The 60,182-nt window shown below is 44.8% G+C and overlaps 1 protein-coding gene across 2 annotated transcripts; it reads left to right on the top strand.

The window, feature by feature from the left end:
* The first annotated feature begins 2,163 nt into the window (after positions 1-2,163).
* WTIP (WT1 interacting protein) lies at positions 2,164-36,300 on the top strand. 2 transcript variants are annotated; one of them, XM_053449644.1, is made up of 8 exons: positions 2,164-3,956; positions 16,427-16,528; positions 22,565-22,632; positions 30,821-30,883; positions 32,157-32,287; positions 32,628-32,679; positions 34,729-34,797; positions 35,995-36,300. In XM_053449644.1, the coding sequence occupies exons 1-8, from the start codon at positions 2,519-2,521 to the stop codon at positions 36,145-36,147; spliced, it is 2,076 nt and encodes a 691-aa protein (XP_053305619.1). In that variant the 5' UTR covers positions 2,164-2,518; the 3' UTR covers positions 36,148-36,300. The 2 variants fall into 2 exon arrangements, with proteins under 2 accessions (XP_053305619.1, XP_053305620.1); XM_053449645.1 differs by lacking the exon at positions 30,821-30,883.
* The last annotated feature ends 23,882 nt before the right edge of the window (positions 36,301-60,182 follow it).

Genomic DNA, 60,182 nt, shown 5'->3' on the forward strand with positions numbered 1-60,182 from the left:
GATTATGACTCTTGTTTTGAAATACGTGCTTTTCACACAAAGGAAACGGTTTCCTGGCCTTTTCGGCTTATTGTGGTGGTAGTGGCAGTGTTTCGAAACACGGCAAAGAGCGGAAATCTGACGTTCCTCCGAGGAATGCAAATCAGGGAGCTCTCTTTCTCAGGAGGAGGGCCGGAATCAGTCTACCTGTTGGGACAACCGTAAAGATTAGCTTTAACCTAAATGTTTAACACCTTCCTTGCTGGAAACTATTCCAGAAAGAGCCTTTACCCCCCCCTCCTTTTACCCAAATTAAATTAATTCTATGATGTCATCACAGTGTGGCTTGGTGGCTGTTGCAGGTTTGTGAGTGTTGTGCGAAGTGTGTAGAAGTAACACTAAAGCAACGAGTATTTGACCAATCAGAGCATGGCCAGGGGAGGGAGGTCAGGCAAGGGTTCCTGTGATTTAATGTTGGGTGCAATTTTTTTTTTGGGGGGGCGAGAGATGTCGCAATCATTGGTATGTTGGCTTTGTAAGGAATTGCCGGGATGTCCCTGTGATTGTGGCGCATGGGTTTAAAGGCCTCTCTCCAGACCCCGTGCCTCGCATGCCGTCTATGTAATATTTAACTTTCAGGTGAACTCGCGGAATGTTCCGGGTATTGTGACGTTTGACACCTCCAGTCCCCCTTAACCCTTTGACTTCCACAGGGTTTACAACCTATCATAAAGCCAATGGGATGTGATGAACACACCTAAGGAGATATATTGCGGACTCCTTAACTGCAGACGGTGAATATCAAATATTCCCAAAAAAATCTAAGATAGAGGTCACGTCTTACAAGATCAGGCGCTTCCAGAATATTCTAGAATATTGGTGAATAGACCACCTTTGTTAGCTGAGGTCCTAGAGACTCTGGGGCAGTAGACATGACGATTGCCCCAAGTTTTCAATTCACAAATGTCCCCAAAGTAATGTATTTATTAATATTATTTATTAAGTATTATTCCAAATGGCACTCTGCCCTACAACCGGGCAAAAAGCTTTACATGATACCCCCTGCAATAGTGGGACGGACGTTCTTGTCTGGTACCGCCAATATCAATGTCCCTCATCTTATTGACGTTGTCCTCTAGGCCTCCTCCTTTTGCGATGATGGGTTCCTACATCTTCTTGATGCACCTGGAAGTGATGTTACTTTGGTTCCTTGAAAAGGGAAACCTATTCTACTGTGTGAAGCACCAGAAGACCAGAACATGTTTCGCCGATTGTACCTATCTGATGCGGTTGAGGGCTCTGTATAACTAAACTGTAGGAACCCACATCAACAATGACATCATCCACTAAACTAACTGACCAAATGGGATCATTTCTGATGTCATCACCTTCTACTAGTGGAAAAAAAAGCTAGAAAAGAAAAACCCTATGAAGATTTATAGCTAATAATGTTACCTGTATTCTTTTAAAGGTTTTATTTACAGAAAGGGTGTTAATGTATCATACACACATGAGTCCCTATGGGATAAATGAAGAATAACTCAATAAAAAAAGGGGGCAGCCCCTGCCCTTCAGCAAGAAAAGAGTGCAAATAGAATGTTAGAGCCCAAATATATCAATTTGTAAGAGGAAACTAACAGCAGGTTCCCATGGCATTGTGTGAGTGTGTGAGTGTGTGAGTGAGTGTGCACACTTTGCACACTCAGTGACTTGGATACAATCATTGTTTGGCTGCAGCATTAAGCACATTCCTCAGAGCCTCATCACCTCGTCTCCTTCCGCACATTCCTTACCAGTGAAGAAAAAAAAAAAAAAAGCAAATCTAAAAAAAAAAAAAAAAAAGTCCCTCCCTCCTCTCCTCCCCTTCTCTCCTGCCTCCCCTCCTCTTCCTCCCTCCCCCTTCACATCTCATCTGCCCCTCACAGCAGACCCACCTACCCCCTCTCTCTCGCTCTCTCTGCCTGGCAGGTCCTCCTTTATGTCTCCTGCATGAGCTCTTGTGCATTTTTGATCCATACAACAAGAAAGAAAAGACAGAGTGGGGCTCCCAGCAAATTCCTCCGCGCAGCCCGCCATTGACTGGAGCCATCAACTTACTTAAGGCTCCAACTGACATAAGGGATTTTTTTTTCCTAATTTTTTTTTATTGTTATTTTTCCCGGGTCCCTTCCTCAGACTTCCCCCTCCTTTCTTCTTCGTCTCCTGGAAGCCCAAGGAAGGACAGGGTGTAAATGTGTGTGATGCCTGCAGCAAGGAGTTCCAAGTTGCCGAAGTCTCCCCAATCCCAGCCCTGGGGATCCCCTTGATCCGATTCCTGGACCGAGATCTTCATTTTGTTATTGTAAGAGGACTACGTTCTGGCTTTTGATTCTCCTTTTTTTTGTTTTGTTTTTGTTTGCGAACGTTGAATTTTGCAACATTGTTGCATTTTGGAATCTTGAGCTGCGAGCCCCGCCCCCTCCCCTTGTTAGAAAGAGAGCAGCTGGGGTTGCGGTTCTGTGTGTTTTTTGTGCGGTGGTTGGAGGGGAGCAGGTAGGTTATGGAGCAGTACCAGGAGGAGCTGGAGCTTCAAGCCAGTAAGTTTATTGAAGATATATCCCTCTATGACAGGCTGGTCTCACCAGATCCGGAGGTTAACAGGGTCCTGTCTGCCCAGATGATTTCAGATCAGAGGGGCAGGAAGCTCAATGGAAACCTTACTCAGTATTTGCCCCACTCCTCTTCAGACACTTACCCTGTGCCCAGTAAAGCTTACGCAGGGGGTGCCCAGCTGAGGTCTGTCAATGGCACCAGGGCAGAGGCTTATAACTCCTTACAGAGCTGCTCGGATGAGGGCATCTGCAAGTCGGAGGTGGCGCTGCCATGCTACACCGGATTCTCCGAGAAGAACAAGAGGTACTCGGCAGAGCTCTACAGACACAGCTGCGGGAGCAGTTATGAAGGTGTCGCCATCAATGCCAAGCAAGGAGGCATCAATGCCATGTATTCCATGGGCAAACTGAGCGCCACTAGCCCCAGGTCAAGTATGGCATCTTCAGGCTCATCCCAGGAGCAGGCCAAGTTCTCCAGCCCCAGGTCCAGCATCAGCAGCAATGCTCTGTGCTTGGAGAAATTCTCCAGTCCCAGGTCCAGCCTGGTGGTGCCAGGGCAGCAGGACAAATACACAAGCCCTCGGTCTAGTATTGGACAGTACGAAGGAGGAGTGCTGAGCCCCAGATCCAGTTATGCCAGTACCACCAGCGATACCAGCAAACATTCAAGCCCGAGGGTCAGTCTGAACAGCTACGACTGCGGGAGCAAGCCCAGCAGTAACCGTACCAGCGGTATCAGCATGGGCTACGACCAGAGGCACATAAGTCCTCGTTCCAGTACTGCCAGCCAGTACTCTTGCACCACGAGTCCAAGGTCCAGCTACTCGGATTCAAGGTACATGTCTGCAGGGAATGCAGATTTAGATGGGGTTGGAGGACATGGAGGGTTAGTGAGCCCCAGATCCAGCATGTGCCTCCAGGAGGTGAGGTCGGCCACTTTGGGCAGTTGCAACCCTTCCGTAGTTAGCCCAAGGTCCAGTATATCAAGCCATAGTTCCCGCAGTTCCAGAAGCTCTAGAGGGTCCATGGGGGCCTACACTGATCTGTCAGTGCCTTCCCCCAGGTCCTCAATACTGGGGGCAAGCCTACAGGAAGAGAGTGTTCTGCAGGATCTTGGAGAGGCTTGTCAGTACAAAGTGCTCACTCAGTCACCTCCAAGACAGGAACAGCAACAGCCTGTAAACTCCACTCCCGATTCAGGGCCCAATTTAGCATCCTACAACTTCAGCACGGCCAAGGGCTCGGCCACTGTCCACAGATTCAAGGTTCCTTACCAAGTGACCCCAACCAGGGAAAGCGGACCAAGCCAGGCTGAGAAGAGGCTGGAGGCTCTCACCCTGGAGCTGGAGAAAGAACTGGAGATGCACATGAAAAAAGAGTATTTTGGTAAGTTTTTTTTTTAAAATTAATTTCCAATCAAGGTTAGTTTATTCGCTTCTGTTTAGCATTTGCTTTGGCTGTTGGTTGGGGTAGATTTATTATTATGGGGGGGCTTTTAGGGGTAACATTGTGGGTAACACAGAGAATGACCCTTACGGTTTCCAACACCTCTACGTCAACCTCTCGGCTTGAGGAACCGGTAGATGCTTCAATGCCTGGGTTTTTATTGATATTTATCACATTTGGCCCTTGGAATACCCAGAATATATCTTCTTAGTGTTTGAAAGAAAAACCAGAAGAGCTACTTGATTAGAAAAGTGTTGCGAAAGTACGGTGAAGCTCCTCGGTAGCTGGTAACCTGTCGGAGACGACGTGCGCTTGATGGTGTCCTGTGTATTATGGATGATTCAGTGTGTTGATTAAACAAAATTAGTGTAATTAATCTCTCGCGACAGTAGGAGGCAAAAATATGGTGGAATCCTCCTTTTTTTCCCAGTGATTCATTTCCTGTGAAAGTTTGCTGTATAATCACTCGGAATGTTCTTCTCCGTCGGCACTGATAAGACTCTCTTGGATTTGACCAGCTGGCAAAAAAAAAAAAAAGTGGTTTGAATTCTGCTGGAATTTTCTCTTATTTTTGATATATTTAATAGGCAAGGTCTGGCTGCGAAGGGTTAACAGTTTGTTGCGCCTGGCGCTAACCAGCTTGTTGCCTGCCTACTGTCTCTCAAAGGGTTAAACGAGCGTTCAGGGTAAAACTGGTACGTAGCACGTTGGGTTGCTTAGCAGCGTTGCGCAGGTTTTTGGCGGCCGAAAGGTTAAAGATTTGTGTAATAACTAGACAATGGAAACTCTGTTCCTCCGCATAGACTGGCACAATGCAACCTTCCTCTTTTAACTGTTTGGGTGCCAGGTCGTAGGTTGTAAGCGGCTGATCCGTGGCACAGCGCAGGCTTCTCATTAAATAGATTTGGCGCAGAACCCGAATCAAATGATCTTTGAAGCGAGGGAACTTTTCATAGTCCGTTGGCATGACCTTCATTTTATTTTGTGGTGCTGGCAGCCCGGGCACCCCAGTTGACACATGGCATTCTGATTGTGACGCTGGAACTGTGTGCGGCCCTTAATGGTTTTGTTCGGATAAAATGATTTTATTATGGTTTTTATAAATAATACAAATATTGTATATTGATTTTGTTATTTGAAGGTTAGACAGAGCAGCCAAACTCCTGGCTTACAGCTAACAGATTCTTCTGAACCCAGGATACATTGTATCGCCATTGTTTTTTTGGGTCATTCATGGGAAACAAGCTTTTGCATCACCTGGGGTTCAAATGACTCGTTAGAATCCTTAATATGTACATCTGGCGCCATTACACACGGAAGCCTAATTTTTGGAGGGCAATGGTATCTTCTCCAGCGTGTATACGGCACTTTATTGCACATTAAAGCACTTTAGATTCATCCTTGGAGTGCGAAACCAGCGTATTTATCTTCTCCGGCCCACAAGAGTAACTGGAGTCTTCGGTGACAAGTTTTAAGCCCTGGTTGGGTTATGGCCCTTGGGGACCATGGCTGAAGCAAACCTAGCCAGATGCTTTATGGTGGCGTTCCATACCAGGAGCCTTCCGGTTACGGCCCGGCCGCATTAAATACATTTGTTCTGAATAGGTCTTCTGTTTGTGTCTTGGAGAAAGTATTTTATTAGGTGGCACCTTTAGCAGATGGTTGTATTACTGGACACTATTAGTTAGGGTGATAGTGGCTACCCGTGTCTGGTGCCACCCACACAAATTGTCACTGGTTACCAGTTAGGAACTGGTCTATAGAGCTGAATTTTTTTCCCTGTATCCTAAAGGCTCCATTCTGTGGAAATGCTGATGGGAAAAAATTTGTTTCCATGGCCGATTTCCACATGTGTTTAATCCCATGAGAGTTACCGAAAAGTGGGTGAGAAGTGAGGTTTCTGCAGGAACATTTATGGGAACATTTTTTCCATTTTTTTTTTTGCTCTCTCTAGTGGTATGCAGTACATTTTTTTTTATTTTTGTTTTAAATCATCTCAGTCCTTTCATTCATTCAACCGCTTGAGCTCAAAAGACGAGATGCTGTCCACAATGGGGAAATCCTACACGCACAACAACACAAAGGCCACGTTCACATGGGTCGGAGGCAAACACAATGATTGCCTGGTATTATTTTATGCGTCTTACACTTAAGTCGGTGGGTCCCCCCCCCCACCATTAGTGGTGACTTTATTAACCCATTACCTGCTGCGACTGTGTATGGAATGCTTCTTATATGTAAGAGTGAATGCTTGGTTCAACTGATTAAAACCATCAGTGCGGAAAAAGGAATATTCGACAAATCGTTTTATATACCTACACAATGTTGGCTTCCTTGTACACAAATTATGCTCTACCAACTATTCTGAAAGTCCACTCCATGCATCCATCACTACCTTATGCTCTACCGTGGCATCGTTGCACGATACTAATTTGCACCCAACGTAAGCCTTCTTGCACATGTTCTCTTGTAGTTGCTAAATGCCGTGTAGTGTCGAGTCACTGGGTCGTAACATAGTCACTAGACGAGCCCTATTTATAACGTGGGGAACCTGACACTGATGGCTCAGCAAACCTAGACTAAAAGCCTCACCGCTGGGTAGAACCATGCTTTGGATGCCTTCGTATGGGCAGACTGAGGCTTCTGGGGGTTGCAGTCCAGCGATGGCTGTAAGCACAGCGGTGCGTCTCATTGTTCCCGGTGGAATGCGGGACGCGGCTCCCCTTCGGCCCATTCATTGATGGTTTTTGTCTCGCAGGACACCTGTGACACACAGAGCAGAAAGAATTCCTAGAATTTGTGTTTCCTTATTCCGAATCTCTGGTGTCCTCCATCGGGAGATTAGGATGAAAGCCCAACCAGAGCCAATGGGCTTCCCTCCCCCCTTCTCCATTAATAACACCGCATACCTTCCGTCACCATACACAACCCACCACTCGTACTAATCCCTAGTACGAAAGGTCCCCCCCCCTGTGATATGTCCCAATATACACGCTCTCTTCATTGTCATTCCACCCATGCAAGATATTAATTAACACTGATTCCCCGGCAGTATTCACCTGACATGCGCAGAAGTGCCTCCTAGCGGTAATTCCTTATTTCTTGGCATTTAAAGCTACCCAGAGAGAACATTATTTACCAACCAGTTGAGATATATATTAATATCACAGTTTCTCGCACCGGTATTATGGTTTCTGACCTGCGGAGCTAGCACTCTGGGGGTTCTTGGTGTACCTTTTAGATCTCGGGGGACTCCTAGGAGGGCAGAAGGACTCGGTTACCAGTTCCTGAGTGCCGCTAGGCTTGGGCTTCTGTCATGTTGCCAGACTGAGGCTTTGCGTAGACTGCCGCTGTAATTACGGGACGGTGTGTCGCTTTAAGTAGTAGGTAGAGAATTCTAGAAGTGACCGCGGGGCTGAAACCTCATGGCCCCGTCTGCTGGAAAGCGTCACGGCTCCTCTGGTCTTCTCCACGTCTATAATTCACAAGCCACAATGCCTTATTTATACAGCAGAAAGCATTCATTATGTCTCACATCTGGAGTCACAGGACTGAAATTAGATTGATTTCCCTTAGAATAAACACAGCGAGACATAAGACGCCTTGTACCGGGCTGCTGCTACGCGTTAGAACCGCTGTCTGAGGTCGACGCTCTCGTCTCGCGTGTAACTTTTTGGGTATGGCGACTCTGTGCAGCGTCTGAGAGGGGGAATGATTAGCTCTTTACCCTCCTTTTATGTTGGAAAGGTGCCCGTGATTCGGTGCATTGAAGCGTGGAAGGGACATGTTACCCAAATTCAGTGCATTCTAGAGCCCTGCTTGGAGGGATTAGACTGTTGCTCGGACCTTACTGGCTTTGTGTTGTGTCTGCTGTGAGCTGCAGGGTTTAACCGGGCTTCATAAGATTTTGTAGCTGCAGAGTTCCTATTGAGAACAGCCTCCCAGCAGAAGTGGTAGAGGTTAATATAGCGAGGCGGATTTTAAACGCGCATGGGGTAGGCATACGGCTCCTGAATCAAAGACGAGACCAACGACTGATTAAGGTTCCAGTCTTGACAGCAGGGAAAACTGGCAGACTTGATGGGCCAAATGGGGCTGATCTGCCGGCAGGTTCTAGGTTTCCATTGGAGTTAACGGAACCTGGAACATAGAAAAAAAACCACGCCTGGTGCCTCCATTCTTGAGTGTTTAATGTTCTTATATTCTGTCTTCGGTTGACTTATCACTATATTCTGAGTCAGACATGGGCGGTGGTATACCATAGCTCCCATCACTATATTCTGAGCCAGGCATGGACAGTGGTACAGCATAACTCCATAACACCATTTTGGTTTGCGTTTCATTGCTTTTTCTGTCGGTCACACTCATACTTTCTCCTATGTTCTCTAGCTCTCACTCGCTCACTCATGCTCATGCTCCTGCTCTCACACTTATTCTTGCTCTCTCTCATGTTCACTCACTCTCATGTTGTTTCACCCTCATTCACACACTCTCTCACGCTTATTCCTGCTATCACAATGTCTCTGTGTCCCTGTCTCCTTTCCTGCAGCTCCGCTTCTTCTATTGGATTTTTTTTCTTCTTCATTTTGGTACCAGCTCTGCTGACCAAGGCCTCCCAGAGCACTTCGTCAAAAGGGCGGAAGAGGTAATGCACGGAGACTCTGCTCCTTTTAGGAAACACTCCAGAAGGCCCGGTCAGGGTTATTATTATTTATTGTTTTATATAGCACCATCATATTCTGTAGAGCTGTACAACGGGATTATCATGACGCGCATTTCATGTACCACTTCACTGAGCCGCGTGGAGACTCGAGGGGCGCCACTGACGTCACCGCTCTCCTCTCTAGCCCCCCCCCCCGACAAGCTTTACTGAGTCTCAGTGGCTCAGTGGCTCAGTGAAAGGAGGCAAGAGAAGTATAAGTCGGGACAGCTGGCAAGTATGTAAATCTGAATGAACCCTTAGGACTAAGTTCAGTGAGCTCCAGAACACTGCTTTAGTTCTTGTTTAATCCCTGATAAAATAATGTTGTGGCTTTTAGGTTCTCGCAGTCCCCTTTAGTGTTCAGTTGTAGCTCTTAGTGTTCAGCTTCTGGGTTCCTGAGCGATGGTGGAAGCTGCAGTAAAGTGGCTGATGCAGGAAGGAGGCTTCGGAGGAAGCTGCGGGGTTCAGAGAGTTGCCGAGCCGTAGGCTTCGAGCTGTAAGTCCGGAAACAGCGCAGCGGAACAGAAAGTAACTGTTTGTTTGCTTTGTGCGTCCTGTGTGTGCGTTAGTTCCTGCGCAGGGACAATGCCACATTCCAGCACACGGCCTGATTGTACGCAAACGCTATTGCAAAATCCTCATTCTCCACTTTCCTTCCCTGTCGGCTGTTAACCTCTTATCTACCAAGTCCGTGCACGTCAACATACTGTCTGTGATAGGCTTAAATGTAAGGCAGACTTCTGCTGGCTGGCGGTGCACGGTACGGACTGTATCCTCTCAAGCTCTTCTTGGCTGGCCCTGCACCCATCTTATTAGTTATTGATCGGACAACCTGAATACTTCTTTCACAGTGATCGATTCGTTCTGTTAATGAATGGACAGACTGCATGTTTTTTGTATCTTGGGTCACTTTGTATCGTTAACGCAGAGCCCGGGGTGCTCAGGTGCCGATTATTTCATGTCCCAGTTCTCCTCATTCCGCTCCCTGTATTTACTAATGATGTAAGCTACCCTAATAAATCATTCTTACATCTCTTCCCTTCTTTTACTTTATTATTATTATTGGAAAATAAAATGATTTCAACAAAGCCGTGTGATTATTTCCTGCTGGCATTATTTATAATATATATATCATATTATTTTTAACAAAGGTTATTATTATTATTATTTCATTTTTTACTATAAAAAATATTTTGGGAAAACACTACATGTAAAAAAAACATTTTTTGTAGAAGAGGCGGAATGAGAAATATTTCTCTTAATTATCTATTATTAGAAATACTCATAAGAAAATACTTTTTTAAATGTAAAAAAATTAATTTTCTTTACTTTTTCTTTTTTCACTTCTTTTATTTTTTTTAAATATATTTTTTAAAGAAAACCCCCTCTATTTGTTGCCCGTTACTGCCCGTCTGATTATTATTGTATAATTTTTCTAGCAGAAAGCGGTTCCACAAACCGTACCTTGTTTGTACGCATCCCTTTCGACCCCCATAGTGCGTTACAAACACGAAGGGTTAAAATACCAGGGTTAAAACTCATGTATTAACCTCTAGGTCTCATAAGTGCAAAGACTTCTGTAAGAGTCCCTGGAGCACTTCCTGTTATTTTAAGGAAATGGAACGAGGTCTGCTCCTCTCATAAACCGTTAACGGAACAGGATCCGGAATTTAGGCTTTATCCCTTTTTTTGTATGCTTATGGTAGAAGGCCGTGTAAACACTCAGACACAGCAAAGCCATAAGGTAAGACCTCGCGGAGCGGTAGATCCCTGTCACATGATGGGTTAACGGGCACAGAAAAGAAAAAAAAGATAGTTTCTGAACTCTAGAAGTTTTTCTTCTATGTAACAATTTGGAGTTTCAAATGTACTGTTTATAAACACACATTTATTATTAATTTATTATTATTATTATTATAATGAAAACATCTTGTAAGAGTAATTATGTGGCGGTGGAAGGAAGTCAGGATAGATGTGATTTAAAGGACCTGAAGAGAAAATGATGTCATAGGGGAAAGCAGTGATTTGGGGGCTACTTGGCAGTTTAAATAAAATCACAATAAGTTCCCATTTTTTTGCCAGTTTCTGGGTGTTTCATCCAGTTTATCTCTAATTATAAAGTGGCGGTTTAGTGTGATGGGTAAGAGCGAAGTACCCGGGGGGGGGGGCGCAGTGACACAAGAGTGCATCCTACCCTGACGGCAACAGCTGGCCTGTGACTCTTGCATCACGCGTTAGGATGACATCACAGTGCAGAATGGCAGAAATCCTAATTATTAGGGGGGCTGAAATGGTTAAATAGAGCGTCAACGTTTGGAATGTCTGACCAAACCGAAAAAATTGCATCAGGACGTCTTGCATTTTCCAGCCAACAAAAATCGTGCCGTACATTTTATTCTGCAGCAGCAGAGATCTTATCGCTTCTCCGTCTGCGTGCGCGTCTGGGATGGAGCGCTCCGTGCCGCGGTGGGAACCGCTCCAGTACGTTCATTATTTGGGCTTCAATGCCAATGTCTTTCCACATCCATCAATCTATCTGTCCGTCATTCTGCATCCATCCGTCTATCTGTCCGTCATTCTACATCCATCTATCTGTCCGTCATTCTACATTCATCCATCTATCTGTCCGTCATTCTGCATCCATCTATCTGTCCGTCATTCTACATTCATCCGTCTATCTGTCCGTCATTAATCGTATGAACAGAACACAAAAGCTATTTTGGTTGCTGTGGCAACAACCTATCGGTGCATGTTTTAGTGTCACATGACAGTTAAGGATTCCCGAAAAGAAAGAAAAAATGGAAGCAAAATATTACATGATGCGATAATTCATTCTTGGGAGGGTTTGGCTGTTCCGCAGCGCTGTGAACCTCCAGAAGTGTAAAATCCAGCATCTTCATTCTTACACACATGCGCAAGACTTATAATGTAAATGTAAAGAATAATACAGATTGAGTTTCTCGGTAATGATATATGGAGTGTTATTTTAAACTTCGCCCCAGGCGGCGTTAAGTCTTCGGCCGGCCCTGGGTATCCATCATTTTAGATCATCCGTGGGATTTGTCCTGGTCCAGCCCATGGAGAGAAACTCTGGAAACCCTTCTGTATCCCCCCCCCCGCGCGTTTCGCGTACATTAATACAGTAATCGTTTCTTGGCTCTTCCCAAGTTCCTTTCGCAACTTTCCCACATCGAAGCAGACGAGAGGAGATAAGTCAGCGTTTTACAAGTAATGATCCACGGAGGAGCAGATGGTCGCGCTTGTTTTCAGAGATTGCGAGCGCAAGATGGATATGATCTGTCCCAGAACCCTCCGAAAAATATCATCGCCGCCCGCTGCAAGATTGATTTCTCAGCGGAGTCGTCGTCGTGGGAACGCGCCAGCGCTGCGTTCTTGGTCGCTGACCCAAAGCCAAAAATCCTACATTGAGAAATTATTAGGTATATTTTTTAGGGTGTCTTAAGGGGACTTGATGAGCAATCTTTCCGTATGAATGATCTTGCAGAACAATCTCTTTGGTCGCCGTATGGCTGAAATATTACGGCCCACAGCCCGTGTACATCCTGGTGCCGGGGCAATCGCCTGCCCCACGCCGTAGGTGGTCTCTGTGCATTATGGCGGAAGGTTTTCCATGGGCGATACCGTGTAACTCTATCTAGCGCTGGCGTGTCTCCATCATGTGTCTCAACCATTCATGAAGCTCCAACAGAGCTTTAACGTCTATGCAGTGTGCTTCACACGGTTTATGTCTCGCGCGTAGAGGGACATTTAATGGATGGACCTCTTTGAGTTGGTGGAACAAACTTTGAAGCTTCTTTTGTCCTCACTGGTCCTCCACACCCTGGCCGACTCACGTTGAGTCCATAGCTGAGTCAACATGGTGTGCAGAACCAAAGTGATCTGTGTCTTGTACCCGACTTGCGTGCCCATTTTTTGTTGTCGCCCTCGTCCAGCTCCTACCGCGACTCGACAAGAGTTAAAGTTGGCTTAGAACAATATTTTCCCAAACTATTTCGCCCAATCACCACCCGCCTCCCCTGCCTCTCCCGCATTTTTCCATAATCACATTCCAAGACAAGCAAATACACATCGAAGCACTGCAGGCTTTCTTCACAAGGCTTCTTTCTTGTCTGTGGTTTTTCGTTTTTTTTTTTATTTTTAGAAGGGGATTTTTTTGTTGTGTTTCATAAAACGTAAAGCGCCATCATGTGAAACGTAGACGTGAAGCGTCCCACCAAATGGAGTTTGGTGAGGGTTCCACACTGTAGACCTTCTGAGGCATGCTGGGTGATGTAGGGCAGATCACGTGGGGTCAAAGAATGGGTGTTGAGCATACGCTGGGGCTTTTATTCCCCGGATACAGAGTTTTAACTCTTGGCTTAGGTAGGAAGCGTTTCAGAAAACTTGATAGACTCTCAAAACAAAAACACTTGGCCACCATACTGTTGACCAAGCGTCTTAGATCGTAGAACCCATGTTCTCTTGCGTTGAGTCACCATTGGCTTATCTAGAACTCAACTTGTGGCCGACGTTCCACGGCTCACCTTCTTTAGGAAAATCGTGCACAGTTTTTGTGGACTCTTAAGTTGGTTCCAGGCCCTTCTCCATCAGACCCGATGGACCTCTTCTTTTGAGTTTTGGCTTGTAGATTCTGCAGGACTTTTTCAACGTTCTAACCCAACGCTGGGCCGAGACTCATGTTCCAGAGGAAGCAATCTCGAATAAACGTTATCTGTTATTTTCCGCCGCCGCTGGCCAAGGGTGACAAACAATTCTCACCCGCATTTGCCGTGTAGTCAGAGACGGTTGAATGCACCTGAAGCGCGTGTTGGCCGGTAATGATACGCGGGGTTCCTGGGTCTGGGATCAGTGGAGCCGTGTGTGTGTGATATCTGAAGAATGTGTTTGCCGAGATAAGTACAAATAACCCCTTAAATGTCATGGAAACAAGAATGCAGATAAAAAGTCTTTTCACGTGAAAGGTTAAACCAGCAATAAACTGGAGCGCTGATATTATGCAAGCGGAAGAGGAGAGATAATTGTGGAGAAAGTCGGCAGTCCCTGTTATGTGTTTTATAACATCTTCTCGGCTCACGCTGCGCATGTTTCTTTGTTAATATTTAACGGTATTGGCGTTCATATACTCTTACATTCACACCTACAAATAATCCAGCACCGGTGGAACTGCCCCGACATATGCCTCCCCAGAAGCTTTATTTTTATGCCAGTGTGGGGGTGGAATAAATTCAGGGTGTGAAGTAGAATTTGAAGCCAAGGCTCACAAAGATCAGGAGTAGTGCTCACCGTGTCGGGACATTCGGTTGCCACAATGTTGCAAAATAATAAAAACGCCAAAACCATTACAAGGAGAGCACGCAAGGAAAAAAAGGTATATGTAAAGTAAATCTTTATTAAACAATGATATAACAATATATATATAATAAAAAAGCATCTCGGCACCAAGCCACAAATAGGAAGGTACATATGAGCAGAGGCACAGGACTACAGGAACGAGGATGGAAACACGGATGTATATAAAAGGCACAAATAGGAAACAAGGATGACCACAGCGATAAAGTGAAAGGGAACAAATGAAATAACACAGCAACGGTACATCGGTGCTCAAAAGTTACTGACCAACCTAGAAACAGCAACAACAAAAAAAAAAAAAAGCCTGCTGATGAATGGGGCCGAGTCCAACCGCGCCGAGTCCAACCTACGTTTCACTGAAAAGCGTTTCATCAGGGGGCGTGGCTAACAGCAAAACTGGTATACCTATTTATATATCTGAGCAGCCAATAAAAATGACACATGTCAGATGGACACATGCCTCCTCAAATCACACGCACCTCAGCCATAGTGTTGGATATATACACACCTGATGAATGATGGCGGTGAGAAGAAACCTATCACCTGATCACATGTTGTGGTCATATGACCGCTAGTATGAGATCATAGGCACCAAAGCAGGAAGTAACATAAACCCCCAACTGATCACCCCTAACGGTGATAACAAACATGTCACCTCATCTCATATAACGGTCATATCACCACTAGTGTGAGAGAATAGCTGCGCATGCAAAAACAAACCGTGCACGATTATAAGAGAACCCTAGTTATAAGTAGACCCCATTTAGTTCTCTCTCCCCTTTTGCTAAGTTGCTGATTGTTTTCTGTTGGTTCGGGAGTCTTTGTCAGTTCCCATTTCATTTTGGGAAATCAGTTTGGTGATCGGGGGGCGTTAAATGTCTTTAAACCATGTAACATGTAGTAGATTACCCCCTACTCCTGGGAGTCGGATTAAGTCATCGAGGCATGGGGGGTAACTCTGTCCTTATTATACGGTAGAAGAGGCCATGGTGGAGATGAGGCGTAGTGTTACGCCAGAAGCAGACCAGGCACGGGTCTAGAACGCCAGCATCGCCCATTCAAGGGGATCACATGCAACCTGTAGATTGCAAGCTTGCGAGCCGAGCCGTCTTTTCCTAATGTATCACGTCGTCTTAGTCTGTCGGACTGTAGGGACTGCCATTTAAGAAATGTTGACCCCCTGATTTTAATCCAGATTTAAGATGTTGGCCGTGCGGCGTCCTGACGCCCAGCGGCAGCCGGAGTCCGAACGCTGCTGGTGGGTGAGAGAATCGGTGCAGATGGCTTCTGTAATGGTGACGTGACGTTCTCTGGTGTAGGAAGGGTTAACCATTTGAAAGCCAGAACCTGGTAAAAGGCAGATGAAACCAATAGATTGTCAGCTCACCGGGTCAGGACCCTGGCCTCCTTCTGTTATTAGTATGTGTTAATGTGTGATAGTGTCATTGGCTTTGTCTATTGTAACAGTGCTACGGAATCTGCTGGCGCTATATAAATAGGTGATAGTACAGCGCAGGAGGCACGGAGCTGCTAACTCAGTACTTGGGAGCGTTTTCACCCAAAATCCCAAGCCGTGCCGTCTGTCACCGAGGAGCCCATCTGTGTCTGATACTCTTCATCCAAGAATAACGGGGTAATAATTCCTTCCCACGCAGAGCCGCTGAGCAGTGGGTGGTGGATAAGTGGAACAGCCTCCCAGCAGAAGTGGTAGAGGGTATTAAACATGCATGGGATAGACATACGGCTCCTGAATCGAAGACGAGACCAACGACTGGTTAACGTCTGAGTCTTTACAGCAGGGTAGACTAGACGGGGGCCGAATGGGGCCGACCTGCCAATGGAGTCTATGTTGCTTTTGGTGGCCGTGTAATAGTTTGCTTTGTCTCGATGACGTGCGACCGGTTAAAGAGTTCTCGCTGTGTGGAGGATTTACTGGGCAGCCCTTGCTTTTAAGGCGCGTGGGGTTTGGGGGTCCGCATTGTCACGGATGCCTGTTCTCGCGCACAAGCTTGGCGTTCGGGTAATAATCAGGAAACAGGAACTCCTGTCCGCTGAATCCCGTTTCTTCCCCGCCGGGATGTGAACTCGTACTGGGGGTGATGGGGTTAACGATTCAGAGATATTGATTAAAGGGGGGTCAGCCGGGGGGGGGAGGATATGCCGGGGGGGGGGCATGCCCGGTATCCAGGTATTTAAGAACCGTCGGTTTGCTGCTAATGTCTCCCCTGTGGTACCTGCCATAGCTCCTGTGGTTAGGGTGGCAGTCTCGCCTCCTGTCGGCATGTCAGTGTCTGTTTTCGCGTGCTCACCGCCTGCGTTTTGTTTCTTGTCTCCGCAGGCATTTGTATAAAATGTGGGAAAGGAGTTTACGGAGCCAGCCAGGCCTGCCAGGCCATGGGAAACCTCTTCCATACCAACTGCTTTACCTGCTGCTCGTGTGGTAAGTCCCGCTTTTATCCTGCATTGGTTTGTGAAATTATTTCCCACAGAGTAACCCGAACGCTCCGTCTACCAACCGCAGACAATGTCAATAACATCCTATACGCTGGCGCGTCCGTACCGGCCCCCGATAGATACGGTGACATTAGGTACAAGGTGGTGGCTTCAGCCACATCTAGCCATGGAGATAACAGGACTGGCTTTTAAAACCATCTTATTCCTCCCCTTGGTTTTATTCGTCGGAGTTTTTGGCCCCGGATCCGAGCGCCCGTCATATATCAGGCTGTATAAGTGATCCGCTCGGAGCTGCAGATCATATTATCGTTTATTCCCGGCCCCGCGTTTCTTATAATAAATGTAAGAACAAAATCTCTGTTGGAGTATTTTTTTTTTGCCTGAAAACCTTACTTTTGGTATCGCCATGGTAACCTCATGATTCCCAGCTTTAATGGATACGGTGAGACGATGTTCGTGACAGGCGAGGAGTGACCGCTGCCCAGTCACTGATATATATAGATACATATATAATATATATAAACATATATAATATACAGCGTATATAAACATATATAATATATAATGTATAAAACATTTATAATATATAATGTATATAAACATATAATATACAGGGTATAGATACATATATAATATACAGGGTATAGATACATATATAATATACAGGGTATAGATACATATATAATATACAGGGTATATAAACATATATAATATACAGGGTATAGATACATATATAATATACAGGGTATAGATACATATATAATATACAGGGTATATAAACATATATAATATACAGGGTATAGATACATATATAATGTATATAAACATATATAATATACAGCGTATATAAACATATATAATATATAATGTATAAAACATTTATAATATATAATGTATATAAACATATAATATACAGGGTATAGATACATATATAATATATATAAACATATATAATATACAGCGTATATAAACATATATAATATATAATGTATAAAACATTTATAATATATAATGTATATAAACATATAATATACAGGGTATAGATACATATATAATATACAGGGTATAGATACATATATAATATACAGGGTATAGATACATATATAATATACAGGGTATATAAACATATATAATATACAGGGTATAGATACATATATAATATACAGGGTATAGATACATATATAATATACAGGGTATATAAACATATATAATATACAGGGTATAGATACATATATAATGTATATAAACATATATAATATACAGCGTATATAAACATATATAATATATAATGTATAAAACATTTATAATATATAATGTATATAAACATATAATATACAGGGTATAGATACATATATAATATATATAAACATATATAATATACAGCGTATATAAACATATATAATATATAATGTATAAAACATTTATAATATATAATGTATATAAACATATAATATACAGGGTATAGATACATATATAATATACAGGGTATAGATACATATATAATATACAGGGTATAGATACATATATAATATACAGGGTATATAAACATATATAATATACAGGGTATAGATACATATATAATATACAGGGTATAGATATATATATAATATACAGGGTATATAAACATATATAATATACAGGGTATAGATACATATATAATGTATATAAACATATATAATATACAGGGTATAGATATATATATAATATACAGGGTATATAAACATATGTAATATACAGGGTATAGATACATATATAATGTATATAAACATATATAATACACAGGGTATATCGCCCTCCTGAGCCTTTGTTTCTGTTGTGGAATTGTTTTGTGTTTGTTATGTCCTCCTTACACATTGTACAGCGCTGCGGAATATGATGATACGGATATATATATGGAATATAGAATGTAATCGTTGTTGGTCTTTTATTGGCTCAGAGAGGTCTCCGGTGACTCAGTGGAACGAAATCCAGGGATTAGACCTCAGGCTTAACAGAACCAGTCCTTATGGATGGCGTGTGTCCTCTCACCCCCAGTCCTTGTAGACAACACGTGTCTTCCTGTCCCAGTCCTAGTGGACGGTGTGTTTTCTCCTGTCCCCAGCCCTTGTGGATGATGTGTGTCCTCCGGCCCAAAGTCCTTGTAGACAACATGTGTCCTCTTGCCCCAGTCCTTGTGGATGGTGTGTGTCCTCCTGCCTCAGTCCTTGTGGATGACATGTGTCCTCCTGCCCCAGTCCTTGTGGAAGGCGTGTGTCCTCCTGCCCCAGTCCTTATGGATGGCGTGTGTCCTCCTGCCCCAGTCCTTATGGATGGCGTGTGTCCTCCTGCCTCAGTCCTTGTGGATGACATGTGTCCTCCTGCCCCAGTCCTTGTGGAAGGCGTGTGTCCTCCTGCCCCAGTCCTTATGGATGGCGTGTGTCCTCTCGCCCCCAGTCCTTGTAGACAACGTGTGTCCTCCTGCCCCAGTCCTAGTGGACAATGTGTGTCCTTCTGCCCCTGGTCCTTGTGGATGATGTGTGTCTTCCGGCCCAAAGTCCTTGTAGACAACATGTGTCCTCCTGCCCCCAGTCCTTTTAGATGGTGTGTGTCCTCCTGCCCCAGTCCTTATGGATGGCGTGTGTCCTCCTGCCCCCAGTCCTTGCAGACCCCGTGTGTCCTCCTGCCCCCAGTCCTTGTAGACGTTGTGTGTCATTGCACATCGTGTAATTTATTTAAAGCTGAAGTAGAAGCTGCAGTATGAAGCCCCCGGCAGTCACGCGGGCTCCGGTGCTCTTTGCATGTTGCGCGGGCTCCGGTTTGCCGTCCGTCGTCTCTTTGAAGTTCCACGAATCCACTCCGGGGCTAATAATCCGTCTGCTTTGGGATTTTCTCCGGAGTAATCTTGGCCTCGTTCATCTGCATGAAACATTTAATATTCGGCGTTGGCGACCTAGCTGATTGCATAACTAAGTAGCGCAAAAACGAGGTCACTCCCTGCGCTGCGGCACATGTGTGGGGGTGGGGTATTGTACCGCGCTGCGGAATATGATGGCGCTACATAAAATAATAAATAATAATGATATTATAGCTGAAGAATGGGTATTACTAGCCCAAGGGCACGCCAGCTCTGACTCTGTAAGATGTAGAGTCATGTGGGCTTCGAAGGTCGCCGCTGAGTTCCAGCTACATGTGCGTTGAATGCTATGTTTAGTGAATAAAGCCCTAGGAATGGCTGCGCTTGTGTCGTTCGCTCTTGTGCCGTACTGTAATGCTGTGTAGCGGTTCTCTCCACACCCTTTTGTGTGACCTTTGGCTAATTGTGTAGCGCGAGGTGCTCTGCCTGTACCCGGACACAGAACGTTGTGTATTCACTAAGCAGCGCTATATAAAACAATAAATAATAATAATTAGATCCACGTCGTGAATGTTACATAATCAGATTTATGCCTCCGTTCCGCTAAAGGGGCTGATTTTCTGCTGCCGCTCGGGAATGTCTCTGAAGATTCCCTTTGATTTTACTTCCAACAAAACTTTCAGAGGAGGGTGAATGCGATGCACAATTATTTTAAAAAAAAAAAAACAGCGGACCCAAAATATCTTAGTTTGGAGCCACAGTCTTTACTGGGGGGGGGGTTGTAGATCAGTGGAACAGCCTCCCAGCAGAGGTGGTAGAGGCTAATACAGTGAAGGGGTTTATAGATGCGTGGGGCTGCCTCTCCCTGCTGTGACTCCTGCGGAGGTCATTCCCGGTCCTGTTTATAAATTCAAAACAATTGTATCGTTTCCGGATTATTCTACACATTGTTTCTTTGTTTAGTTTATTTAGTATATTACATGGCGGGTAGTGTGCTCGGCCGGACACCTCCCGAGGGGCAACTAGCGGGAGTGAAGGGAAAAGGGGCAAAGTCAAAAGGGGGGGTGTCTAGAGAATCCCCTCGCATTAAAGCGCCCATGCTGGCCCCTGGGCCACAGCTGTTAAAATGCAACCCCCATCATCCTCATCATCAGTAGTAGCCGGCGAGGGATCTGAGGAGCCCAGAATGCGTCTGTTTGTTTGTTTGGCTTTTTTGTTGGCGGCTGTGAAATTCCGCTTGTGAATAATCATCTTATTCATCCGGGCAGAAAGGAATCCCACATTTACTTTCCACACTAACCGTGGCCGCGCACGCTTAGGGGAGACTAAAGATGATTTAACTCTTTCCTAATTAAACCCACACTCCGCCAGAGTCTAACCGCTCTCTCTAACCCTCTGTGTTGGGCGTCTTAGATTCAGGAGCCGTACGCCTATCCCATGCATGTTCAAATACCCCCTCACTGTATTAACCCCTACCACCTCTCCTGTGCGGCTGTTCCACCCATCTACCACCCCACAGCACCTCTTTGTGCGGGGTAGTTTGAATTCCCGAATAAAATGGCAGTATTCTTGCAGGGGACGGAAGGGCCTCTCCCTCGCTGGGTTGTCAGATGCCTCGGCGGGCTCTGAATGAATAGGACGAGTCAGTGACCTCAAGTTTCAGGAATGCTGCGTATTTACACTGCGCTCCCTCTCACCGCTTTCCGCTGCGCTCTCCCTCGTCCCGGCTCGCTCCCCCCTGTCCCCTAATTTGCTTTTATGTGTGTGTACATGCTTTCCTTTGTCGCCAAATTGCGCATTATTTGCGATGGAACTTTGAACTTTTATTAGGAATCCGTCGGGTTTCCTCCCCGTTTCCTCCCCGTTTCCTCCGCGTTCTATGATGTAATACCCTATCGTTACCCCTTGAGTCCTGGTTTTAACCTTTTCGGTGCCAGCTGATTTATTCTCCACTCCTTTGGCACTCGATGATCACCCGGAAAACTGTGATGGGAAATTAACCGCTTCACCGCCTACTAAAAGGCATTGTTTCCTTGGAAAGGGGGACATTTGGCCCAAAGTTCACTTTTTTTGCTCAGTTCCTAGAAAAGGTTAAGGTTTTCCTGTTTTGTGAGATGCGGCCGGGGTGAAGGAGCTCGCCGGATGTAACCTCCGCTTTATCACGTCTGGCTCTGGTTAGTAATACCTTGGAATGCGTCGGTTTGTATAAATAGTTCCCACGGCCCGCGGGGGCCAAGATAAACGCGTTCTGTCTTCTGTCCGCTGCTGATAGCGAAAGCCCCCGGCAGAATATTTGGGGTTCGTCTTGTCTCGGCAGGCACCCTACCTGCACCCCGGCCGCTCGGTTAGCTTTTTATCGGGTGTGCGGGATTAACGTACCTATCCATATGAGCCGCGGCTCGACATGAGGTCAGAATGAATTGGGACCGGGGATCATGATGTCACACCTCGTCTGGAAACGCACCCCCCTGCTTAATATTCCCTTTTATAGCGTAACCGGCCGGTCGCCGTGTCCTCTGCGAGTTATTCATTAGCGCTGCCGGAACGTTCTATTCTTCATGTTGAAACATGAAATTCCGCTGCTGCAGTTAGTACCCTACGGGGCGTCCCGGACCGCAGCGGGGTCACGGAGCTCTGATTTTGGGGGGGTTCTTAGTGCCGTTAAACGTCACCCAAAGGGTTAAATCTGCGCTTTAATTAAACATGCATGGGATACGGCTCCTGAATCTAAGACGAGACCAACGAGTCTTTACAGCGGGCAGACTAGACGGGGGCCGAATGGGGCCGACTCTGTGTTTAATTCATCATATAACTCGGCTGGGCTCAGGCTGGGTTCAGGACAGGAACCTCGTTGCTGCATCTAGGGGGCTTATAGTATATCTAACATCGTCTGTTCTACCACTCTGGGTAGGAAGCTGTTCCAGGTAACAACTCCACTTTCTCTGAAAATACGGCATCTATCGGTTCTTAAGAGTGTTTGCCCTGGGAACACTTTGGAAAGACATTGCAGCCCCCCCCCCCCCGGGGTCGCTCAAATCACCAGTATCCTAGACCTCTAATTAAATAAAAAATGCATGTTTCCCCCCCAATCCCAGGTTCTTCCCGTGGAAACTGACAATCCATTAAAGATTCCGTTTAAATCTTATGTGTTTGGAAAATGTTAATTTTATGTCCTTCGTCCTCGCTCAGGGAGAAGACTTAGAGGCAAAGCCTTCTACAACGTCAACGGCAAGGTCTACTGCGAGGAAGATTTCCTGGTAAGTCGGGATCGCGTCGCACTTTGTGGGATAAATTATGCGGAATTTGGGTAATTACAGGATTTAAAGAATGGATTTATTTTTACCGATAAAGCACAAATGACCTGAAACTACGAGACAGAAGTGACACAAATGCCCCTTCTTTAGTCGTTCTGTCTTCTTTAGAACGAAAGATTTCTCTCCGTGTTTCTCTTCCATCGTATCGACTGCTGGTTTAACAACCGGTGCAGGAATCAGGAAAGTTTAATAAGATGTTTGCATCCAGCGTCCGGCTGGGGTCCTGTGGTTGTTAAACAGTTTTGTTGGACCCCCCAATTCCGTGATTATAAGAGACCCCCCCTTTTTTTTAAAGGTTTTTATTTTTGCTGCCACTCATTCGTCCAGAAATGCAGCTTCCGACTCTCTCCCTCTCCTGGTGTTATTAACATACACTCTGCCCGGCGCCTTAAAGGGTTAATATCCCTGCCCCGCTTGCGGGTTCTGCTGGCAGCCGGAATTCTGAGCAGAGTTTTGGAGATCAGATGTTTGAGCCTTCCATAGAGCGGAGCTTGGAAGCTGGCAGGGCTTGAGTTTCCCCCCACATCTGGGCACCGCCGGCACTGGGGAGGAAGAAGGGTTTGTCTGCACTGTATCATCCCTACGTACAATGGCCCTTTGTCTGCTTCCTGACTCCTATCACAACTGGCCATTGTGGCCGCACGGATCCGCTGTCTAAGCCCAGACTGAAAGAGCTGCCATCTGCATTGCTTTTATACAGACTGCGGAAGAGAAGGGGGGGTACAAAGAAAAAAAAGGATAGCCCCCCCCACTTGTGTTCTAAACCCGCCGGGTGAAGAGGTTAATGAAACGTTAGTTTGAAATGTCGAGTTAAAGGACTGATTTATTCCGGAAATCAACAAAAAAAATGATTGAAGGCAGGACATTGTGTGTTTTTCCGCCCCCCCCCCCCCAAAAGCGAAACGCATCTGCAAATGAAGAGGCAGCTTTGTCACTGAGTTATTTACGTGGCGGAAGCCGCAGCAGTCTTGGCTACCGGCAGGGCCATCTGCAGGGTTAGAGGTGGTAGTCAGCGGATAATAAGACTTTGCTTTTTATTAACCTGTTCATTTCCGTATTGCCGCCAGCCCGACCTTCTAGCTCTAAAATTCAGATATAGAAATAAAATGTGATGTGACCCGGACCCTTTCACTGCTGGGTCGAGGAGTTACTCCATAAAGGGTTAACAGAATCTGGAATTGACTACGTCACGTTATGGTGTTCGTTCGTTCTTTGGAAGAAGAGTTGTCTCGTTATAATTAAAGCGTCCTATTAGCCTTTATTATATGGAAGTGTCATGTGACGTTTTACCGCGGCCCCCGCTCTATTCATTTGTTAATCAATAACTGGCAGAAGGTCGGTGGCTTTGCTTATCAGATGACGGCCAGATGGTTGCATTCGTTTTGGGGAAGGTTCTGTATGAGCGGCGGCCGCCCCCCCCCCATTGTCAGCGGACGCGCCTGATGTCCACGGGCTCCCCACCTGTTTACAGACGCCCTTCAGGTCGCAGCCTTAGGAAACCGTGTGAGCAGATGGTCACGCAGATACTTAGCGTGTAAACAAAGGATCCCAGGAGACCGGGGGTCTCAATTCAGGAAGGAGCGACGATCTTCCAGAGCCAATGTCCTAGCTCTTTGGGGGCACCATAGATTCTTCTGCATTATCGTCGTTTGCCATGTCTCCCGAGACCTGACTTTGACGCCCTGGTAGAAAAAGTTGAGAGACCCTTAAACGGAGAATGTTTGATCATGGATGACAATTCTGTCTCGTTCATTAACGGACCATCGGGACTTCGATTCCCGTCAAGCGCCATTTGTTGGCCAATCCCCAGTCTCTTCCGAGTGGGTGATTTTTACATAGTTCTTGGCGAAAGTAACGTTTTTTTTTAATCAAAATATATAAATTTATATAAAGATAGGATACAGAACCTATATCGAATTATATCTGTTAGGTTTAGCAGGGGAAGCAATTTCTTGCTGCACATTTTTTTCTCTCCTAAGCCCAAAACAGTTTCTATGTCAGGAACTGCAGAGTGCAGCGAAAAAATGCTTCCCCTACATTGTTGGGGAAATAAAGTGTAATTCCTTCTATTTTTTGGTTAAAAAAAAAAAGAAATGGAAACATAATTGCATGTAACTGTAACTGTAAAATAGTTAAATAAGAGCGGTTGGTATTTCGGTTTAGTGCAGACTCCACGAGAACAAAGAGGATACTATGCGCCCCGGGGAAATGCTTTGTCTCGCTGGTTTTGTATGTTATTTTCTGCACAGTCTGGGGTAGATTTCGGTGACAGCCTCCCCATCTTCCAAGCTATCAGAGATAAGATTCTGTCCTGCCGTTTGTCTGCTTCTCGACATCTAAAACACCCCCCCCCTCCCCAAACTCCAATTAGCCCGGTATCTTAGACTGTTTTTCCAACCACAAATTTGCTTAACGGAAAATTTCACATATGGCAGCGTAAGATTTTCCGCTCCCGAACCTGGTGGGCCAGACGTTTATTAAAAAAAAACCTGCAAATGTAAGAAATAATAAGGTTTTTAAGGGTTTATGGGGGGGGGCTAACATTTACTAACTGTAAATGTTAGTTTCATGAGTTTCTGGATCTTAAGCAATATACCAAGAATTGTGAGAATTTTTGGTTTCTATTTCTACTAGAATAAAATTAAAATATAACGAATGACGATTGTAGACCTGAGGGAGCTTTGCATTGGCAGACATTTAAACCCTGAAGGAAGAGGCGAGGGAGACCTCATTACTGCCCCGGGCGAGGGTGACCCAAGGACTGGGGTAACTAGCAACCCTTATTGCCGGCAGTACCATCTAGGTAAGCAAGAGTGGGCTAAATATCTAACCCCATACTTGCACGGAGGAGCCCTCCTTGCCTCACTTCCCATAGAGAGTGATCGGGACTATGATGTCATCGATTCTGCTTTATTACAAAGTTTTAACTTCACCCCAGAAGCCTAGAGGGAAATGTCTCGTACCGTGCAAAAGGGTGCTAATGAAAGCTGCAGCGGGCATGTGGACAGGGCCGGCCCACCTTTACCCCCCTAATCAGCCTACCTGTGCCGTTTCTGCCCCTAAACACTAACTTACTGACTACTAACTTAATAACTTCATTCATTCAATCACCCAGCCACTAACTAACATTCATTCCCCCCATTCACTCTCCTGCACCCCCTTACCACTCTTGCAGACTTTATTTCGCTGGTCCTGGGGCCGACCTAGCATCACCGGGGGGCCGTGCAGACGTCTATGCGGCCTGACGCCCGCCTAACGTGGGCCCGCGGCTTACTGCTGTGGCAGCCGCGCCCTGTGTGAGGAAACTCTATTCCCGCCCAGGTTACTGCTCCCCCTGCGCGGAAAAAGAGTTTACAGTGTGCGGGCGCCACAACAGTAAGCTGCGGGCACCCCCCCTGATGAGTGGCTGGACCACCCCCTCGCCTCCCTTTAGGTACGCTACTGCTTGGGGTGGCAAAGTGCCGCCTCTTCAAAAGTGCCACCTGAGGTAATAGCCCCTACTCTGCAACATAGCAGGGCCGGCTACTCCAGCCACAAAGCTTTTTAGTACAGCTACATCTGGCCCCTGATCTAACAAACACCAGCTATTCGGCCACCATCTGTAAGGGACACGGGGAGACCCGTCGATGTTTCTCCTGCAACCAAATTGGGCATCTAAGTAGTATCTGCCCCAAGAAGAAGAAATCTCCACCGGCGTCTGGCGGACACCCAGCTGGGAATGGGGTGACAATGTGGCTGCGGGACATAGGGGTACAGGGGCAGCATGCACTCTGGTGAGACCTGAGGTGGTGAAGATCACATCCCTGGGAAAACCATGACCAGCAAAGGAATTGTCGGGGTGGGGGTAAACCTGATGGCCGTAGGTACCTTGTGAATGTGTGGAGGGAAACGGGTGGCTTGGGAGGGGGCATGTGGAAGGTGAGGGGGCATGTGGAAGGGAAGTCAAGTGTGCACCAGGGGCCCAGACCTAGTGAGCAAGTCCTTGGCGAGGGGGGTAGTTTAACCCTTGGAGTGTCAGACGTTTAGGAACAGGGAGTCTACGGTGTAAGGTGACCACGTCGGCCGTGTTTTCCAGGACACGTATAATTTTTACATATTGATGACCAGTCCAGATAAAAATCTGCCCTGCAGTATGGAGGATGTATATCTGATTAACCGGATCTATGGATCCCACATACTGCAGGGCAGCAATTTATCGGGGCTGCTCAGCAATATGTAGAAATTATAATTGTCCTGAAAAACATGGCTGATGCGGTCACCCTACTGCGATGGTTCTTCTGTGTAACTGTGGGGGACCGGATGGCCACGGGATTCAGGGATGTTGGGGGGGTTCCTCCCGAAGTCGTGAGCCCTGAGGGTATTATCCGTGCAAATGCTGTGGCACTCACAGGAGTTGGGGGCAGGTGCCCATGGCACGGGAGTTCCTTCATCTGGGTGCGGGCAAAGATTTGTGGGAGGTGGTGGTATCTGCTGATGGTTACTGTCAATGTTTTGGGGGGCACTGATTTGTACCGGATGATTGGTCAGTGTGCTCCGGGAAATGTAACCGGGTTGGTTAAAGGACAGCATTGTCCAACCTGAAGCTAGGGTGACCACATTCGCCGTGTTTTCCAGGACACGTATAATTTCTACATATTGCTCACCAGCCCAGATAAAGCGCTGCCCTGCAGTATGGAAGGGAACCAATTAGTCAGTTATACATCCTCCAAACTGCAGGGGCAGCGTTTTATTTGGGCTGGTCCGAAATAGGTAAACAATATACCTGTCCTGGAAAACATGGCCGACGTGGTCACCCTACCTGAGGAACTTTGTGAAAGTCTTGAGACCCCGAGGTGACTTGGATGGAGGACACAGCGTAACGGATAGCCTGTCTGCGCCTGAACCAGTAATGTCTCAACAAAGGGGCAACAAGGGTTATTTGCAACGCGATGTCCGTGTATGTCAAGAGCCAGAACCTAGTTTAAATGTTTTGGATGCAGGCTTGATTTAACCCTTGGAGTGCTGGAGAAGGAGCTGAAAGTGGGTGCAGGTTCTCCGCTGTGCCTAAACCCTCTAGAACTGCTGGAAGAGATGCTCACCTTGTTATCCCTTTTGTGTGTTCTGGGGTGTGTGTAGGGGAAAACTAACAAGCCAGCAAGCTGCTGGGGCAATTGCTACAGAGGATAATATAGGGAGGGTTGATGAAGGCAAATGCATCGACTCATCAGCAAGGAACTGCCAGCCACGGAGAGAGTGAGGTGAGGCCAGGAATCTATACCGACGGCCAGGAGCAATGGACACAACGTTCAGCGGGACAGAGGAAAGGGTTTGATGGGACCTTAAAACAAACAGTTCGTCTGAGTAGGAAGTTAATTGAAGGGTTGGAGGTGAGTGCCTGGCTATGGTGCAGGCAGAAGTGACAGCCATGCTTGTACGGTTGTGACTTCATGGCTATAACTTATCGCCTTTGTCACCTTCAATGGGGAGGTGTCAGCAGAGCCTGTGTTGGGCTAATTGGAAGGGTTAATGTAGTTAGGTGTGCTTTACAGCCCACACCCTTTACATACCGGAGCTCTGCCATACATTCATCGAGGCCATTTGTTGTGACTCCTCTACAATATGGAATGCAGACTGCTCCGTCTGGGACATCTTGAGGACACGATGGGATCTTTCAGTCTTAATACATGAATGTCAACGATATAGGATTTTTTTGTTAGTTTTATTTTAAGTACCTGGGACATCTCTCTCAGACACATCACACCAGCGTATACATATTTTGGGGGGGGGGTGGAAATGGAGAGAATCTCTGTCTGGAATATACTATGCATTATTTTTTGTAACATCGCCTAAAACCATCAAAGCAACAAGGACATTGAGGTTCCCGCTGGCGACCCGTATGGGTTTTTTTTATAATAAGTATTTTCTGTGTTTCTCCACGTTTATTTTTACAAACTATGTTGTATATTCTGTCTGAATTGTTATCACCTTTGTACACATTATTTATTTTTGTGACATTCATCAGATTAAACTATATATTAATCCAGTTTCCGTCTCTGTGCTCTACCTGAACTCCACCTTCCAATAAAACCGAAATAAACCACGTTACTGAATTGGTTTTATACAAAAACATAATTTGGTGGTGGCCGCCGCGTACTATTAACTCGGTCTGGTGTTTGGAGTGAGTGACCAAAAGGGTTGGTATCTTTAACCCCTACACACCCTCTGTCTCCAATTACCCAATAGATAGCTGTGACAGTGTGTGTAAGCGTATAGTGTTTGTTGCTGTGTGGATATATGGTGGCAGTGCGGCTGTACGTATAGGTGAGGTTTTAGAGTGGGTGCCTGTCATTATGAGTCAGGAGCAGGCAGGCATCATATGTCCACGTGGAGGAAGAAAGCCCAGCTGTCTCATGGTCTAACAGGTGTCTGATCCACCATACACAGAAATGCTGGTTCGGGGGCCCCCTTGTATAGAGTGTTATAGTGGCTGTATGTATATGTTAAGGTTTTAGCAGTGCATGTGATTGTATGTGAGTCAGGGGCATGAAGGTGTCAAATATATACGGGAAGGGGGGTGTGTCCAGTTGTCTTGTGGCCTAGTGGTTGGGTGTAATGCTGGTGATGCAGGCGATCGCTGGTTCAATTCCCTCTGGAGACTTCTACATAAGTATAAGTGGCCGCTAAAAAAAAAATAAAAAAAATAAAAATTATTATTTATTTATTTTTTTATAAATACGTCTAAAAAGTTAAAGGCTAGGTGCCCACCCCGCTCTATCCCCATGATTTCTGACTCAATCACACCTATACATACACACGTAACTCATATTCTCTCATACTCATACTCTCAAGCAGTCGCCAGTCATCATGGGGAATTGAACCTGAAACCATCCGCATGGTAGGCAGTACACCTAGCACTTGCACCACAATTGTGGCAGACTGAATGTGCTCGTCCATAATAGATAAACTCAAATTCACCTACTCTGAAGACTTAGATATACGCGCAGCCGCTATAATATATATATTTACCTGGAACAGAACCAACAGTTCGTTGTGTCGTACGCATAGCACCTTACCGTTACGCCACAAGACAACTAGACTTTTTGCGGTGATGCCACAAGACAGCTATATATGAATAAACATATATACACACTTATTTGTGTATATATATATATATATATATATACACATATATAACATATATACTATTTACCTCTCCATGGACATACAATGTCTGCCTGCTCCTGACTCACACCTGTACCTCATTTGCTCAATCAAGAGTTTATTTAAGCCGGGTGTGGTAGAAGTTCTGTCTTTCATTGCTGATCCTGTGGAGCCTGATGGCACATCTCTGTGATGCGCTGGTCTTGACCCTCTCGCATGGACTTTAAGGTAGATACCTCTCTAAACCTCCAAAAACAGTGACTGGGAAAGGTTTCTGAACTGTGAGCTATCCTGTACCCTGCTAACTTTATGCTAGATTTCAAACTTAATGCTCTGTGAATTTAAAATGAATACAGCCGTCTACATCTACCCCCAGAAGCAGAGAGCATGTCTCCAAATCACATAGTCAGTGCGGGTCATACAAATGCCTTTTTTGGAGAGCTGTAAGTAATTTGCTGCTTTTTTTTTGTTACCTACTGTGAAAGTTATCTTATTTGTTGTAATGAACTTTGTTTTCAGAAATGTACACCAGTAACTATGTAATTCCATGCTTAGTATCATTATTCACAGTATGCAGGTGCTCTCTCATTTGTGCCAAACCCATTTCGTGGGCCGCAGTGATTTAAGAAACCACCTTTTCGTTTGTATCTTACTTAACGGCTAATGTGTTTTTCAAATGTACTTTTTAAAATGCACGGTTTGTCCTTGTTGTTAACAAAAAATATTGGGACCAGAACTGGCCATGTGAACGGTGGCCACAAACGGCACCATAAAACACGGGGCTGATTTTGATCCACCCTGACCCTGTCTGGGCTACAGGAATTCCGAAACAAAAGTAGCCGAAGCGGAGCAGTCTGTACAGACGTTCCATGCCACGGCATCGTATGTAACAATCTCCACCTGAATTAGTCTTGGTATAGCATGGATGGAACGTTCTACATGTCGGTTATGATGTAAGTTTCACGTGTTAATATATATTTTTCTGTTTTAGTATTCAGGTTTCCAGCAAACCGCGGATAAGTGCTATGTGTGCGGACATTTGATCATGGAAATGGTAAGGACGCTTCTCTGCTGTCACACGGACTGTTGTCTGCCTCCGATACATTAGAAATATCCCTTAAATATAAGTCTGGTTCTATATTGTGCTAATTGCTTTCGCAGTTTTGCTAAATAAAAACATGTCCCGGTTTGTGAATATTACCTTAACGTTTATTTATAAACATGGATTTGTCCACATACACACGCAAACATATACTGTCCATGTTAACATCCTGAGTGCTTCTCAGACAAGGATAGGGATTAGCCTTCATTTAGTCTTCCACCTGCTCGGATGTGACTTGTGAGCCTTTGTTCAAGGGACCATGTTGGACTCCACCACACTGCAAAACGACAAAACTAATGTTAGTTAATAGCTCGTGTTCCAACCTAATATATATATAACCTTATATACAATTATCTCACGTCGGTATAGAGTCGACACAAGCCAGACACAAGTGTTTAACCCGCGGGCTCCCAAAGTCACGCGTGATCCCCAGCATTGATAAGAGCTGGAATGATCTAAGGAATGAAATCCCGCAAGGTGCGATGTTGACGATTCTGGTTTCCAAGGGCAAGAAGGTCTCTGCTCAGACAGGCATAAACTATGTGACTCAACATGTTAAGCTTTAGTTTACACGGAGCTTTGGCAACTAACTATACAGTCAGGCGTTTCAAATATTCCACCTATGTATGTATACATTTCACAGATGTGGCTTCTAGTCACGGTTAAAAGGGAAGGGTACAGCTATAATCCATTCTCCCCTGAAAGCTAGGATTGGGCATTCACAAATGTATATAAAAGTTGTCTTACCTTCATAGGGCTTCAATGAAGGTGGCATTTTTCCGCAGGCATGGGGGTTTTTTCTGTTGGATTTATCCTCTTGCGCACGGTAGAAACCTGTCAAAGTAGCATATTAAGTTGTTAGGGTATGGAAGTGGACAGGTGATTCTAAAATAAGATTTAATAAAAGGATAAAAAAACAGAAAAATGTAATGAATTCTTGGTGTTCTACGATGCCTTTGTTTGTGATCGTATTGATGTTTAACGTTGGTCAGTCCAAAACATATTAAACATAATGACCAATATGGCAGATGTTCGGTCAGTGTTAGAAGAACCCCAGAACATCGCTTCGCTTTAATTGTTGGCTTTTCTTATCAGTTGACCTCACGTCTAGGGTGCACTTGAATGTTTGCCTTAGATAACAAATGAATAAACATATCTGTCCTGGTTTGCATTCTGTATCCTCATTCTGCTCTTCCTGCCTACATTAATCTGTCTTTGTGTTAAGATTTTACAGGCGCTTGGCAAGTCTTACCATCCGGGCTGTTTTCGCTGCGTGGTCTGTAACGAATGTTTGGATGGCGTGCCATTCACTGTGGACCTCGAGAACAACATTTACTGTGTGAAAGATTACCACACGTAAGAACTCTTGTATTTTGGGGGTGGGAAGGCTGCCTGGTATGGCTTTTGAATCCAGAGTTGGACTCGTGGTCTAGGCTATCACAATAAAAAAGTAGCCCTCTAGAAGGTGAACGGTATCTTCAACAAAGTGTTGAAGGCTATCCGCTCAACACTTGTTGATCTATGGGCCTCCATCAGCCCAATGATAACATGGCTGCCTTTCCACTAAATTATTGGATGTTTTGTGCACTAGATACTTGGGACCCTAAATAATAATTTTGTACCCCCTTCTGTTCCATAATGGCTTTTATTCCATAGCTAGAACTAAAACGTGACTTTTTGTCTCCTCTTATTTCAGAGTTTTTGCACCTAAATGTGCCTCCTGCAACCAACCCATTTTACCAGCACAGGTAATCAAACATTGATATATTTTGGGTTTGTAACAGTGGCAAGTGACTGTTTCTTTACATGAGGTTTTGGGAGAATGTATAGAGAGAAGATGGCGTCTTCAGTCAAGAGATGCATTTAATTTTGGCAACATAGGAAACATTTTGGAGTCTGCTAAGCTTTTTGGACGTCAGACGTCTTATGCATTCCATCTAAACTAGAGACATCTGAGCTCCTGAAAGCGAACGTGACTACATTGTTTAATTTGTCTACTATACAGTCTGGTAGATTTTATATTACTGCCCCTCTAGTTGGCTAGCACTGGGTTGTTGTTGTTGTGACATACATTAGCACTTCCAAGGATGTTCCCAGTATAGCAAAGATTTAACACACATTTATCATGTCTTTATGAAATACATACTTGCAATAAAGGAAAACTAATCTGCATCTCTGAAGCCAACTAGAGCCCACCAACTATTCAAGAACCCCAACTCCCGTAAACATACATCCTGAGAACTCGTAACCTCCCTACTACACAGCAGAGCGCTTTCCCATTTACAGCGTTCTCAGCAGATTTTCTGTGTGTTTTTACCTTATTTGGAAGCACTTGAATGGCATTTAGTTTGGTAAAAGTGGTCGTTCCAGCAGCGGGATCCAATATCTCAGTTTGCTTATTAGATCCGGACGGGATAAAGTCAAAAGCACGGCTTAAATTGTTCCTTTGAGCCGAGATGGGAAATGCAATACTAAGCCCTGTGAGGGACTTGGCCGATGGTTATGAGGTTGCTTAGGAACACCGTTTTTGACTTCCGATCCTCCTGCTTTGCTTCCTCGTCGAGGTATTTGTACCCTCGGTCAATGTGTGGTCCATCTTTTGTTACAGTAGGATCGCGTTGCAAATAAATGAGCACAGGACACCTGTGGAGGCGAGATGAGTTATTTACGGTGCTTACAATAAATTATTTTCTAATATTTGTACATTTTCTGTGCTTTCTGCTCGTTTACAATGCTGGCATGGAACCAAGAACACAAAAGTATCTTCCAAATCCTCCTGTGCTACTAAAATGATCTCGCTACTTATTTTGAAAGAAATGTTCTCAGAGTTGTATGAAAAGTAGATAGTAAGTTGTGTTGTCGGTTTATTTGGATTGTCTGCCAGAAATCTGGAATATGGAGAAGATCCATTAATTTGTCGCCAGGGCAGAAGGACAATGGCTCGCTTTATTTTTGTCTCTTGTGCTGAGAAAACCTAAGGGAAATATTTTTGTAAAGTGGACATATGGGGAGCTCTGAATTATTCACATGACAAATGGGCAGTTTTACGTTCGTTTGATTAATGAGAAGCGGCTTTGAGTAGGGGGGGGGTGTAGGACCCCACTAGCATTTGATTCATACTGGGCTCGGTTGAATGCAGTGCTGTCGTCAGACAATGTACATTTATGTTTGTGTTGGATGTCCGGCCGGCAGCTAAAAATAACACGTGCGACGTTTCCCATGCGCCTTCTCAGGCCAAGCATTTATTCCAAATGTTTCTTGTTATGGGGGCTGAGCGATGTCGCCCGAGCAAATCCTGCCCCCTGGGACACCCGGAATATGTTCAGTCCATGGGAGGATTTGTGTTTTTCCCCTTCATTCCGTCCAAGAGACGAAGTGACTGCGCAAATGTAACTTTTAACCCCTTTTTTTCCAGTCTACAGACAGTTCCCTGTCTGGTACATTGTTACAGCAGGAACAGTTAAACATCAAACTGGAATATGATGAACGCTCCTTGAAGTAGGCACCTATTACTTCCGTAGATCTATTCTCAAGAGGCTGTTTTGATGATCTTTGTGCGTTAGGGCTGTAGGGCTTAGGATTTGTGTAACAGCGGTTCCTTGGCCCATGGGTCTCGGCAGGGATACATGGCCTTCAGGCTGAGAAATCATTAATCGAACCCCCCCCTTCGTAGGTTCCAAAAATAGAGCGTTTGGAATGCAGGAAGTCGCATCTCGGTTTTAAGTAAACTGTAGGGGATTCTGTTTAAATCATCCAAATTTACCCCCCCCCTTTTTTTTCTCTCCCTCCCCCATCAGGGCTCTGAAGAAACCATAAGAGTGGTGTCCATGGACAAAGATTACCACGTGGAGTGTTATCACTGTGAGGTGAGTGGCAGCTCCTGCCAAGTTACCCCCCATAAACCACAGGCGCTGATTAGCACACGCATGCAATGTATTAAACAATGTAATGTATTAAAACAAAAGTATGCGCCGAGAATGATTTTACTGACGGCGGATGACCTGGGATAGAGAGAGGAGAGCAGCTCGTGGTGCTCGGCCATCTCTTCACCCCAGGGGGCTGCTGGAGTCTGTGCCCCCATTTCCACATCATGGTCAATAAGTAATAACGGTGACTTCCAGCTGTCATAGGGTCTGGTTTACAGGTGACTTACTTATTCTACGCTTTTCCACTCGGGGACGGGGTGGTACCTGATGCTTACCACCAACCCCAAAGAATGGTGTCCAGGATGGCTTAACTCTTTGTAAGCCTGCATTCCTGGAATACTTTAGCTCAGATAAGACCCGGGAGGAGACTCCAGTGGCCCCTGGGGCAGGTTTCTTAACATAATTACCTCCTTATGGATCCTTTCTCTAGTTCATGGCTAATTTCCTGTCTGGTCCTCTCTCTCCAGTGTAATGCCTGTTATATAAATTGCGGTGTTGGCTTTGATGGGAATTTAGCACCTCATTACTAATGCTGCCTTCTTTTGAGGTTGCTTTTGTTTAAGTAACTTTGTATCGGGAGACTTGCTCTCTTATGCTGACTTTTAAGGTTTCAAAATTACAATGGGCTTTAGAGTATTGAGATATAAATTGCTAAAGCATAGTATTTTGCGTCAGTTTCCATGGAGACTGCTCCACATTTAGAACGTTCCCCTAGAAGGCTCAGGAAAATGGCATTTTGGGGCTTTGTCCTTGGCGATTTGGTATGATTGATTTTTGCTGATTTAACGATAACTGGTAACCATCTTTTGTTCAAAAATACCGAGCCAAGCTGTCATTAACTAATCATGCTTTATTTGGGGTCATGTATGTACAATGTGTATGGTACATAAAATATGCATATTTCATTTCAAAGTAAATTAGATTTTTGGCACTATATACACAATGTCAGTGTTTGACTTTAAAACTGTCCAAAATGTATAAATAAATGATATTGCTTAAGTCCTACCTTTGATGAAGCGTAAGTTGAAATCCCAGGTAATAGACATTCCTCTGCCGGATAGTTTGATGATGAAATGATATTTTTGTGATCTTGGTCTGTTCCACCTTTTTAATTGCCGCTTCCCCCCCGTCTGGCAGGACTGTCAGCTGCAGCTTAATGACGAAGAAGGTCGCCGGTGCTACCCCCTGGACGGCCATCTCCTCTGCCACGGCTGCCACATCCGACGTATAAGCGTTAACGTGCCTCCGCACCAGCCGACCGGCTACCCGATGCACGTCACGGAGCTCTGAGCGGCGGCTGGAGAATCGGCGCGGTATTAGCACCTATGGCAAGCGTGTCAAAGGAAGAGAGAGAAGACAACCGCAAACCGTCGTACCTTTTAAAACAGCTAGCGGTACAACCTGTTTAACCCATTCACTGCCACAGGTACATTGCTGTGTAAATCCTGAAACGAAATAAAAGTGCCATTACCTTTTTTTTTTTTGTCGACCTACTGGTATTTTAGGCAGGCCTAGCTAAGTCCAGTTCTCCCAAAACGCAGCTATCTTTTTTTTTTTTTTTCTGGAGGAGGACAAAAAAAGACAGAGCTGAAATTAAGAGATGTTATATATATATATATTAAGCCTATTTTAGTGCGTTCTTGAAAATGTATATTTATTTTGTCCGGTCATTTCCCCGCCAGTAATTATGTGGGTATTTAGCAGCGGCTGATGTTTAGACCAAAATGTGGGGGGGAAATAGGAAACCTAAGCACTTAATCTGTGTTAACCCATTTGTGGCCAGAAGTGTGGCAGCGATTTACTTAACCCTTTGAATGGCAGAGACATAGTTGAGATTTCTTGAAGACCTATTCTGGCTGTAAACTGTTATCACAACAAGGCACGAGATGCTTGACTATTTTATTGTGCATTCTATTGTGTTCTGTATAATAATAAACAATCAGGGTTAAAGCCTTCCCAATATGTGCGGAGAATGCTTTTTCCTTGGCACAGTTCTTACGACGAATATTTAGGTGAACAAGGGGAGCTGGGATCATCTGCCTTCTTAAGACATTAAGACTGGAGGTAAGATACAATTGTAAAATGTTACTGTGAAGAACTAAAGTGATTTTAATCTGTAATGGGAGACGTGTTAATCTGTTGGATACTTACTGGCTATTCTAGGGGTGGTCTCAGCCCCTTCCATGCAAAAGGTGTTCTTGTTTTGAATGGGCACTCTGGGCAGCCCTCGAGTCTTGTTAATGTTGCTGGTGGACAGTGTTGATGCTTTGATTCTGTTCTGAAAGGCTTGCCGTCCAGTACTAAGGAATTCTAGGAACACGCTGAGATGTGACTGCCTACCGGCAAATTGTCCCTCAACTTTTGGGTTCTTAAAGTGGGCCTATTGGATCTGAGATCACTTACTTAAGTAAGCTGTTCGATGCACATATCTTAGGTTAATTTATTAATGGCTTTCACAGCTGTATCAAGAGCAAAGCAACAAGCCTTAAAAAAAACAATGTAAAAACCTACTGAATTCCATAGTACTGGCTGCAAAAAAGGTGTGATTAAAATTGCAAGGTATTAGCGGGCAAAACAAAAATTGGCGCAATGGATCGCTAAAAGGGTCCTTAATGGTCTAGTACTACTGTTCTTGAAAATGTCAAACACTGTGCGAGATTATTTAAAGCACCGAGACGTGTGCCCCTGTAGTCTTCTGTGTAACTTATTACGAGTGTGTGTTCCTGCAATAACGGGCTGCTAAGGGTTTCCTTCTAATAGATGCAGCCGGTGGGATATCTGCCCCCATGCCTAAAATACAGAATGGTGTGTGTAAGTCTAGTGCCTTTAATTCAATGGTAACTGCTTCTGGGCTCCCCCTCCTGTGCATTTCGTATGTATATTTTGGATTAGACTTGAAGGTAGAATTCAGCACTGATGAGTCAAATAGAAAGTTACATTTCGATTATGGGGGTCATTTCCCCAGGGGGGGGGAAAGGTTTTTTGTGTTTTTGGTTGTTTTCAAACTCATTGTAAATGTGCTATATTTGTCTGATTGGCAAGGTTGTAGAATGCTTAATTCTTGTCTTTATGTAACCCATGGATAAAAACATTAAGTAATGGGGAAGAGCGAGATACCAAAAAGGAAGTGAGTACTAAGGCACTGTTTTTTGTTTAATAACAGTCGCACCCTTTGTGTTAAAAGCCACAAGATTGCAAAATGTTTATATATACCTCTGCAAAATGTCTTACTAATGTCTGAATTCCTACCCAATAATTGTAGTAAGAAAAAATGGTTAATTTCATGCTGTTAAACTGTTTCTGTTCTCTTACTGTCTCCATACCATCAAGCAAAATTATGTTTTATGTGATCAGTTTCACTTTACAGCAAAGGTTGTGAAGTTGTATGCTAGAACTGCAAGTCCCATGATGTGTCCTATTCAGCCAATCAAATCCTATGTTCCTTTGGTCAAAGCGTTAAACTGTTGAGGCTGCTCCCGGACTTTATTATATTGTAACTAATATCATAACTGTAGTATATAATTTGACTTAAATTAAGTTTATTGTTTAATTTACTTTAAGAAATGTATTTTCTTTGTCTTTGAAAGAATATAGACTTTTCTAACAAGAACTTGGACCAACTGTGTAGGAGGCTATGTATACTGCCCAGTTTGTATATCATGTAAACATGTTTACACGTGCAAATATGGATCAGTTTAACTATTTTTGTATAAATTCTTGTAAAACTCCAAATTGTGCTTTTTCTGCCATTAAGTACTTCTTAGAATGTTTTTTTGTTTTGTTTTTTTCTGTGTTTTGATTCTCTTGATTGTTAAAGAAATTAAAGACTTGGAAACTGTAGATTTATTTATCAGAACAAAAAGCAATCTGTTATTCACCTTAAGTTATTTAATGTTAAATGCCAGACTTGTCCTGTAAACTTAGATGTTATAATCTGCTTTTTACAATAAAGACTTTTTGTAGTTATGTCAAAGTGTTGTTTGCTTGGTACGTTTGATTGTAGAAGGTAATAAGGGGAGAGGGAGGAGGAGGAGGAGGAGGAAGAAGAAAGGGAATGAGTATAAGGTAACAGTCTCAAACACAGCATCTCTAACAATCAGATAGTCTCTAACAATCAGATAGTCTCTAACAATCAGATAGTCTCTAACAATCAGATAGTCTCTAACAATCAGATAGTCTCTAACAATCAGATAGTCTCTAACAATCAGATAGTCTCTATCAATCAGATAGTCTCTATCAATCAGATAGTCTCTATCAATCAGATAGTCTCTATCAATCAGATAGTCTCTATCAATCAGATAGTCTCTATCAATCAGATAGTCTCTATCAATCAGATAGTCTCTATCAATCAGATAGTCTCTATCAATCAGATAGTCTCTATCAATCAGATAGTCTCTATCAATCAGATAGTCTCTATCAATCAGATAGTCTCTATCAATCAGATAGTCTCTATCAATCAGATAGTCTCTATCAATCAGATAGTCTCTATCAATCAGATAGTCTCTATCAATCAGATAGTCTCTATCAATCAGATAGTCTCTATCAATCAGATAGTCTCTATCAATCAGATAGTCTCTATCAATCAGATAGTCTCTATCAATCAGATAGTCTCTATCAATCAGATAGTCTCTATCAATCAGATAGTCTCTATCAATCAGATAGTCTCTATCAATCAGATAGTCTCTATCAATCAGATAGTCTCTATCAATCAGATAGTCTCTATCAATCAGATAGTCTCTATCAATCAGATAGTCTCTATCAATCAGATAGTCTCTATCAATCAGATAGTCTCTATCAATCAGATAGTCTCTATCAATCAGATAGTCTCTATCAATCAGATAGTCTCTATCAATCAGATAGTCTCTATCAATCAGATAGTCTCTATCAATCAGATAGTCTCTATCAATCAGATAGTCTCTATCATCAATCAGATAGTCTCTATCATCAATCAGATAGTCTCTATCATCAATCAGATAGTCTCTATCATCAATCAGATAGTCTCTATCATCAATCAGATAGTCTCTATCATCAATCAGATAGTCTCTATCATCAATCAGATAGTCTCTATCATCAATCAGATAGTCTCTATCATCAATCAGATAGTCTCTATCATCAATCAGATAGTCTCTATCATCAATCAGATAGTCTCTATCATCAATCAGATAGTCTCTATCATCAATCAGATAGTCTCTATCATCAATCAGATAGTCTCTATCATCAATCAGATAGTCTCTATCATCAATCAGATAGTCTCTATCATCAATCAGATAGTCTCTATCATCAATCAGATAGTCTCTATCATCAATCAGATAGTCTCTATCATCAATCAGATAGTCTCTATCATCAATCAGATAGTCTCTATCATCAATCAGATAGTCTCTATCATCAATCAGATAGTCTCTATCATCAATCAGATAGTCTCTATCATCAATCAGATAGTCTCTATCATCAATCAGATAGTCTCTCACACAGCATCTCAATCTTAACCCATCGTGCTTGGGATAACACGTACTGTGACATCATGGAGGCATGATCTTGCATTTGTCCTTTCATGCTGCCATCCGACCTGGAGGAAGACAACCAAAATCTCCTGTTAAACGGATCTGCCAAGATACTACAGAATTCAGCAAGTAAAGTGTCAGGCTTGTTCACAATATATAAAAATAGTTGTTGCCCCGTAGCTAATGAGAAGCACCAAGCACTTGGGGCATTTGCCTTGCACAGATGACACATTTAAATCGGCAGACGGCTGTCTCCGCAGAAGGAAATGTTCTGTGACCACGGAATAAAATGCATAATTAGACTATCACACTGTACTCTTAATATTTAACTCAATAAGATGGCAGTCTTGCCCCCACATTGCAGACTATGAATTATGGGAGTTGAAATGTGTCCCTCAAATCTCTAACACAATAAATAGCAAAAAGTGAAATCTTATAATTGCCATAATGATGCGCTGCATGCAGCATGGGTTAATCCATCATTAGCAATACTAGGGGTTTTTAACATTGCATCTACTCAATAAACCATAGATTTTAGTTCCCAATCTATCCAAATATCGACAGCGCTAGGATTCCCCATCACAGAAACTATTACCCTTACAAATAAAAGTACATGCATGTAGTTAAAATACAAAATAACTCTGTATGTACCTGTTGCTCAGAGATTCTGTAAAGTTCCAAAAGGACTTCCAGCTAAATTCAGTTAAGATTCACCATTGAGAACACACTGGACATCTTCACAAGAACCTTGGTCCCTGAGAGCCACAAAAAAAAAGCGAAATTACACATGAATGCGACAAGTTGAACCATTATTGCCATTGTAGGGTAAGTAGTGATTTAATTAACCAAATAAGATCACAGTTCTATAGCTCTATGTGCCGATTGACATTGGCCTCTAGGCATTCTAACCAGTCAAAAGGTGTCATCCTTTATAAACCTTGGCCACTCACACCTGTGGACAATCCATTCTGCTGGAATTGTCCATCGCCAATTGACCTTGTCAAACCCCAGCCTCCTCTTAATAAAAGTCCATTTTTATTGGTTCTTAGACCAATGGGGGACAATGCTCAACCAGACACAATGTATCAATATTTCCTGCACAATAGAGAGCTCTGAAACCAGACTCCAGCCTTTTGTGAAGGGGAGGGAGAGGAATCATGTAAGTGAGAGAGAACTTCACTCAGGAAGTGGAAGGCAAATAATCCGTATTGTAGCTCTGTGAGAACATGTCCCGGCCAAAAAAAATGTGCTGATAAACTGATTGAAGTCCTTATTCTTCCCTATCCAAGCATTTCTTTTTGTGTTGTAATAAACCCTGCAGGCTTTTTCAACTACCACGCAAAATATCAGCAGGCTGAGGTGTGAAAGAGATGCTTTTCATACCTTCTAGATAGCAACGGGCTTTTATCGTACGATTTCAGCAAGAATGAACAGGAGTAGGCGGTATTTGGGGTACTACAGCCCATAGGGAAAAGCTCTCCATTATGTACTATTCAGCAGTATAAAACTCAGTTAAAACGAACAGAGATACACGCTTTTATAAATGCAGGCATGCCTGCTTATCAGCTAAGTGTTTGCCACTTTCATTTTTATCAACATTTCAAACAATATTAAATTTGAAAAACAATCCTTAATGCAACATGAAAAAGCCTGCCTTTATACTAAGAGGAGGGGGTAGAATATAAAACCATAAGGTTTTTGGATTCATACCTAGCCCTGTTTATGGAATATAAGGTCATCATAACCATCAACTGTAAAAGACCTGTTACCATCAACTGTCAGAGAGTACTCATCCAACACAATGGACAAAAATATTGGGACACCTGACCATTACACCAACTGGGACTTTTACGACATTGTCTATATAAATATATAGACATTAATATGTAGTTTTTGTAGTAACTTTTGCCCATTCATCCAGTAGAGAGTTTGTGAGGTCAGGCACTGATGTTGGATGAGACGCCCGGCTCGCAATCTCTGTTTCAGTTCATCCCAAAGATGATCGATGGGGTTGAGGTCAGGGCACTGTGCGGTCGGTCAAGGTCTTCCACCCCAAACTCATCCAACCATGTCTTTATGGAGCTCGCTTAGTGCACTGGGGCTCAGTCATGCTGGGATAGTAAAGGTTCTTCAGCTCTGTGCTAAAGGGGACATACCAAGACATTTTTGACAATGCTATGCTTTTAAAATTGTGGGAACAGTTTGAGGGAGACCCCTTTCCATTCCAGCATGACCAGCGCACAAAGCAAGGTCCATAAAGATACGGTGGGATTTGTTTGAGGTAGAAGAACTTGACCGGCCGCACAGAGCCCTGACCTCAACCTCATCGAACAGCCTTGGGATGAACTGGAACGGAGATTGTGAGCCGAGCGTCTCGTCCAACATCAGTGCCTGATCTCACAAACGCTCTACTGGATGAATGGACAAAACAAGACAGATTATGGGATATTTCACATTAAGCACTGGTACATTATTTCATACTCTTGATAATCAGACTCATTTTGTACAGTAAATATTTCTTCATTCTATAAGATTAACAGCTTCTCAGTCAATACTGGCTCCTCAAACAGAGGGAGTTTTAAATGTTTTCTCAGTCCTCTACCATCAGCGCCCCCTTGTGTCCTATCTTAAAGCCAAGGTCAAACATCTTTATCATTACTCAACCAGGATGTTTTATCACAATCTCTGCTCTGACATATTCAGGGAGAAGGAATGTTACACTAATGAGAGATCGCTCCTCACTAACAAGTTGTAACGGTTTGATTTATGTCTTGGATGACAAGAAGCAAGTCTTAATCCAAGGAGGGAGGTATGAGACATGTTTGTGCTTGCCTGATGCAACTGTATCGGGTACTTTGCCATATCTTACAATCAAACAGAAGGAGGGGGCAGAGATTGGACTTGGATGAAAATCAGCCAAGGGGAATCGTGCACAGAGACTAGTCTCCATCATCTGTTTATTAAAAGGTCTCATTCTCCTGATTGTGTCCAGAATTCTCAAGTAAGAATGCAGCTATTAAAAAAGAAAACAAAAGCAAGAATGTATTGATAAGAGTCCTGATCCAGTCCTGATCCAACCTGATTAGCCAGCCAAACATAGTTGGTTCTCTTGGTGAGTGTCACTCTTCTGAATTAATGGGACCATTACCGAGTTTAACTAGGTCTTTCCGAGTCCAGAGGTCGATGAACCTCACAAGTGACATACAATTGAACTTTAATGAAGATCTAGGAAGCTGACCCAGAAATGTCCAATAAAGGTTCCTCACTCTTCTTTTAACTTCCATCCCGGTACTCCAAAGAGAGGCCATTTTAAAGGTGTATGATAAAAGTTTTGTTCCTTACATAGGAAGATATTACATGCTGTAATAACAATAGCACAAAAAAGGTCAGAAGACCAAGCAGCCTCAGCATAAGGGCCAATTCACCTTAAAGGATACAGAAGGATAGCATTGTAACAATGGCCAGAGGTGGCCCCCAAGCTGTAGGCAATGTCTGTTTATACAGCATATGGTTAAAAGATAACTCTACAGATCCTGAGAGCTAATGTCCAGCAGGTAACTCCTAACAGACCATCCACCACTGCTGTTGGCCTTTGCCCACTGTCCATCCACAGAAGATAGCTGTCACGACGGCTGTAAACCCAGCAGTACACACCACAGGCATTCTTTGTCCTTAAGCACCTAGGCAAGGGGTTGCGCTCCAAGGCAGACAGGGATTTTGATGATCCCCACAGTGAGGAGGCTAAGGTACAGGCAGACGTAAATAGGCACTGAGTATGGGTAGCAAAGCACTGCAGGAGTTGCCAGATACCTGTATAGGTAATGCTGCAGGTAGATGCCAGGACAGGGGCCACAGGATGCCAGATAGGATTGCAGAACAGGTAGTTTGCCAATGCTGGGTTCAGTACACCGAACGGGAAGTCAGATGAAGCAAAATTCAGTACACAGACCGCTTAGTCAGGATTAGCCAGGTACAGGGCAGAGGCTAGTCAAAACAGAACTTCAGGAACCAACAACATATTGCAAGACCACACTAGGGATCAGACTGGTATGTTGATGGAGATTTTTCCTCTGTAAAGGCACAAGAGAGCTTGAGGGCCGACCGAAGGTCAAAACTTCTTAAGTTTGTCAGTGATCTTGGAATGAAGTTTCTTAAGCAGGGAAGAGGTATGCAGATCACTCAAGGAAACCCATGACCTTTCCTCTGTCCCATATCCCTTCCAATGTTAAAAGTATTGAGTAGCATTTCGTACTTTTCTGGAATCCAGAATACCCTATACCTCATATTCTAGATGGAAATCCACCTTTACAGGTTTAAAAATTTTGTTGCAGGTAAGTGGTTTGAGCCACAAAGCATGAAAGACACGAGGAATATGAAGGGAGGAAGAAATAATTCATAACCAATAATTAGTAATAAAACCAGGGTTTCCAGACAAGCTCCCTCTCCGTGACCACCACTGAGTATTGTCCATCACAAGCTTAATGTAGCCTCAAAAGAGCGACATGGTGGGACAACAGATGTGCGTAGCGACGCAGTTCCAATTGTCGGCAGGCATCGTGGCAGTTCCTAGCCACCGTACAGTTACATGAATTGGGGGTAGGTCCCGATCAGGCGCATCGAGCGTTCCCTGGCTTGTAGAGCACTCATAGCCAGCTAATTAATGGGAGTTTGGTTAGGGCAGACCAGATGGGGTTTCCCGTTCACCCTGTGCCCCTCAATGGGCACAGGCAGACTTAGACATAAGATGGGACTAGGCAGGCAGTTAAGGAGTCTCCTTAGGAACCTGCTGCCGGTGGGGAGATGGGCCAGGTGCGCCATCTCCCGGGACCTTATTAAGCCGCTGGTGGGTGATGCCTTCATCTTCTCCCTGGTGCTCCTGCTGTCACTGGGGAGATGGGCCGGCTGCGCCATCTCCCAGGTTCTCACTCAGCCTCTGGGGAGCGATGCCGCCTGCATTCCCTCCCGTGTGCTCCTGTTGCCACTGGGGAGATGGGCCGATAGCTCCATCTCCCAGCCTCTCACTCAGCCCCTGGAGAGTGACGCCACCGGCATCCCCTCCCTGGTGTTGTCACTGGGGAGGTGGGCCGGCTGCGCCATCTCTCAGCCTCTTACTCAGTCTCTGGGGAGTGATGCCACCGGCATTCCCTCCCTTGTGCTTCGTTGCCTCTGGGTAGATGGGCCACTTGCATCCCCTCATTTGAGGAACTGCTGCCGGTGGGGAGATGGGCCAGCTGCGCCATCTCCCGGGACCTCATTCAGCCGCTGGGGGGGTGATACTGCCTGCATCTACTCACTGGTGTTCCTGCTGCCGCTGGGGAGATGGGCCAGCTGCGCCATCTCTCAGGTTCTCACTCAGCCTCTGGGGAGTGATGCCGCCTGCATTCGCTCCCGTGTGCTCCTGAGTGACAGTGGCGGAAACATACCTAGGAATAGTCTGCGCAGTAGTTTCAGAGCCGCAGCTGGGTAAACCCCAGCCCTAAAGATTGGTAATAAAAGCAGCGTTTCCAGACGAGCTCCCTCTCCGTAACCACCAATGAGTATTGCCCATCAAAAGCTTAATTTAACCTCAAAAGAGAGACATAGTGGGACAAAAGATGTGCATAGCGATGCATTTCCAATAGACGGCGGGCATCACGGCAGTTCCTAGCCACCGTACAGTTCCATGAATTGAGGCTAGGTTCCGGTCAGGTGCATCAAGCGTTTCCTGGATTGAAGAGCCCCCATAGCCGGCTAATTCATGGGAGTTTGGTTAGGGCAGACCAGACGGGGTTTCCTGTTCACCTTGTGCCTCCCCAATGGGCACAGGCAGACTTAGAAATAAGAGGGGACTGGGCAGGCAGGTAAGGAGTCTCCCTAGGAGGAGACTCCAGATGTGTTGACTGCGAAGTTAGTCAGTCCATCCAGTCCCAATTGCCCTTACAAGGGCAGTGCTCACCTGGCCATCCTCTGCCTCTCCTGATGAATACACCCGCTCCTGTTGCCTCTGGGGAGATACCAGGCACTCAGCCGTGCTGGGGAGGTGAGCAGGCAGCGCCATCTCCCGGGACCTCACTCCCTGGACATCACTCAGCCGGTGGGGAGTGAGGCCGCTTGTATCCCCTTCCTGGTGCTGCCGCTAGGGAGGTGGGCAGGCTGCACCATCTCTGGGGACCTCACTCAGCCGCTGGGGAGTGATGCTGCCTGCATCCCCTCCCTGGAGCTCTGACTGCCACTAGGGAGATGGGCCGGCTGTGCTATCTCCCAGGCCCTCACTCAGCCACTTAGGAGTGATTGCGCCTGTATTCCCTCTCCGGTGCTGCCGCTGCGGAGGTGGGCAGGCAACATCATCTCCCGGGACCGCATTCAGCTGCAGGGGAGTGATGCCGCCTGCATCTCCTCCCTGATGCTCTTGCTGGGGAGATGGGCCAATTGGGAAATATCTCAAGCACACTCTCAGCCTCTCAACCTCAAAAGAGTGACATGGTGGGACAACAGATGTGCGTAGTGATGACGTTCCAATTGTTGGCGGTTCCGGTCAGGTGCATCAAGCGTTTCCTGGATTGAAGAGCCCCCATATAGCTGGCTAATTCATGGGAGTTTGGTTAGGGCAGACCAGAGGGAGTTTCCCTGTTCACCCAGTGCCTCCCTCCGAAACATACACCCATGTGTCCTCAGCCTCAGAAGGCTACCATGACATTTCTCCCTTTCGCATGGAGACTAACACAGGAGGATACCCGAGACGTGTTGACTACGAAGTTAGTCAGTCCATCCAGTCCAAATTGGTCCCCTAGCCCAATTACCCTTACAAGGGCAGCGCTCATCTGGCCATCTTCTGCCCCTCCTTAGGAACACATCCGCTGCTGGAAAAGTGCCAACTGTCCCTTCTCCCTGGAGATCACCCATCCGTTGGGGAGTGATGCCGCCTGTTATCCCCTTCCTGGTGCTGCCGCTAGGGAGGTGTGCAGGCTGCGCTATCTCCCGAGACCTTAATCAGCCGCTGGGGAGTGATGCTGCCTGCATCCCCTCCCTTTTGCTCCTGTTGTCCTCTGGGGAGATACCAGGCACTCAGCCTCTGGGAAGTGATGCAACCTGCAACCCCTCCCTGATGCGCCTGCTGGGGAGAGAGGCCAATTGGGCAATCTCTCAGGCACACTCTCACCCGCTGGGGAGTGATGCCACCTACATCCCCTCCCTGGTGCTCCGGCTGCTGCTTGGAAGATGGGCTGGAGAAAAGTGCAGACTGCCTCTTCTCCCTGGAGATCACTCAGCCAGTAGGGAGTGAGGCCGTCTGTATCTCCTTCCTGATGCTGCTGTTGGGGAGGTGAGAAGCCTGCGCCATCTCCCGGGACCTCACTCAGCCTCTGGGAAGTGATGCCACCTGCAACCCCTCCCTGATGCTCCTGCTGGGGAGATGGGCCAATTGGGCAATCTCTCAGGCACTCTCTCAGCCGCTGGGGAGTGATGCCACCTGCATCCGCTCCCTTGTGCTCCTGTTGCCTCTGGGGAGATGGGCCAATTGCTCCATCTCCCAGGCTCTCACTCAACCCCTGGGGAGTGATGTCACCTGCATCCCCTCCATGGTCCTGTCACTGGGGAGATGGGCCGGCTGCACCATCTCCCAGCCTCTTACTCACCCTCTGGGGAGTGATGCCACCGGTATTCCCTCCCTTGTGCTCCTGTTGCCTCTGGGGAGGTGGGCCGGCTGCACCATCTCCCAGCCTCTTACTCAGCCTCTGGGGAGTGATGCCGCCTGCATTCCCTCCCTAGTGCTCCAGCTGCTGCTTGGGAGATGGGCTGGAGAAAAGTGCCGACTGCCCCTTCTCCCAGGAGATCACTCAGCCAGTGGAGAGTGAGGCCACCTGTATCCCCTTCCTGGTGCTGCCGCTGGGGAGGTGGGCAGGCTGCGCCATCTCCTGGGACCTCACTCAGCCGCTGGGGAGTGATGCAGCCTGCATCCCCTCCCTTGTGCTCCTGTTGCCTCTGGGGAGATGGGCCGGCTGCACAGATACCAGGCAGTCAGCCGTTGGGTAGTGATGCCGCCTGTATCCTCTTCCTGGTGCTGCTGCTGGTGAGGTGAGCAGGCTGCACCATCTCCTGGGACCTCACTCAGCCTCTGGGAAGTGATGCCACCTGCAACCCCTCCCTGATGCTCCTGCTGGGCAGATGGGCCAATTGGGCAATCTCTAAGGCACTCTCTCAGCCGCTGGGGGTGATGCTGCCTGCATCCCCTCCCTGGTGCTCCTACTGCCGCTGGGGAGATGGGCCGGCTGCGCCATCCCCCAGCCTCTTACTCAGCCTCTGGGGACTGATGCTGCCTACATCCCCTCCCTTGTACTCCTGTTGCCTCTGAGCAAGCCCAGGCCGAAACGTTACAGTTTTTCAATTTGGGGCCAAAGAGAGCAGAGGGCCATTTGCTGAGAACTGGTGCACCAGACTGGGAATTCAAAATTCGACAACAAATAAGTAGTAACTGAGGGCTATCATCTGTGGATTAGCTCTCTCATTGGTGTCAGTGATGAAGCAGATAAGGCATCTGCTTTGTCTGCGATATGAAACAATGAAATTGAATCTAGAGAGAAACAAAGACCAACAAGCTTGCATAGGAGTTAACCTTTTAGCCTTGCTGAGATACTCCGTCATATTCTAGAGGTCCGTAAGGATGGTCACAGGATTCCTTGACCCTTCTAACAGATGCCACAAATCCTGATGAGCCAAAATTATTTTATGAGTTTATGATTGCCAACATCGTAATTAGTCTCAGGAGGAGTCTGCCCTGGAATTCATCCAGCTGTGACAGGACGTCCCCATGCCAATTTCAAAGGCATCAACCGCAACCGCAAAGGGTTGGGAGAGGCAAAGGACCACCCGAGCTTTTATGAAGGCTTAAGATGCTTCTTCAGACCAGCGCACCCTTTCTAGTCATGGCAGTGAGGGGGGACCACGACCCTGGAAAAGTTCTTCATGAACCTTCTGTAGTAATTTCAAAACCCAAGAACTGTTGGAGTGACTTTAGAGCAAGGCCACTTACAAAAGGCTGAGGGGTCCATTTCAAAGCCAGATGCAGAAGTGATGTATCCTAGGAAGCAAATATGAGGATCTTCGAACCGACACTTCTCCAGCTTGGCATACAGGCGGTTCTGACATAAACGCCGAAGGGCGATAGGCACATGTTTCTGACGTGTACCCAGTAATATATCCAGAGGACTCTTTGTCCCCCATATTTTTTTTTTCTAAACTTCACATGTCGTATTCTAGATTACAATATTTCTTTATGAAATAAAAAGATACCCCATTATGTAAAAAGGAAGATTCATAGACAAATCATTCAGCCTTAATAATGTATTTAAAGCTAGATGAACACAGAGGAGAAATGAAGGATGGTTATCTTCTCATTATAATAAAACCATTCTGCTAGAAGTTACAAAAACTTTAATAAACAAGTATCAGGCCCAACGGTATGGTGTGCCTATGAAAGTGTCATTACAGGACACTTAATAAAAATGGGCACAGAAGTTTAAAAAATGGTACAAATATAAATCAACTTCAAATAGATTTAAATAACTTAACCAGCAATAATAAAACCTACCCGTCAATAAAAAGCAACTAAATGACCTCCACATGGAAAGGACTAACAGAAATCTCCAGGTATTTACGCCAATTTGGTACTACAGAGGTAATAAATGATTAACAAATAAATTCCGTAACAGGAGAGCGAAAGCAAGAATTAAAAAATTACTTATTAACGGACACATTTATCCACAGAAAACAAGATATGCTTGTAACAAATTCTATGCTCAATTACAATGAAACAACTAGAAAAACTAAATAATCACATTGCTGAATTGGATGTCCTTCAGGTTACTGATAACCTAAAAGATAATAAAGCCTCTGGCCCTGATGAGTTTACAAAATTATTTTATAAACCAATGAAATTATCTCTAGTCCCTTATCTCACAAACATATTTAACGATATAAGACAGGGGCGTCCAACCTGCGGCCCTCCAGCTGCTGCAGGACTACATCTCCCATAATGCTCTTTCAGCTAAGGGGCTGGCTGAGGGTGATGGGAGATGTAGTCCTGCAGCAACTGGAGGGCCGCAGGTTGGACGCCCGATATAAGATGTAATGCCAAGATTCCCCTAGAAATGATCAGAGCTTCCATCTCGTCTATATTAAAACCAGAAAAAACGGATAACCCGGGAAATTATGCCACATATCCTTTAACACAAATACCAAATATTACTAGTACACCAGGACCAAGTTGGATTGTTAGACGCTTTAGAATATTCCCGGACTAAAGGTATTGCAACTCATAACTCTCTCCTTAGATGCTGAGAGGGCCTACCATATGGTAAATTTGACCTTAAAATCATCCATAATTCCACTACATACAAAACCAGAAGATAAAACAAATATATTAGCAAACTGGTTTAAAATCAAGAATGGCACAAGGCAGGGATGCCCATTAGCCCCTATGCTATACATCCTTATTTAGAAATTATATTAAGATCAAAGAGATACAACTAAATAATTTCTGTTTAAAACTTAGTTTGTATGCAGACCATGCTTAAGAAGTCCATAAAGATCTTTAAAACCTTTTAAAAGAAACTGAAAATGTTGGTCTGTTGCATTTCTGACTATAAATTAAATATGATAAAATCTCAAATTATGGCGATCCACAAGAGGAAAATAACTTAAAATGACATATTTCTTTTGACTGGGTAAAGGAGATTCCCTATTTAGGCTGGAAGGTATGTGCTCTTATTATAGATACTTTAAAACATGATTACCAACTACTAAGAATCTAAAAAGTTATTAATAGAATGGAAAAACCTGGAAAGTTCCAAAATGGACATACCTGCCGATTCACCGTCAGGATGTTTGCTGGGGGTACAAAGTCTTGACCCATCGACAAAGTGTGTCATTGACGATATAAATCTAAAAGAATGGGGGAAATGAAGATCTAAAATTAATAAGAGACCTTTTTGCTGGACCCAATTTTTTTTTAAAAATACACAATTTCAAAATGAATTTCTCCAGGGAAACATTTAATTACCTTAAACTTAAATCTTACCTTAAAGATCATATTATGCTGGAACATGGAAAATCTTTTTTTCATCAATTTCTATAAAATCTTTGATACCTCTACAAAAACAATTGAACAAACAAATCAATTAGATACAACATCAAACTAAAGGTATATTTCTTTCTTTCTTTTGAAATATTATATGCATAAACCATCATTTAGGATTAAAAAAAAATCTCAAAAGATTAGGAAACAGAAGCCAATTTTTCACGGTTTTGCCTATAAAAATTACACGTGTATTTGTCCTGCGCATTTCGGTCATCAAACTTGGAATTTTGAAAGATTACCTTACTGGGCCTGTGATGGGACGACCTGTACCCCCACTGGGTACATCTGCCAAATCGTGCTTCCTGAGATCTGAGACTTCGCGGTTAACCCCTTCAACGCTGGAGGAGAGACTATAGCTGGCGAGACGAAGTGGGACTGCAATTCAATGGAGCTGTGCTGGCACTGCGGTTAGCCGGAGCTTAAATACACAGTGCTAATATCGTCCTTAAAAGAACAATAAGTTATCATAGCAGCCCACCCAAAGCATCAGACTAATGTTGAGGTGAAAACAGGAGCTGAGTTTATTGAAAGTAGCACAAATATTTATAAAGACAAAATAATTATATCAGGAGTACAATCCCATCAACTACCAGACAGCCCAGCGCCTCCATACAGTTCTATGACCAGCAACGCCCACCAGACAAAGGGTCACTATTTCGAGGTGATCCCGAGGGAAGAGCTCGGGGTCTACGGATGTTATATTTCAAAAAGCAACTTGATCTGTCGTCGGGACCCTGAGCAACAGCATCAGAAATGTCCCCAGGAATGGTCTGCAGAGTACCATAGCCGCGGCTGGGTAATAAGACCAAGGTACCCAAATTAGCTTGTGGCAGGACAATGGATGTCCGTAGCGACACAGTTCCAATTGTCGACGGGCATCGCCGCGGCTCCTAGTCGCTGTACAGTTCCATTGATTTGGGCAAGGGAAATGGTAATCTTTAACATAAGTGATTATACTCCTGTACGAACGGGGAAACAGGGGAAAAACAACTCTAGACAAGACAGACAGTCCACTGCAACCCTAATTCCGTGACAGGGCCCATGAATTATTTGAGACACAGTAGAGGTTATTGAACCTCATAAAACTATATACTATGTAACAGCACACCACACTTACCACTTTAGGCGGCCCATAACAACCGCAAATCTAACGGGAACACAGGAGCTTAAGGTTCTTGATTCTATCTTTTCACATGTCAGTCAAGTTTAGGATGGGTGCTGCAAGCTGAGCCACCTGGAACATGAAAGAAAACACAAAGTAATTTCCCACTTCTTCTGAGCATGTAGACACCACATATGTGTGGTATGTCCGCGTTACACAGTCACAAGAGATCCCCAAATCATGAGTGCATGATGTCAGTTGAACCGGGAAGGTGCACTTCATGCTTTCAGGGCTAAAAATAACCCAAAACACCAAAATACCTCCACAAACTATATCTTATCTGAAAGCACATAACCTGGGGATCTCAAAGGTACCTCTTCTAGGTCACCCACTGCAGACACTGAAACTACCCCATCACATCAACGTAACCCCATACACTGTCCTAACAGCTTAGTGAATATACTTAAGGGTTATCTTAAGTTAGAAGATAGTGTAAGGGGCAGCACCAAGCCCTGTTAGTGGTTTGTGTAAGTATTAAGTACGGTTAGATGTTCGGGTTCGGTTATAGTTACAGTATAGTGTTAGTGATAGGTATGATGATCAGATTAGGTCATTGGCTATGGATCTGTGAGACTAAATAATGATACGTGACCTAAAGGGTAAATAATTGGCGACCACGTAGCATTTTATTAAATTAGAAGCATTGGAGACATAGACCCTCAGATCCACTGCGGGCCTTATCTTCTAAGGTTAGCTTTGCAGTACGATGGGGTAGAGACAGGGACCGCAGTGAATCTGGGAAGCTGAGCATATGCCTGTACGAGTTGTAACTGATCTCGGTACCCTGAATGGGTATATTCGCTAAAAGTCGGCTTCCTCCACTACTCTGTCCGCAGAACCTCACGCTTATCTGCCATGCTACCTTCTTCCCCTCAAGAAACATCAGCCAAGCCTAAAATACTTGAGGGTAAAATCATGAACTGAGCTTAATAGGAAATACATGGGTATTTAAAACAGTACAAGGGATAATTTGCATACAATAGTAGCAGCCAAACACACATAGTTATCAATCAGGCCCTCTTTTGCACACTGCTCGGTATTTGCACTCTGGCCACCTAAGCCCAGTAGGTGGTCACTATTGTAGTCTGTAGGGAAGATGGTAAACACAGCCGGTTCCCTGACTTCTGGCTGAAATGGGGTGGAAAGATCTTGGTGCAAATACTAGCCATAGAGGTCTCTGTCCTTTAAGTCCTGACCCGATGGAGAGTAACACCACACATAAATGCCTTCCCAAAATGGAGGTAGTCCAAATCTGTGTCCATGCTCCACAGTCTTTAGAGTCTCTGGTAAATGGGGAAACGTGGCACTATGTACCAGGGGGAAAATAAGTCCAAATGGACCCCCTGTACCCACTTTCCCAAAAACAGAACCCTTTCCAAGGCCCACAGTATGTAGGGAGGAGGCTTCCTTGACATTTCTCCACCCCCAAAGGTAGATTAACCAGGTACCAGACTTACAGTCGGTCTAGCCTTGAGTTAGTAGGAAGGCAGACTTCAAAACTCTCCTCCATCTTTGTAGTGCGCCACTGCCGCCAGGAACTGATGCTGCCTGCATTCCCACCCTGGTACTCACGCTGCCACAGGGAAGATGGGCTAGCTGCAACATCTCCTGGGCACTCACTCAGCCGCTGGGGAGCGATACCGGCTGCATGCCCTCCCTGGTGCTCCTGCTGCCGCCCAGAGGCTTTCAGGACAATTTATTCCAAAGAAAACAAATAGGAACACTGATAACTCTCTGGACTGTACACACATACACTAACTGAATCAGCCAAGGGGCTTTAAATACCTTATCTTGAGTAATCACAAGCTGGGCATATCAACCTGTAATTTCCCAGTTGAATAGCCCGGAAATGCCATAATGGCGTTAGAACTGCTTCCTTTATTTCTTTATAAAAGTAGTTGGTGATACAGCGTCCTCAGCACTCTATGAGGTCACTCCGGAGTGATGTGAAATCTCTGTCTAGCCAGCATCTCGCTGCCCTCAAAGCCCAATTCATTGAGCTGGCAATCTGCCCTGCTATACCCCTTCCGAATACTGAGACCACAGTCCAGGGAAACACTGAGGAGCCCTTGAAGGAGAGAGCTATGTTTACTCTTTCTTTTAGAGTCCTGACTACCCAGGAAGGAGGATTCTGTCTCTCTCATGTAACGTATGCCAAAGGTTGAGCCCCAAAATAGGCAGACAGGTCCCTATCTTTTGTACCAGTTTACCATATGGTTCTTCCAATGACTTGCCTTATTTTAGTCGTGGCATGATAACATTCCAATAGAGCACTACTTTGATTTTGTTTTTGTTTTCATTTTTCCTTCTTTTTGTATTTATCTTCTTTTTGTTCTGCTGTCTGTTCTCCCAGTTGGGCTCCCGTAGCCGCAAGGCTTCTTCGTCGAGTCTCGTGCCATTGTTGCGATTATTCTTCTGTTGCTCTTGTACATTTATGCATACTTACCACCTGTATCTCTTTATTGAGACTATTGCCACTGTAATGCATTGTTTTAGTTACTGTGTTATTACTGTTGCTATTGATTTTTCATGTGTCTGTTGTTCTGCAACTTTGTCTCGACGTACTTAACTCTTAAAATTGAAAAATCGAATAAAAAACTTTAAATTTAAAAAAAAAAAAACAAAATAGGCAGACAGGGATTTTGATGATCCCAACAGTGAGGAGGCTCAGGTACAGGCAGACATAAGTATGGGCAGTAAAGCCCTGCGGAGTTGCCAGATACCTGTATAGGTAATGCTGCAGGTAGATGCCAGGACAGGTGCCACAGGATGCCAGATAGGATTGCAGAACAGGTATTTTGCCAATACCGGGTTCAGTACGCTAAATGAGTAGTCAGACCAAGCTAAGGTCGGTGCACTGAGCAGGTAGTAAGGGGTAGCCAGGCATGCAACGCAGATCAGGTCAGCAAGGTACAAAATCCCAAGTAGTAGTCAAACAGAACTTGAGGAGCCGATATTTCAGAAACTAGCGAGGCGCTGCCTAGGAACGAGGGAGTGTTTTGCCCCTGGTACTCCTAAAATGGCACCCAGACAGGCCCAATGTGCCATATTATCTACAGAGAACAAAAGGTGGCAGGCTGGGCCAGATGCCACAGCAGATAAATTTGGGGCAGGGAGGACAAAAGTGAGTAGGTAAGTTAGGTGGCTGTTTAAGTAGGCCCTTGGGGCAGGTACGTTATTACTTTTTTGCTTTGCAGAAAAGATACTATACAATTCCAATATATTTCTTTAGGAATAGTTGGGAGTCAGGGAGATGAACTTCCAGGTGAAGGACTTGCCCTTTAGGGTTTTAGACTTCAGCAGGATCCATGTCCATGTTTGATGTTATATCAAAGAACTCAGCCCTTTTATACGAAGGTTGCCTTTTCTCCTGTGATATATAGACCCGAGCACCAGTAGTACGGGACACAGCAGATTCCACAGGAATCACCTTTCATCTCTGTGCTAGGTGCAGTAACTGGATACATTAGCAGAGCATATTATACACGGTCCGTTCCTGCAAGCACTTAACCCCTGAACTCATTAAACATGTCATCTTTACGGCTGCCTGTAATTTTTAAAGATCTTTTAACAGACTCAAGGATTCAACCATTCGACTCGCCTCCGGCAGTTCAAGGATGCTACTTACTTTTAGGTCGGTTTCTAGCAAAAAAAACATGTTTCTGGACAACAAAGCATTAAACGGCAGAAATGGCGCAATCTGCAAACTTGAAAAAGATGGCAGGGGACTTTTTTTTAAATAAATGCTCATCAGTGCAAGTTACTAACTTCAGTCTTGCACTTCATAACAAGTAGGAAGACCACTAACAAGCTCAAGGAAGCTTAACAAGCTATCAACAGCTGTCAACAAGTCATTTCGCACATGGTTTGTGTCCATTTGTCAAAGGACCCCTCTATTTCTGCAAATGTATTTGAAATAGTGATTGCTGTGGTGACCTGTGATGTATCCATGCCTGAAACATCACAAGGAAGACGGATACAGGCCCTTATATTGACTGTCCCCCGTGTTAGGGGGTCATATCCTTGTACCGCCAGCCATAGGGCCATGAGAGGGAGGTCCGTGAAACTACCGTCTCCTAATATATCACCAGGATTTGTGGTAAGGTAAACACGCGCTTGGGTGCCACTTGCATGGGGCTGTCCACTGTGTGGTTCCGCTATTGCTTGACTGACCACAAGCAAGCAGTCAACTTGGTCGACCCATGCATGGTCCACCTTACCACAAGTCCTGATGATCTAGTGGGAGAAAATGATATCTCAGACCTCCGTCTAATGGGCCTGTGGCTGGGTGTACCAAGGGATGACCTCTTACCTTTCAAGCAGGGACAGTCTCTATTCAGTGAACAAATCACTTTTCATTGTAATGTTTCAGGCATGGATACAGGACTGGCTGCCGCTTGGTGTCCTCGACAAGGTCGTTGACCATTTTTAACAACTTGGATCTGTCCGCCACTGGTCTTGTAAGTATCATCTACGTGACCAATTCTCAAACCTTGAAGTACAGTAATGCACATTTTTGTACAAAAGTACATTGTTTAAAACATTACCGCAGACAACTTGTGTTTGCATTAGGATTTTGTTTTTTAAAGTACAGACCTTTCTAAACGTTTAGCAAACAGTGGAAATGCTCTTCTGGCTAATGCTCGCTTTCCAAACCTCTTGGAATTACTGGAAATATTACACAGAGGTGGTAAAAGACTGTTTGCTTAGCAGGAAGACACAGAAAGAAAAAAAATATCAATAGATGAACAAAATTCTTATTAAAATGAAAAGGAATCCAGCCTGCGGGAGTATTCCAAAGCAGCGCGGAGGTTAATCAACAGATTACAATACACTGTAACACATATTTGCGGTCGAGGCTGGCAGAGAAATCCCCGGTCAGGCTTGGCTTAGTCAGGTCTGCCTTCCTAACAAAGGGATGATTTTATCCTTAGGATGACACAGCCACGTTGCGATCAGAAAGAATGTATCAGTCGAGCCGTGCACTTAGCTGCCATGTTGTCATATTCGCATACTGCAATGCTTCTCAATCACATTAATTCTGACACAGCCGGCTAGCTGCATCCTCTTGGTGGCCCCTGAGCAATTTTCACTTTTGAGTATCGGGGATGCAGCTTAATAAAGGGCTAATTACATTTTATCGACCGGAGATTGTTCCCTGTAAGCTATTACAAAGTTCTATTGTATTTACAAAGCAGTAGCATAACCACACGGAGTGAAGCTCAAGGTGATTGGGGAGAGACCAAGTGCCTATCTCTGCTCCCAAGGGTGATAGAGGCAGCGGGCACAACGTGCTATAATAAATATTTATTTATGCCAGGTTTCGGCAGCAGCAAGCGTCACCTTAACTTCCTCTATGACATAATATGGAAACCATTCTCTGCATGAGAAGGTAATTTGAATATAGTGCCACATGATGATGTCACAGACAGGACTTACCAACCAAAAGACCTTTTTCCACCATGTTTTATGTTCTACGAGAGGCAGCGAGGGTAACCCAGAACTGCCTTGGTCTGCCCCATTCTGCAGCTGCACTTTTTATTGATTGAGGGTCTGTTACATGGTGGCATTGTTGGCGTGAGGGGCAGATGTACCAAGGTCACATTGACACCAGTGACCAGAGTCCTTGAGTCCTCCATGGCCAGAAGCTCCAGGCTGCTCTTAACACGGGGTCTGCAAAGAAAAGGGTCAAATGACGTCCAACAAACCAGAACATGCGTGATGTGTAATCTAAGGTTTCTTTAATTATAGTCACGCTTTTCTGATTTCAAGCCATCATGCCTGACTGTGCCATCTGCAGCCACTCGTACACGCTTAAATCAGATAATCTGAGTGATACCCTGACTATTTCAAGCAGTATAACAGTGCCTTGATTATTATAATCCTAAGTAGTTTCCCTGAGGATGCTGGAGATTGGTCCCGACGGGATGTGAACATTCATTTCTTGACTCTGCGGCCCCTGCCTGGCGGGATTCCTTTATCTGCCTGAGTTCTGTACAATCACTAAGCTGAAAGTTGTTCTTTAAAGCAGCGGCATTAGCGTGGTTGCCATGCAGACTAAAGTGCTGTAAAAACATTTTTTTTTAATGTTTGCCATTGTAATTTTTGTTCTGCTCTTGGCCATTAAAATTTTTTTCCTATGAATATTGAAAGCATTAAGAGCATTAAAAATCTCTTTGCAGGGCTTTTAACCATACCATGGTCTTGTTAATGAAGGGTTAACATTTAATAAACAAATTAACCCCTAAAATATAGCTATCCCATATATATATATATATATATATATATTCACAAACACACACTAACTGGCCACTTTATTAGGTACACCTTGCTAGTACCGGGTCAGACCCCCTTTTGCCTTCATTCTTCGTGGGATACTTTCTACAAGGTGCTGGAAACATTCCTCAGAGATTTTGGTCCATACGGACATGATGGCGTCTCCCGTTCCACCGCATCCAGAGATCTGGTGGCTGTGGAGGCCATTGGAGTTCAGTGAACTCATTGTCATGTTCAAGATACCAGTTTGAGATGATGTGAGCTTTGTGACATGGTGCATTATCCTGCTGGAAGTAGCCATCAGAAGATGGGGACACTGTGGTCATAAAGGGATGGACATGGTCAGCTGTCGCCTTTAAACGATGCTCAATTGGTACTAAGGAGCCCAAAGTGTTCCAAGAAAATGTCCCCCACACCATTACACCACCAGCCCGAACAGTTAATCCATGCTTTCATGTTTTTTACGCCAAAGTCTGACCCTGCCGTCTGAATGTCACAGCTGGAATCAAGACTCATCAGACCAGGCAACGTTCTTCCAGTCTTCCATTGTCCAATTTTGGACCTCAGTTTCCTCTTCTTAGCTGACAGGAGTGGCACCCGGTGGGGTCTTCTGCTGCTGTAGCCCATCTGCTTCAAAGTTCAATGTGTTGTGCGTTCAGAGATGGTATTCTGCATACCTTGGTTGTAACGAGTGGTTATTTAAGTTACTGTTCTGTCATCTCGAACCAGTCTGCCCATTCTCCTCTGACCTCTGATATCAACAAGGCATTTTCTTCCATACAACCGCTGCTCACTGGATATTTTCTCTTTTTCGGACCATTCTCTGTAAACCCTAGAGATGGTTGTGCGTGAAAATCCCAGTAGATCAGCAGTTTCTGAAGTACTCAGACCAGCCCGTCTGGTACCGGGGTTTACCCAGCCGCTGCTATAGAATTCTGGCCCGGCTACCGCACTGACTATTCCCAGGATGTTTCCGATGCTGATGCTCAGGGTCCCAACATCGGATCAAGTCGCTTTTTGGAACATAACATCCTCGGGCTCTCCATTGGTACCCCGGGATTGACGTCACTCCCTTGGAATCACCCTGAAATAGTGACTTTTGGTCGGGTGGGCATTGCTGGCCATAGAACTGTATGGAGGATTATACTCCTGATCCAATTATGTTTGTGTATAAATATCTGTTCTGTTCCCAATAAAGTCAGTTCCTGTTTTACCTCGATACGAGTTCTGTCTTGTTATTGGGGCAAGCCTCTGTGATGTCCTTGTGAGGACA

Source organism: Spea bombifrons, chromosome 10, assembly GCF_027358695.1.
Source record: "Spea bombifrons isolate aSpeBom1 chromosome 10, aSpeBom1.2.pri, whole genome shotgun sequence".
In the NCBI taxonomy this organism is placed as follows: Eukaryota; Metazoa; Chordata; class Amphibia; order Anura; family Pelobatidae; genus Spea; species Spea bombifrons.

Bases quoted from the DNA above. Each gene is read 5' to 3' on its own strand.
- WTIP (XM_053449644.1), top strand. From the start codon at position 2,519: ATGGAGCAGTACCAGGAGGAGCTGGAGCTTCAAGCCAGTAAGTTTATT. The intron at 3,957-16,426 runs GTAAGTTTTTTT...TTGTCTCCGCAG, and splicing joins CATGAAAAAAGAGTATTTTG to GCATTTGTATAAAATGTGGG. The intron at 16,529-22,564 runs GTAAGTCCCGCT...GTCCTCGCTCAG, and splicing joins CTTTACCTGCTGCTCGTGTG to GGAGAAGACTTAGAGGCAAA.